The sequence below is a fragment of the Scomber japonicus genome, chromosome 17 (genome assembly GCF_027409825.1).
Source record: "Scomber japonicus isolate fScoJap1 chromosome 17, fScoJap1.pri, whole genome shotgun sequence".
NCBI lineage: Eukaryota > Metazoa > Chordata > Actinopteri > Scombriformes > Scombridae > Scomber > Scomber japonicus.
Genome location: NC_070594.1, coordinates 16188874 through 16248198, shown reverse-complemented (window position 1 = coordinate 16248198; position 59325 = coordinate 16188874). Strand labels below are relative to the sequence as shown.

Genomic DNA, 59325 nt, shown 5'->3' with positions numbered 1-59325 from the left:
CAAACTACATGGTCGAAAGTCTGTATAAAGTGTTATGCTGACATCTACTGGCAATGAGGCAACAACAACAAGTTAATGCCACAAATCCATGAATAAATTAAAACAACACAGTCAATCATTTTTGTGTAATAATACAAAAAGAATGAGGTCATTTTTTAACCTTTATTTATTTGGGCAGTGCCATTGAGATTAAGGTACTCCTTTTCAAGAAAGACCTGAGAACAAGAAATATTCATAAGCATTCAATTCATAACAAGACAGGAACTCAATCAGCAAACTGAAAAAACATTACTAAATACAACATAAATGCTCACTCAACAAAAAAGTAATAAAGAATTGATAAAGAATAAAGAAGAAGAAAAAAAACATCAGATAATAGTTAAAATTCTTTAGAGGAATTAAAGACTAGTTTGAGGACAGTTTGCAGTTCAATTAAACAAAAGGAAAAATCCATCAGTTTCATATCTGGATAACACAACTTAGAAGTAAAAATACAGGTTTTCTAAAAATGACCTTTTGAAGTCAGATCCATGTTCCAAGTCTTGAAGGAGTGATACAATCATTTACATTGTCAAGGGAAACCAAAAATACTCTGACATCTCATACAACTTACAAATGATCATAAAAGCAGGAAAGGTGTTAGTCTTTGTTAAATAAAAATGTCTTGATGGCTTTAGATAGAAAATGGTACAATCACTTTATGTTTATTCTGAAAAATGTTTCACGTTAGGATAGATTTGCTTTCAGCGTAATCACATACAGAATACAATTTGAGCCACTTCAAGGTAAAGAGAAGTCCGTCATTCCTCATTCCTCACACATAACCTTGGGGCTGAAGCCAGAGGAGACCACAGTCAGAACGCTAGCAGGTTCTGCAGGTAAGTGGTGAAGAAAGTTAAATATTTTGCAGTGTTAGAGTCATCACAAGATTGGCAGACCCTAACCCTAACCCTAACCCTAACCCTTATCTTTACAAATATGTGTGGTCAAGAACGAATCATAGCAACAGACTGCTGTTTTGACCCAGCAACCCAACAATCACAAATCATTAATGTTGCCTAATTACTGTTGGCCGATCCTGCCAACAGAGGGAGCCCTCTTTCCACATAACTCATCCAGACTATGAGGACTCAGAGCCTTTCTCATTAGAGTTTGACTGGTACATCAATAAGATATGTTAAACACCATTAGATTAAGAAAATTCAAAATTTGAATATTTATGCATGTATATGTACACGTTTTACCACAAATATATCAATTTACCAACATCTGGCGTTGTCCACAAATGTCAATAAAAACAAATTGCATTAAATATAAGAGGCATAACTTTGAAATCAAATCTAAAAGCTTTTTATGTTCCCAATATTCTTTCAGTTATCCCTCAACAAACAAAGAAGCATTTTGATTTGACTTAACGATACGTGATTAAAAAATATAAAAGACTAACCCAGTTATATTTGAGCAAGGATTTACTGTTCCTGGCTGAATGTATGCTAATCTCCACTCATATCATTGCTATTTGCCAGACTGTGCAGACTTACCCCCCTCTCCTCCCTCCCTTGAACCCCCAGTAAAATGGCTACTGATTGGTGCATGGAGAACTGCAACCATGGCAACCAGCTGTTTGGCAATTCTATTGATGCAGGAGGTGAAGGGAGGAGATATTGGCCTGCAGGTATATACTCACATACTGACAAAGGTACACACACACACACACACACACACACACACACACACACACACACACACACTTACACTTACACTTTTGGGTACCTCTGTGTGGTGTCTGACAAGGAGATGAGGAGGATTTGGAAAATATGGTGATTGCAAACAGTGGATTTTACTTATTCAGCTCTATTTGTATATCTCTTTTTATGAGGTCTTACTTAAAAGGTTTAACCCAAGCCCCTCATTTCCCTCCAGACAAATCCCCCTTCTGCTCCTCTTCTTTTTATTTTTGTACTTTATATCTTTGGGGGGGTTTTTGTTGTTGCTGTTTTTTGTCAGAAGCCAAGAAGGTTAAATATGAGATACAGGGTTAAGTCAGTAGTGGTGATTAAGCTTGGGGAGAGCTTGGGGGTCATGTGTGTTATGTGCTCACATGTGCAAGATGAAAGCCTCTCCTAACTGTCTGTAATTGGTTCCCAGGGGATTGGGATGTTGGGATTCTCTCTACACAAAAACAGTGCCTTCATGGCTCATCAATAAATCCACATCATGAAAATATATATACAGTAAATACAGTATATACTGTCGTGAAATGAGAAAAGCCATAGAGTGTTTATGTGTGATTGCTTGACCTAAATGTGTACAGGATTTGAAGGGAAATGAATGTCACACATTTCCACTTTGGGATGCTGATCCTCCGCTGATTAACGCTCAGAGCTTGTCATGGAGGACCACAATCAAGTAAGGATGGAGGGCGTGCTTCTGAGGAATAAGCAGATCGAGGAACTGATTGATTTTGAGGACAAGCTGCCTATTTGCTCTTCACAAATGAGCCACTGGTTCATTTGGATGTATTTATGTGCATTGCATGGGCCTGCAGAACTCAGGGTGGAGGTCATATAGATTAAGCAGGCTGGTTTAACAAGCAGGATAAACAATCCAAGGAGAAACTACAGCTTTTTATATCTAGAGGAATCTGGTATTAAAGCCCCTTCAAGTGTGGTTTCTAATCTTAGGTCTTTCTATATAATATTGAATATCCATGCCTAATATTGTATATTTATTATTCATCATATTTGATTGCTGGAGACCTGGCAACATAAACAATCATTCCAACAACATTGTCATCAGATTATGTTTTATGTTTTGTTTTGGCTAAATCCTGATTGGTGCATGTATCACATTTTTTCCAACTGAACCACTCAATTCAAACCTATGAAACTCAAAATACTTAATAGCAGAGTAGGACTTTCTGGTACAACATGCCATTAAAGCATACTCCACCTCTTGCGATATTTGTGGGAGCAGCTGAGGTCAGGAGAGCAGCTAATAACATGTTGTAGAAGGTGTGCAGAAAATCTAGGAGACAATTAAGGAAACAAACATAGGCTGCAAAAATAGTTTCAAAAGGACTTGTAGAGACATGCTGTTATGCTGATGATAGTAACACATTGCCACCTACAAAAGATTCTTCTCATCAACAGAAAATGCAAATGAACAGATGTCAGTGCAGTATTGATATCACCTTAGCAATATATCCACAACTTATCTGCAAATTTTCACTTAACTCAAAACCATAATAGTTTTCCTCGATACAAACAAATTAACATGATGCCTACAGATGCTCTCATGAAGCATGAACACATACATTGGCATTAATCATGTGCAGTAGCACAGGTAATGTTATCTAGTAACCCACAGTGTAACAGTACCCTCACAGCAGATATGAAAGCCTATGATTAACTATGGCAGGGATCCAGAGAGTTTAATCGTTACTGCCACGATTGTACCACACTGTATAACCTGGACTTGTTTTTCATTTCTCTCTTTATCCTATCACTTTTCCTTTAAGACTGACTCCATCTGCCTCTACCCATGTCTCTGTTACTACTTCTGTCTCTGTCCTTGTCTCTTTATCCTCTTATTACCTTTAATCAGCAGACAGCACCAACTATCCATAGCAACACATCAATGTCTTTGATTTGACGACTGAGACCAGCTTCTTTAGCCTCACTGTTAATTCCCCTGATCTTATTCAATAAATTAAAATATAGGTCAGCCTTTTTTTAAATTATTCTTCAAGTATTAATCAAATATTAACTATAGTTTGCAATTCTATACCCTTTCTCTCCTGTTTTACAAATATTTTGTGTATGTTGGTTGTTGTTTGTGCACCTGTAAGAAATTAACCATGTAGTCCATGTTGTTTTGGTAGCATAACGTTTATAACCTCTTTAATTATCTCTGCCTCTACATAATTCACTAGAAACAGATGGTATAATGGAGAATGATCTGAACTCACCCCCTACAGATAGACAGATCCCCCACCAGGAACTCCCCCCATGTCGTCTAAATAGACTTGCCTTGCCTTCGGCACACACTTACAAAACCATTACACATACACACAACAAAACACTGTTCACTGTATCTGGGTATGATACCCTCTACAGTTGACCAATCTCGTTCCTCTGGGTATGCACATAATGGACCAATCGCAACAAAGAAAACACACCTCAAAAACCAAGTAGTTCATACACAAACAGGCCAGCAGACATATGGCTATGTGAGCCAAGTAAATAGTGCTATTAATTCTAAATCCCTGCAATTAATCCCTCGGGTGGTCAGAGTGGTATCGTCTGCAGTGTTCATAACAGCAGTGTTTACTGTCTGATATCCAGGCATTTATTGGGTTGGATGGACATACGGCATGCTGAAGTAAAAGGCATTAAATACGCAAGATTTAGACGGACTCTATACGCATCCCTGCTGATATCGTCTAGTAGTTTTCTGTTCTAATGATATTGGATAACACTATATAGAGTAATATGAACTAACTGGAACTTGTTAATTTTAATGTACAACTATCTAGTGTATAATAATACCACAAAGGGGATTGAAAGTAGGGCTCTTGTTCAGTCCTGAAATTACATAGTTAATCTTGCATCACATTTCATAAGTTAATTAGTACAATAGATTGGCTACTGTATTACTTTGTTCACCCAATCATCTACTTTTAGGAATCACAATACTTAACTGATATAAACGGTAGTATAAAAGATTTGAACTACTACTGTAACTGCTTCAGACAGCTCCATAAACGATTCTGACTTACTCAGTCATATCTGCTGTGTATATGTGCCTCCAGCTGCAGTAGTAATGGTAGTGATAGTAGAAGTAGTCAACGTTGGCAACAAAGTCTATGTTATCTTGTGCACGCCTACATCATTTTCTGCATGAAGTGCAAGAGTTGTAACATTTATGTCTGGAGTGCTGTAAAATTGAATGGGTTCAGTGTAGTGAAATTAACTAGATTTCCCATGAGAGGCACTCATACACATACACACAAATGCAAACTGTAAGTGGAACACGTGCATGTGTGTTATATAGTATTTATAAGAAGAAAGGAAGTTGTTTCCAGGGATTTAGATGTACTTGAAGTTGGAGAAGAATAAAATATTTAGTAACACTTGAAAACACATAATTTTTCTGATTACTCAAAAACCACTTACATTGTGTTAACATTTCTTTTTTGTTTTGTTTCTAGTAATATTGCTGTCATAATACTATATTACAGCTGGGATGGTATACCAGGTCGTCTTTATACACATTGCAGCAGGTGTAGTGTGCAGAGTAAACACAGCACTGTGTCATGAAGGTGACAGAAGAAAACATCGCCCCCCCCCCCCCCCCCTCTTTCTCTCTCTGTCTGGATAATAAGTGATGCTGTATGGCTGAATTGCCTGTCATGTGAACGAATGAGCAGACTCCAACGGCATGACATGTCGCCCCAGTAATTTATCTGATGCTGCGGTGAGGTTCCACAGCAGTGGAGACGAGATGTATCTCGTATCTTCCAGTCATAGGGAGAAGGGGAGATGCTTCCGGTGTTGCCCCCCATCTTTCATCTCTCTCTTACTGCCCTGGTCATATGTAGTGTCTGTCTGTCTTTTTCTATTTTAACTCCAACCCCCCTCTCTCTAAGTATTGGCATGATGAATTCCTGCATCCACAAGGGAGAGGGGTAGAAGTAGTAGAAGAGAGTAGGAGAGTGAAGAGGAATATATAGGATCAAGAGGGAGAATGGGATAATGAAGAGGGGGATGGGAAGACATAAAATTTACAGTAGGGTCTGCAAGGCTATTTCACATAAGAAGATATGCTGTATTGCCTGAAATTTTGCAGTGACTTCAACAGTATAAACATAAATCTGACATTAGCACATAAAAATGGGACTTCTTCACTTGTCAATATCCTTTTCATGTAGAACATTCAGACAAGGAAGCTTGACAGAAGGATCCTTCTGTCAAGCTTCCATTCACATCAGTTCTAATTTTCCGAAACATGACCGACAGTGACTTGAGGACTCTGCTGGTGTGAGATTTGCTGGTGTGCAGCCAGCTGACTGACACGCTGGTGGGGGGAAGCTCCCGTCCTTAACTATTCTCCTCACATTCACCTTGCAGTCCCAATTATTCAAGGCAGCGTGAACGAGCGCTCCCTGCCAGCCAGCCCCAGCTGTGAAAAGTGGGTCATGGAATTTAAAGGCGCACACAGTATTTGTTGCACTGCACAGTCGCTGGCACCACTTTGGCTTTCTGTTCCTCCCCAATGCGCAGCAGCAGTAGATGTGCAACTCTGCGTCCTGCAGTTAATCTACAACTACATAAAAATCTACCAGAGCAAATTATATTAAGGCTTGATAAAGGAGGGGTAGTTGATGCTCTATTTTTAGATCTGCATAAAGCATTCAATCCAGTCGGTCATGATGATCTAATATGGAGACTCTCTAAATTTAACTTCTTATCTAGAGCACTGTCTACATATTTATCTAATAGGATGTAATGTGTTAAGCTTTGTGACACATTTTCCATTAACATAAAGTGTATAGAAGGTGGAATCACAAGGTGGTGAGTGTTAGTTCCCTTATTATTTAGTCTATATATTGATCTCCCTCAGAAGTGGCATGATGTAGAACAGCAAATGTATGCTGATGACGCTGTTTTATGCACACATGTAAAACAGCTGTGTTAGCAGCTTTTTTTCTAAAGCCATGGTACAGCCTCTTAAGATATTCTCATCAAAGGTGAAATGATTGATATAGCCACTGATTTTAAATATCTTAGCATGGTTCTGGATCCAAATTTAAACTTGAAACATGTTTTAAAAATGGTAACCATAGTACAACTTAGTGAATGTTAAACATATTAGAAACTTTCTCTCTCTGGATGCAGCCAAGATATTTATGCACACTGTGATCCTTTCCCACATGTCCTATTGAATTAAATAGTGGGAGCAGGCTGGAGATATGGCCATAAGACTTTGGACAAAAAGCCAATGTAATCAATCACTCTAGGGTACTGAAAAATACAACTTACTGAGTTTTGAGAATTTTAGATTATTGACAAATCTGTGCCTGGTTTATGAAATTTTAAATGTTGTACACTTGCTCAGTAAATTATGTTAGATCCTCCAGAATATCTTCTATACGAGATTGTAATTCACCATTTCACTGCATTGCATTTGAGCAATCAGCTTACTCTGTAGCAGCCACAAATCAATGGAACACTCTGCCTGATGATTCAAGGAGCTGCAGCTCTATCAGCACTTTCAAACCCAACTTTAAAAGTCTGCTTAAAGCCACTCAGCTCTACACTCACTTATTTTAGTATTCTTATGGTCTTCCTAGCTGGCCTTTATTTGACAAGCATTCAATTGCGGTGTGTGTGGTTTTGTAATGCCTGTCTTGCTTGTTCTTTATTTGTATAACTTTGTATGTTGTTGCAAATCTGTACTGTTTGTAATTGTGGTATTTGCTCTGATCTGCCAATGGACTACAGAAGCAAATGAGCTTGAAGCTATAATGTGGTACGGTACATCAAATGGTGACATTTATGTTTGAGCTGTACACTGTCCCATTTTTAAAAATAATTAAATAAATAAAAAGGATGGTTGGGAATGTGTGTCATCCATTATCACGTTGCCTCTGTGGGGGAAAAAAGCTGTGGCACCCTCACCAACTGCGTCTCCCTCTGTTGTCTGTCTCCTGTATTTGTTAGAAATAAAAAATACATGAATTTTGATTTGCAGTGAGTTTGGTTTGTTGCCTCACAGATCAATGATTGTGTAACTTTCATTGTAATAATTATGAACACTTAAATACTAGTCTTTACTACCTCAGAGACAGATACACTTTTCTACCTAGCAACAATGTACAGTAGGCCAGTAGGCTGGTCCATATGGGACTAGACATGCCGCAGAGAAAGGCTACTCATGCGCACATTGAGCAATAATGTCATACTGTGATGAGCTCTTTACAGAATCAGACAGCGCAAAGGACTGTCCTACTAAAACTACAGCAACACTATGTGGCACTGAGAAGGAACACATTAACGACCATGATGCTCTAATATACTCCCTATGTTGAAACACACACTCAAACATACTGTACATCTTAATAACGGCACATACTGTATTTAGCTGTTTAACACTCATCTCTTTCATTGTCTCAATGGAGCACACATGAAAAAATAGACAGGGTAGACATGTTTAAACAGTACAGAGTCATTCTGCATTTTTATTATCAGCAAAAACAAACCACACACCACATTACATTTTAAAAACAAGAACGCTTATTGTGGATGTACAGAAAAACAAAACTGCAGCTGAAAAACTGAATATTTTAGTCTTAATAAAAGGTATAAAAAGGAAAGTGTTTATTTAGTGAAATAAAAACCTTTGGGCCAACAAAATGTTCCCCCTCCACATGCCACTTTAAAAACACATGCAAACGTAAAGCTTTCTAGTATGGACACTTTCAAAATACTCTCCACATGATATCCCATAAATTATAAAATATCAACCTATTGTATTGCCCCTGAACTGTTTCTTAACAGAGTAAATCCTATGAAGTACCTCGACATGAATCCTGAATGCATCTCAGTTGCCTATAATGGCGTCCTCCTGAACTTTTCCTTCCAATCCACTGATCCAGAAAACACATGATCTTCTTTCAACATATCAAACGTGTGGTAACACTCAATCAAATTTAAATTGAGGAAAGGAGATGCAAAGAGGATGCCACTTTAGACTGTTTGCACTCCATCAACAAAGATAGACACATTTCTCTGGCATTGATCAACAGTGAAAATTCCTTTATACAACCAAAACCTGGGAAGAACATCAAAAACAGCACCATTTTTTTTAAATTTCCTGGATTCTCTCCAACGTGACAGCCACGTTGTCTCAACACAAAACTTCTACAAAGTCATACATGGTAGCTAAGTCAAAAAAGTATTTTTTGCTTGATTATAAGTTCATAATATCTATACTCTTTATCAATGTTTTTCTCTGTTGTTAGCATGCAAGACGGGTGCTTTGCAAGTGTTAAAATCAAACATTGCCCTGCTTTTGTCTTTGGCAGCTGAGGGTTTATCATATGGCAGGTTTAGGCCCTGCTCCATTCTGGTTGGTTCACAACTGAATGCTCGGAAATGAAACTGGGCCCAACCCCATAACAGAGTCATGATTGTACCACAGCTTACAGGTTTGTGAGTGTGTTGGTGCGCAACAATAAATAACTAAATCCACCTCTTAAACCTGGGATTCTGCAATTACAATATATTTTCTGCAACCTGGAAAAGTTAGACTTTTAAACATCTTATAATTCTGCACCCACCCAAAGATGCTTAACAAACTTAAACAATCTGTAAATCTGTAAAAATGCTGTATCACACTAATGCCTCCATGACATATGACATATGACATTTAGGACATAATACTCCCAGTAATGGCACACCTTCCCTTAAAGGACTTGACATGTTTAAGTGTCAAAGTTTCAAGTTGTCCTCAGGTTCTGACTCAACCTTATTTGCCTTTAGGTTGTCAGTGGTTAAGGTTCAGTGCTGAGAAACAGGTGGTCTGATCCTGAATGTCCTTGAAGGCAACATCACTCACTATTAGAGAGACGTAGAGAGAAGTTAGCAGAGTTAAGTGAACCGGGGTGTGAGAAACTGCAATGTTTGGGCTTTGTGCTTGGATCTAAACCACCAACTGATATGTATTCTGGTGAAATAGCTGGAGAAAGAGCAATGAACAACATGATAAGTGAAAGGCTGCCAATCATACAGGTTTTGGAGTCTCACACAGAGAACTACAACACCCATCATGCCTTGCTGTAGTGAAAAGTGTACTAAAACACTGGGTTAATGGCAAAACAATCTTTACTTTTAGCCTGTCTTTCTAAAAATGTCCCCACTCCTTTCAGAGTTTACACATCACAAAAGAAAAGAACTGATGTAATAACTCTGTGCTTTGAAATGAACTCAAAATAAAACTACAGAGCTCCTTTACTGTACATATGCAAGCGCTGATGGCGCAAGGATAATGAGGTTGACTTGAAAGCAGGACAATAACAAAAATCGTTGAAGACCACATTTCAATCACATGAACAATAAATGGCAACATACAGTACTTTAAAAAAAAAAGTAGTAACAGCAAAACACCTCAGTAAAAAAGAAAAGAAAAATCATGAAGCACTGTGTTTACATAGTGCTACAGCTAATTTCACACCTACTGCAGTACAAACATGTTTTTACCACCTCCCTTTTTTGATATTTGTTGGGATTTGAGTCTGTATAGCTGTTGGGAGTACAGCATTGGCTTGAAAAGTTTAAATATGGCTCCATGGAATTAGGTGGTTTTCATGTTTAAGCACGGTTGCAGTTCTGGCACACTCCAGGGCTTGACATTATTGTGGCTGTATGCTATTTAAACATATTGGTTGTGTCGTGATTTTGCTTACGTACCTTTCAACAGTCAAATACTATAATACACCTTGTTATCTATGCGAGTGTGAAAATGGATGACTAGTGTTATATGCATGGGTTTTATGGTGCATGTTTGCAGGTTGTAGAATAATTACTAATGCTGTTATGTTTTGGATAAGTTATACCGTGTGATGGAAGTCCATGTCGAGTGGGTTAACTTGGTGGAGCTGAGATGACGTAGATTATGGTTGATTGATGGTTGACATGGCAGCCATTATAGGCCCTTCTTAGTTGGTGCACTGAGTTTTCTCATTCCCCTTATCCTGCCCAGCAACTCACGGACAAATTCCTATAAGGAGGAGAGAAAAAAAATGTTAGACAGCTCATCCTTTAATTATTTAAAAGGTTATCAAAAAAAGGCTTTGCACACCCAAATCTCTCTGTTTCAATCGGGCTTGCATTTTTCAGTGCTTCTTAAGTTATGCTGCTTTCCTGTATCTATGTTGTCTTTCACTGTACCCATAGAACAGATTATGAAATACTCCAACAAAAGATGAAGACCACAATTGAAATCTTAAGATGTAATAATAATAATCAAGCCTAAATTTCTCTGTTTTTTCCATTAGTGTCCTGCTGTTGTTGTGAGAGCTTGATTGGGATGTGATTACCAGAATTCAGATAATAAACATCCCACATAACTGTCAAAAATAGTTACATAAGTAACTGGCAAAAGTTAAAGTTTTAAAAGATTGCTCAACATTTTGGGAAATACAGAAATTTGCACTGCTACCACCCGAAAAATAGTCCAGCATTATTTTTTTTATTAAACAAACAAGATCAGATGTGTGAATAAATGAGCTTTAGGATTTGCTGGTTGGTGGATTTTGTTGCCTTAAAATAATTAATTGATTATCAAAATAGTTGGTGATTAACATACTGTCGATCGACTAATCAATTAATCGACTAATAATTTCCAAAAATGTTTAAATATACTATACTGACATTCAATGCAGCATTACACAATATGATTGTTGGCTTGTCATTGTGATTGACAACCAACTGAATTTCACGCTTCAGAGTTTATCCCAGTGCCACAGGGAATTGTGTGGGATAAAAGGAGCTCAGGATGATGAGCAAAGCTGAATCAAAAATATATAATTGTAATTAATGCATGAAAAAAAAACAATCGTCTAAAGGAATGGAAAATAAAAGCTGAACTGCAAACCCCAAGCATGATGATATTCCTCTTTAAACATGCACAGGAAATACTGGATTATGAGGAAAACCAAGTCAGTAAGGAAGAAGGTCAAAGAGATTCCTCATCTTGGGTTTAAGAAAGAGGTGGTAGAGAGATACCACGATAGTGAGACTTTGAAGAGAGTACACTAGAATATAATCCCCCTCGTTATACAAGGGGGTGACACTGCTCATGACCTAATTACTGACATCTATGCCTCCCCCTCCTCTGTCTCACTCTTGCAGCCTTTATACATCCCTCTGCAACCCTCTGCTGCTATCTTTCCTACTTTTTCCCTTTATCTCCTGTTCTGTCCCCAGCGTGCTGTACCTTTTTATCCATGTACTAATTCTTTCTTTCATCCTTCCTCCGTCATTTCCTGTCCCTGTTTTCCAGCTTCCCCTCTCCCTGTCACTCTTATTCTTTCTTTGTCACATTCAACTTTTCCCTTCATCATATCTGTCATGGACCAGTTTATCCCCAGCTGATGCCTCCCTTCATTGTGGGATTGTGTTCAAAATGGCATCTATGCTTCTCCATTCTCACAGGATTATGATGCACTTGTGTGTGTGCATGTGTGTGTGTGTGTGTATGTAGGTGTGACACAAATCAACGGCTGTCAACCTGGCTGGACTCTACCCTAGCTTGAGCTACCAGTGACCTTGTGGTGGTTGTCACAGACTGACCTAATGCCACACATTCAAACACACACACAGACAAACAGGTGACAGATGGGGAGTCTCAGATTGCCATACAAAGTAGTAATGTGATTGGTGCGTACTACCTTTAATCACCAAAATGGCTTAGCCCCACCTAAACTGATCCCAAACATTTAACCCCACTTTACACAAACAAACACACAAACACACACCTACTGAACATACCTAGGGCTCTTTTTTCAACAACAGATTTAGTCTGCATATATACATCCTTATTTTGTTAACAGTGTCCTCTGTGTGTGTGTGTGTGTCCTCTGGCCCTTTTGGCTCTTGTATTGTATTGAGGTCAGGAGAACAGTGACGTGTGTGTGTGTGTGTGTGTCACATTTGACATTAATTAACCACAGACATCAGACACATCTGGGCCATGATACATCAACATACAACGGATTGTACTCTGCATATTGAATATTGAATGCTGCAAGTGAAGATCAATATGTCCATCTACTCACTCGCTGCTAGGCCATTGATGGAGCATTATTGTACATACAGTATAGATGAAAGACACACTAAACATACTCACCTCTGTTGGTTTGTAGCAGTCTATTAATGATTCCTGTGTTAGAGAAAGGAAAACAGGGAGAGCTTGTTGGATTAAACATGTTCACGTCCTAAAAATAGTACAGCTGCTGGATTTAAAAAACAACAACAACTTAGTAGTTCATGTAAAATTCCTGACTCCTGTGTCTGTTTTGGAGGTTGTTGGTGTATGGCAGATGACATAATGTCACTTTCAAGTATAGCTAAAATGGAACTAAATGGCAATAGGTTTTGTTTACAGGAGGCAAAGTCAAAATAACCTGATTAAGCAGAAATGCCAATTTCTACATTGAAAGGAAAGTCAGCCAACCAACGTTTTGACATTTTGTCTCACACAGAAAACAAGCTAGTTAGTCTCGCTCTTAATCCATTGAAATTGCTTTCTTTACTTATGCATATAGACTCCCAGAAGGGAAAAGCCATATTGTTCGATTGAGGTTGCCTAAAGCCATTCTGGAAAATGATGATATCCCTGACTTAAGTATGTAGAGAAAGGGGTGTTTGGCAAATTCTAATCAATTTCAAATTAGCACATAGAATTATAGATCAGCAATATAAAACACAACTCTTTCATCTAATCTTTAAATCTATAATGATCATGATGTACAGTATATTACAAAGGTGTTTGCTAAAACAAACACAAAACAAAACACATACACACAGTCTCAGGGCTATACCTGCAGTTTGATGGCTCGCTCATCGTCACTGTTGACTTCCAGCAGGTCATCAATGTCTATCTCCACCTCCGGCATCTCCTCCTCCTGGAACACAAAGACAGTCTTGGTTAGTGGGCAGCTGCATCAGAGGCATGTCAGGAAAACAACGACATGCAAACCAGCAAGACCAGAGGAGCTCAACAGCAAATTAAAATGAAGAACTAAACTAAGAACATATTTTGTAGTGGAATCATCATTGCCATCATGTTGTAACATCCCTTTTTCCAGACAATAACCTACAATCAAAACCAACCTCAATTACACAGTTTGTCTCACTTCCACAGTCTTAAACTTCATTTCGCCTCTCAGAACGAATCAAAGTCTGTGTTCAAAACACAGTTTCCACGTCTCTGCTCTTCAAGCTCCACAAAGGCAGAACGTACAATCTATTTGCCTATGAGGAACAGGCATCATATGGAAATGTCATTGCCATGCAGTGCTGCTGGGGCTGGGCCGCTCAGTGGCTCAGTGGTTAGAGGCTGTGTACTGCTCAACACCACTTCAAAAGGTCCTGTGTTCCCCTGCTTCATTTTATTTCACCACATGGCTTGTGCAGAAGACGCACACAGGGAGGATCAACCTTCCCCTCCCAGCTACCGCATGATGTTTCTTCAAACTCTCCCTTCTGAGAATTAAAGCCAAAGAAACCATGTACAAGTGAGCTTACACATCCAAAAGATGAACTGCTCACTAACAATACACTGGATGATTATAGTAAAATGAACTCCACTGCTGTTATCCCTTCTCAGTATCTCATGAGAATTATATCAATATTAGATGACTCCATACCATATATATATGTCCAGTGCCCTTGAAGGGGGAAGTGTGCCCTTTATATAGTGAAGTGGAAAGTAAGGTTGTTGAGGTCATTCTCTCCAAACATCCATGCAAGAAACCGCAGTTCACATCAGACCAGCCTTTTTATTAATCATAACCACAATATTTTCTGTAATCTTTCCACAGTTACCACGTAGATATCTCAAAACCCTTGGGATACAGGGTTGGCTGTCTGGAATCTCCATTTACTTAATCTCAAAATCAATATCTCCGACAGATAGAACCATTAAAGACCGTGTAAAGTGAAAATATATTTGTGTTCTGAGTTAGTCACATCACAGACAGATGTGTTATTAACCATCCTTCCAAATTTCAATGCTAGAAAAATTGTCTATGTATGTAAAATTATCTTTTAAAATCATGAAAAATCAAGCACTTCTCTGTGCTGCCAAACGCTGGGGGCGTGTCTGCTGAAGGCGCTGGAAACACACCCACGCGCGGAAGGGGGCCGCCTCCGTGTAACATAGCAACAGTAGCAATGGACGCTCGCGCTAACAGCATTGCAGTGACCCAGCCCTACATGTTTGAGCCATCAGAGCCAGACACTGACTCGGAGTCAGACAATGAACATGCACAATCTCGTGCCTCACAGTCTGCAACAGAATGGTAATGTATGTCTCCTATTTATGCAAGTTAGCAATATGTATTACTGACTATCTGCTATGGGATACTGACGCCGAGCTAGCAACCGAGTTAGCTGCCGAGGTACGCTCCCACTGACTAGCTAAAAACGTTAGGGTTTCATGTAATGAAGAATTGTGATTGTTTTGTCTGTTCACAGATTAAACACTTGATTTTTATTACTGTTTCGTTAATTTAATTACTCCTTTTGTTTATACCTAATAAAGGTAGTACTAGTATTTCTTTCTAAGAGTGTAGTGGGTGGTAAACCCAAGTAAATTCAGTTTGTCCAGCTTTGAAAGGAGGCATTTTACTCGTTTTTTCAGATCACATTATTCAACAAATGTGGGGAAACACATTAGGTAACTAATTAGACTACAAAAAAGTTAAATATAACACTAGCCAGTTTTACTTAGTCAGTTACTTACCTGTGTCTTCTGATTAATTTGTGGATTGCTGAATGTCATCATTACATCACACAGGCTGAATAAGACAATATGCTTCAACTGATTAGGTCATTTTGCTGAACCAGGCTTCATACTGAACTGACAACTGAAATGGTGCACATTTGTCACACTGTGATTAAAAATGTACTTGTGCAGGTGCACATGTGGAGAATGCAGAATAATGCCCACAGAGGTTGAACATGTCTGCTGCAAGGAGCTGAATGCTGTATGTAAATAAAAACTGTTTTTCACAATAATAATTCAAATAATGAATACATAAGCAGCAGCATACTAGATGTCTAGCACTAAAACACTTATTACACATATTCCTATAGGTTCAGAGTAGATGTGGAGAGCTGCCTGAAGAGCCACGCTGCATGACTCTTCATCCAGGCTTGGAGCCAGTCTGCCTGAACCCCTACTCCCTGCAGAATGCCCTAAACATTTATCAGGCAGATCATGGACCACTGGCGGAAAAGGAAAGATCTGGGTAACATAGACAATATAATAATTGTTTTACTGATTTCGGATATTTATAAATTACACTTGTGTTGATCAAATGACATGCCTTACAAAGAGAGGTAAGATTTAGTACCCGGGAATAAACTTACATCATTTATACAATCATATTATAGTTGACTAATGTATACAGTGTATTTCATTTACACTCAAAGCACATGAGTGATGCTTGACTGTATCCATTTTAATCCTTCATCTTCCTGAGCTATATATAAACTCTCATGTTGGACAGATTGCAAACAATAAATACTAGTTCATTCTTTAGCTGTTTTTGACTACATAGTAAATCAAACAACATGTACATCACCTTGATATATAGATGTATAAACTGAATGCACATGATTGGACATTTATACAAGCAATCACTAGATTATTATTATTATTATTATTATTTCTGAAAATGTAGCTGTGTGGTCGTGGAAATTCCTTGGAATAAAAAAACTGCTGTCCATTTTCTTGTCCATCCATTTAGCCAATATGATGAGGTAGACTGCAGGTTGATGAATCAAACTCATCTTCTGAGGTCCCAATCTGTAAGACATGACAAAAAATGTGGAGGGAAACAAATAAGTTCAGTTTGGTTTCAGATAGGTTCTTCTAAAAGACAACACATGTCAATAATGTTTTGTGAAAGACAGCTCCAGTGTCAAATTTGATTACACAGAGGACAACATACCAAAAGTAAACATACATAAAAATATAAATCAAAGTATTTTTCTACATTTTTTCATTACAGGCGTGCTCGCTACCTGGCCTACAGGAGTTTTGTGTCCTGGTGCTGGGGATACCTGGGAAAGGACAACCGGGTTGTCATCCCCTCCTGTGATGTCCTCCGCATTCATCAGGAGTACCCTGATGAAGATGGGGAATACACAGGTTTTAAACCTCCCCTTTAGATTGTTTTATTATTTATAGTTTATTGCTTGCTTATATTGTTATTTGTTTATAAAATGTGTCCAATATAAAATAAATGTATTATTGAGTAATGATATATTTGTGTGTGTCACAACTTACTTCTTTTACAATGGAGGCTGGTGGAGCTCTGGTCCTGAGATTGGCTGAGGCAGGAGTAGGCTTGGGCGGTATAAAGGTGTTGCAGTATACCAAGGTGCTTTCTGAGTGCTTCATACTGTTATAGTGGTTTAATTTCAAATGTTTTAGTCACCACGGAAATTAGTCGCCAGAAATGTGTAATAAATACCATACACCAAGGTAAATGTCTGGAAGCTATGAAGGCTTGAAAAAAAAATATATACCGCCCAAGTCTAGGCACAAGGTAAGTCACAGGAACAGTGGCTGCCAGATATGATGGAGGAAGACACTGAGACCTGTACATGGGAAAAGAAAACAGGAATAAGGAAAAGAGACATTAGGCTGTCATCATGAACACTGCATACATACACACAACATACCTCGTGGGTACCTCGGAAGCCACTTTGACACTCATTTTAGGTGTCCCTCGGTCCATGTTTTACATTACACACAAACGTAAAACCTCAGTCTACATATAATTCCTTGTCATAGTTATATTGGTGCACATAAAATATTACCTGTCGATTATCATTGTGTTGTCAGATGGATGACGCTCAGGGAATAAGGCCAAATTATGTCACGATTACATGCATGCTAACATTACACGGGCATGACGGTGCATGATGTAAAATCACTTTCAGGATTTGCGCATTCAGCAAAATGCATTTAATTGCCTAAATGTACAGTATTATAACTTATAAGCACATAAAGTTACTTACACTCTCTGACGGGCACATAATGCCGGTGGCGGTGATGATGGCACCTGCTGTCGGCGGGATGGGAGGATGTAAGCCGGTGAGGGAGACGGTCGGTGGCGGTGATATAGGCACCTGCTGTCGGCGGGATGGGAGGACGTAAACCGGGGAGGGAGACGGTCGGTGGCGGGCACGTAATGCCAGTAGCACCTGCTGCCGGCGGGACGAGAGGACGTAAGCCGGGGAGGGAGACGGTCGGTGGCGGGCACGAAGCCGGGGAGGGAGACGGTCGGTGGCGGGCACGTAATGCCAGTAGCACCGGCGGGACGAGAGGACGTAAGCCGGGGAGGGAGGCGGTCGGTACGGCACCTCTAAACAGACACAACGGACTGCTCAAAAATCCCGACTTCCAGTGAAGATGCACACACGAGGAGTCATGACTAGTCAGCTAGCTGAGAGCGAGCTGGAAAACGACTGAGGCTAATGCGCTGAATGTATTTATACTGCAGCAGCAGCAGGGGCGGGTTTATGATAATTACCGCCGCGTTACGTAACGCGGCGGAGATTTCAGACCCGCCTACTAAATCCTGACACAGAAATCTGGAAACACAGTTTGTGAAGCCTAGCTCCACAATTCAAATCTAAATGGTTGAAATGCTTTTTACACCTTTTTTAGAAATACATTTATGACCTATTTAATGTGTTTAGAAGAAAATGTCTGATTTCACTTTACACGGTCTTTAAACAACATTTGATTTGCAGTATTCAGTCGCTTTCAGCTCATTGGTTTGGTCATATGGTTGACTCAAAATGGCTCTCACCAATGATTCATAGAAAGCAATGATCAGCTGTTACCAACACAAGACATAAGATGACTGTATGCTAACTGTCAAGAACCACAAAATGACTGGCTGATGATAGATCAAATGTATGTTGCTGTCAGTTTGTTTGAAAATATCTTCTTGGTGACCAAAAATGGCTTCATTCAGCTTTAAATTAGTTAGAATTTATTGTATATTGCTTATCAACTATCTCGTAAAATAGATCTCTAAAAGTCTTACATAAAATTCTGTAGTGTCGCACAGAGGAAGACAAGCAGCATTTATCTTTGACCTACTTTAGATTTAGCATGCAGGACTGTTCCTAAATAACAATATGACAATAATATAGATCCCTTTAGTCAGGATGCAAAATGACTGAAACGGTTTTCAGTTTTAAAATCTGTGTGTGTGTGTGTGTATTTGTGTGTGTTTGAGTCTCCCACTGGACTCCTCTATGCTTTAGCCTAGAGCAAACATTGGCATTCAGACACAGGAACAGCAAGGATGGAAGGACGATTTGATTTTAGCTCTCAGCATTAAAGCTCAGTCATTATGATTTCTCTTTTTGTGTAGGAGGGTTGATGTGCACAGAATGGAATTAACCCACAATTATACCTTTGAGATTACAATACCAATAAGACAAATGGTAAATGTGGTATGTGCTCAGTGTTTGACAACATGAATACAAATAAATTACTTCAGCAAAGGCATCTGGGAATTTTCATAGTAATCATTCATTGTGAGGATGAACATAAAACAAGAATGTGCATGTTTCACTGAAGCAATAAATACAGTTTTGATTAATCATCATCTGAAAAATTCCACTTGACATCAGTGACACTCATACCTGTCTTTAACATATCTTATCTGCAAGCACTCACACACACTTGACTTGCCTCCACACAATTACACACGTGGTTACCCCATCTTCATCCTTATTCCTGAGCTGTTAAGAGGCATTAACAAAACTAGCATTTTAAGCATCTCAGTCTCTCCACAGACAGGCGTCCCCTCTGACCCCTTTCATAAACATCTTAGTGAGCGTCTTAGTGAGTGAGTCTTGCAATGAAACACCCCCATCAAGGAATCAGAAAAGAAAAGCAGAGAGATGAGGGAATTTAGCAGAACATATCAAAAGGTTGTCACTCATTAGTACAGAATGTGTGTGCAATGGAACCAGATGACTGAGGTTATATGCAAATGCCAATCATCAAAGGGGAGATGAGCTATTTCAAACAGAGGAGAGGAGGTTTAAAAGGTCGTAAAGACAGAGAGGAAATGATAAACGTGATGCCGTTACCATATAAAATACTCATACTAGGAGACTTTGTGTTTTTCATTTTTATGTTGTCAATATGGTCCTCTACAGTCCACTAAAAAAACTAAATGCATATTTGGTCAAAATACCTACAGTCATCTGTTTTAACATATAAAAATGACAAAAAAAACTAACTGCAGTAACTACACTTGAAAAATCCCCACTTCTCGGGCTAAGGTTGTTTAGTTGAAAGAAAAACAAACAAACCCATAACTGACATACGCTACAATAGGTTGAGCAAGTATCATGCCCTTAGGACAGATGAAACCCATTAATGGTCCAAACTAGAATTTCAAGAACAACCCATAAACTCAGCTGCACCTTCATCTTGTTTACACTTGACAGCAGCTACCTGCAAATTGTGAGAAGAATACAGAAGTTGCAGCCTCGGTTGTGACTATCAAAAGCAAGACATTAGATGCATTTAAAAAAATAAGACTGAGTGGTGTCATGGTTGCACACAGTGGTCTGCTTTTTCATATGGAGAGACAAGCTTTAACCTAATAATAGAAATGAATAAGTGAATTAGAATGAGCAACAGAGAAGTGAAGCAACATGAGAGCAAATTTAACACACTGACCTACTTCTGAAGAGGGTTGAGGGGAAAGGACAATGCTATCTATCTACCAAATTCAAATTCAAATAAGCCTTATTGGCAAGACAGAACAGAAATCTATATTGCCAAAGCGGTACAGTAGATTATTCATCCATCTATCTAACATAAGGTAGTTAGTACTTGGTCTGGCTGCCCATGTGTTTGTTTGTCCCTGACTCTTACACTTGTCAGCAGGCAATTCATCCTGTGTCACAGTAATTGGTGATGACTAGGGAAAGCATGGCATGTGTGTGGAGCATGACTGAAGGCAATCTTGGCCGACGTGAAAATCTTCACACGCACACAGGTTTGCACATCAATCATTGTGTTAGGACATTGAACCGACTTCCATTCATTGTGAACAGCGTAGCTCAAATGCCTAACCTTAACCTAACCTTACCCAGGACCTGACAAATTATGTTTTGCCTCATTTGGACCAGGCTTTGGTCCCCATGAAGACCACTTGTCCTGACAAGGTCAGTGTTCAGACCAGAAAAAGGTCCCAAAGAGATAACAAAAATGTGCACACAGGCGTGAACACACAATTTTTATTTTTGTCGCCATCAATCTTCTGCTGAGAAATGCTCACCATGGGGCTTTGTGTCTCTGTGGAGCTTGTGAGAAAGCACCTAAGTGTGTTAAATATACTGCATGCAATGACAAGAATGGAAACACACTTGCACTCACATACTTAACATGTAGATAAACACTGAACTGTTGTTCTCCTACTGATGATCTACAGCCTAAAATAGCTGAGGTCACATCCACTACCCCCAGGAAAATTATCTTCCAGCTTGCCAGCAGTGAAGGGTGACAAAATGACAGCGCACAGTGCTGATTTGTAGGACAGTAGATAAAACATATAGACAGGATAAAAACTATATATATTTATAGTTTTTATCCTGTGCCTTTTTATCTTTTTTTAAATGTTTTAAAATATAATCATTCTTGCTTGATAGTAGCCGTAGATCCTTCTGTGCATGCCTTGCTTTAATATGCATCATATGAGAAAAACCCTGTTATCTCTTATGTACTATTGTGCATTGTCAGCATTGGTTTGGTTTATAATAGTATGGAATTGGGACACAGTAAGAATGTGTGTGTGTGTCTGTGTGTATTTGAGAAACATAGCAGCAGTATTTGTTGCAGATGAAGGCAACTTTGCGCATATGCAGAAGAAAGATGTACTCATAAAAACAGGAAAAGAGAGTAATGTTTAAAGGATAGCGTGTGTGTGATGGGAAGATAACAAGGAACAAAGTGTTTATGTAATGAAGGCAACTTTGTGTAGGCTATATGTGAGAGCCAGCAAGGAAAAGAGAATCTGAAAGAGAAACAGGGAGCAAGACAGCCAGCCAGTGTATTGGCTGTGTGCAGCGAAAGTGTGTGCATGCGTGTCAGACTTGTTTTTAACTGACAGCTAAGCAGCCGGCAGCGTTTTCAGTCTGGTTCTTCTGGGATGAGGTGAATCAAAGCTAATGTAAGCGGCCCGACCCTGTGAATCACCACAAACTCTATTCAGACTCTATTCAAACACTCAAAGAGTCAAACTCCTTGTCACAGGGAATCACTTCACTCAGCCAAGTGATTCATGATTATTCCTATTCATAGCCCACTTATATGAACTTGAACTACCAGTTGTACCGAACACTGGCAAAGACTTCCTGAAGAGATCATTCCTAAAGGATTTTTTCGCAAAGGTCAGTTATATAGAAACATAATCGGTATAGGTTTGTGTTTTATTTTTTAAAGTTTTATTTAAAAAAAAGGTATGCAACAGCAGCCCACATTCTACAGTTAAAGATCACATAATGGCTGGGTTGCTAGTGGCTAACTCAGGCTACAAATTATACTACAGTTGTTTCACCTTTGCACTACAGTAGCTTTTGTTCTTTGTGGCTATAGATAGCCAAGGTGCTGTTAGCCTAGCTCACTAGTTAACTTAAAGCTATCCCTCATTTGGCATTTCTTTGACCTGCCTTCTTACACATGGTCATTGGCTTTAATGTTCATATTCTAGCATTTTAGCATACAAAAAACTATAACTCCATGAAGATTTACAAGCACAGATCATAGTAACTTGGTGGTGTTTGTTTGTATGATCTCCACAAACGTTTACTACTATTAGCTATAAAACCTGCTGTATGAAACATCTATGTCCCCCTGATCCACCCATGGACACATTGTTTCTGCTGTGGTTTTCTAGTCCTTTTGGGAAATGGTGTCCGTTAAACAGGTGAGGTATTTACACAGAAATACTGGTAACACATTATTTTACCTCCTGGAAATATTCTGAGTCACTCACAGGTATTTAATGATTCATTTTTAGGAGATTTTACAGAAAGGATGGAGCAATTTGGTATAAATTATAAGAAAAAAGGTTAAGTTGGTTTTGTTGGTTGCCACTCATATGCCCACACAATATAGTTGGTAATATGCATGAATTCTTGATAAATTTGACTCCATGTATTAGCATATTTGTAAGATTCCTATAAAGTTTTAAAGAAAGAATCTAATATGTTAATATGTAGTTTGAGACACAAATCTACAAATTGAAAAATAGGTAGTCTTGATCTGTTAAAGTAAGGAACTACATATGTAACCCAAATATAATCAATTTGTACTTAAAAACTAAATCAACTTAACACTAACCAATTTCCAGGAAATTAGTATAAAATTAGAGCACCTGTAAAATGACCCCTTATCAAAATGTATAATTATCAACATTTGATTTGAATACTATCTTTATCTAGACATCTGGAATGAACCATGACGTCAATTTGTTTATTTTATGAGGCTTATTTGCATTATTACAAATGTCAGTGCTGAGATGCAGTTGTGTTGATGGTTTTTAGACAGCATCAATTACAACTCCAAAAAAATCACAAGCGCATAACTTACAATGGCGTGAATACCTACGCAACTGTGCTGGTAAAAATAGTTTTCAGCTTCTAATAGCAAGTGCTGTAGTGGATGCTGATTCATCACTGCTTATTTCTTAGAAAGACAGATGAAAGAAATTGTAAACGAGTGAATTTAGTTACAGAAGCTAGTGGAAGTATGAAGGATGAAGAGACTGTACTCTGAAATGAAAAATGTTATTGATTATTCTAGCCTCATAGCATTGACTGTGACTGCAGGCCAGGCTGTTGAGTAAGTAGGGTGCTTGCAAAAAAAGATTTTGTCTGAAGCATCATGGTAGCTGTAAGGTACAAATGATGAAAATGGAGGCTCAGCAATCAAGATCGCTGTCTATCAGTTGTAATTTTTCCCTACTGTCATCAGGGAGGGAGAGAGAGGGAGAGGGAGAGAGAAAGAGGGAGAGAGAGAGAGAGAGAGAGAGAGAGAGAGAGAGAGAGAGAGAGAGAGAGAGAGAGAGAGAGAGAGAGAGAGAGAGAGAGAGAGAGAGAGAGAGAGAGAGAGAGAGAGAGAGAGAGAGAGAGAGAGAGAGAGAGAGAGAGAGAGAGAGAGAATATGTGATTATGTTCCAGTGGTGGAAAGAGCACAGGAACATTAAGTCTCTGCCTGTAATACAATATTGAAACACAGCCTCAGTAATACACACAAAATGTGGCCAACACTGACAGATCCCCCACAAATAAAACTGGGTGTGCTCTCACACACACACACACACACACACACACACACACACACACACACACACACACACACACACACACACACACACACACACACACACACACACACACACACACACACACACACACACACACACACACACACACACAGGATATAATCTTATTCATATTAAGCTGTTATTATTAGAAGTTACCTGGTGAATAAGATAACACCCACTCTTCAATAATTGCAGCTCTGTATGCAAGTGATAAAATACACAGTAACAAAAGAATAAGAGAATTGGCAGAGAGAGGTATGGATAAGAGGGAAGTGAGAATTTTATTAGTACAAGGATACATAAATGTTCTAGCAGATGATGCTGTAAACAAGGGAAAGTCATTAAAGAGTCAGACATGAAAGACAAATAAGGAAAATAGGATCTATTTTATGAGATGTAGGCTAACAAAATGAAATAACAGGATGTTTGCTATAGTAGAGATGGATATGAGGGTAACAAAAAGTTAAAAATACTGCATAAGGGAAGTGAATAGAAAGTAATTAGAGGTATGTATGAGAGCAGTGATTAGAATACGTAAGTGAAGAAAGTGGAATACAGAGCGATGGGGAGCGCACAGATAAGTGGGTCACGGTGATGATGAGGCATGAGAGGAAGGAAGAGGAGGATTGTGCAACAGCGAAAAAACCTCATAGCTCAGCTTTCTTCCTCTCGCTGCACTGCCATGCTGTGTCACATCAAAGCGAGGAGGAGCTTGAGGTAGGGTGAACTCATCTTTAGAGACCGAAAAAGATGAGGGAAAGAGATAAACTACTGCAGGACAAAGAATTTAGGGTGAAGGACCAGAGAAGCAGCTGAGAAGCAGAGAGGATCATGGTTAACTAGAGGACAGAGAGTGTATGAGAGACAGAAACGATCAAATAGAGGCAGAACTGGTAGGGTTCCCATGAAGGTTAGTAAAGGAAGGGGAGATGTGGAAGTGGAATGGTAGAAAGGGGTGTTTCTACCGCTTCTCTCCTTTCCATCCCTCCCTCCTCTCTCCCTTGCCTCTATCTTGCCCCTCCAGCGATGCAGTTTGCTGGAACTGTACAGCACAGATGATGTGACTTCACTGGGTAAAGTTAGCTGCTTCAGCAAAAGCTCTTTCCCACGCTGATTCAGCTGTACTCCAGAGGACATTGTATATCAGAGAGGGGAATGGTTGAAAAAGAGGATTGGAAATATACAATTCTCAAAGGAGAACAATGTTAATGCATGCTGAGTTATATCGAAGCTCTTTGTGATGTAAATGTCTTAATCATTCATACACCCCTTATGGCGATAGTGATGTGATGTGATTGTGGCAGCGCAGGAAGCCCCAAAAATACAAAAACTCCTAGTCTCACCCTTCACCCTTCATCTTGATAAAAGAGGTCATCTTTTCTGGGCAAAAAGACATATTGCAGATTATCTGACACTGCTGGAAACTGCTCCAGAATATAAGGACAATCAGGACCTAATATAACTAGAATGACAGCATCATCTGCAAACAGTAGGGATGCCACAATACACTAAACTGGGGACTCTCCTACACCTCTGATTTTGCATCTTGTAAATAACAGAAGTATCAAAAGCCAAGTGTGCAACAATCCATGTGTGTTTAATCCAAGTTTTTCTTCACAATATGCTTTTCTGGACTCCGTATATAGCACTGAATTAACATTGTTCGAATCAATGGCATATAAAATGGCAATTAAAAACACATTTGTCGTGGCACACATGGCTTGCAATACAAAAGCATTCTTACTGGCATCTAAGCAGCATCTCATATCCAATATGTCCTCCTAAATAAAAGGCAAAATATGTTGTTTGTTATGGCAGAGGGTAAATGACAAAATTGAGACTACCTTGCTGTAGCCAGCTACTGATCAGACCGGTGCTAGTAACGGAGAGGCTAGTGGTTGGAAATGAGAAGCTGACAATTCATTTGACCAAGGCGATAGCTGATGCACCTAGAAACCCACTAGACTGACCTCTGGCTTAGCTACTCATTAGCTTCTGAGGCTGATAGGAGTTTCCTGATCTGATAATACGATTACAAAAAACATTACAGAAATAAAGTAATTTTCTGATCTGTAACTGCCTATGTTTAGGTTTCATTTGGTTAAGATTCAGGAACGTTCATGGTTTGGGTTAAATTAACTATTTAAATAAGGGCAGGGAATGATTATGGTCATGGTTAAAAGAAACCAACATTGACTGTTGGTAGGAAAAAGCAAGTAAACGCCAGTCTCCCTGGGCTTTCTCTCTATGGACATTGTGTCTCATCACACCATTTTCTCCTTTGCTCCTGTCAAACAACAATCATTATTCTTACAGCCACTAGAGGTATTTGTCTCTTGAACATAAAAATATGTTATTTTGGGGCATTTGCTGAAAGAACTGATGCTGTCTTTTTCCTCATATTGTCATACTAACATTGAACAATTCTCCTCAGAGTCTGTAGGATAAAACAGCTTACAGCAACCACCCCAACATATCATCCTCCTACTGTTAAAATCCTGATTTAAAGCTCAGAGTAAGAATTGTTGTGGATTCAACCATGAAAATGCTGGCATCTGTCTTGTGACTCCATTTCACAGTTTTGTGGTTCAGGGGTGCGTGATTCATTTTACTGTATTTACCAGGCAGACAGTTCCTCCCTGAGGCTAATGTATTGACAGCTGGGGCCTCTTTGGACCTTTGCCCTCAGCACAAAGCAATGCTTCCAGCCAAACTGGACTGAAAACATCAATAGCACCAAGGTCACTAGTCAACCAGCTTAGCAACTAGCTAGTCAAGACACTAAGGCAATTAGAAAAATATTTGCTATGAAGATATACAGTAGAAGCACTTAAAAATGTTACCCCTTTAAGCTTGCTTACTCATCTATCACTGCCAAACGTGCACAGACATTCAGTTTACAAAAGTAGACGTGCAGGTAAACTACACACCCACATGAACACACCCAACTGACTTTGAAAGTCAAAACAATAATCTGCTCTCCTTCACTCGGCTTCTCTCTCACGTGTGAATGACGACAGTGTTTTGCATCTTCTTTGCAGCGCCAACCATAGAGAGTGAGTCAGTGTTTGTACACAGCCAGTTTATAAACTGTCGGCCTGCTGACAATGAAACCAGTGATTAACCGGTTCATCTTGGGATGGGAGGAGATGTCATAGGAAGACAAGAAAGTCAGTGTGCAAGTGTGAAAAGTCAGCATCTCTTCCTTTCACCATCTCAATGCTTGGCCGTATCTGCAGCCCTGGTCGCTATTGGTTTCCCCCTTTTACTATCAAGCTTTGCAACTAAAAGCCCATATGACACAAGTTTGAAGACCAGGCTCATTTGGTGAACAAAAATAAAAATTAGAACACAAATTTAAACAGCTGGCAATAAATTAAAACTATGAAAATTGAAAGCATGCCACTTGACTGAAACATTTTAAAACGGTTCCCTGTACCATTGTCTCTTATGATGCAAGGGCTATAATTCAAATTAATATCCTGCAGACATTTTGCCCTTTCCTTTTTCTTTCTCTTCCTATCCATCAATATTTTTTATTCTATGCAGGCAGACAGGATGTGTCTCCCCAGGTTTGGCAGAAACACGTAAAACCGCCAGGACAGCTAAGCCCCTCAACGCAGCATACAGGGTTAATAGAGTGGGAAACCACAAAGGATGGGGAGGAAATTGAACAGGCGGCTGACAGCTAAAGAAAAAATAAGACCAAAACCTTCTTAAACCATTTAATTTCAACATTTTATCATCATTGTTTTGGTTTCCTGAAGGTTACTTTCTTTTCATGTTCCAGTTTGATTACTTTTCTGTCACAATTTAATTGGATTTTGCTGTTTTTTGAGCTAATTGTCACATTGTCAATACATCAATTAAACCTTTTTGGTTACACAAGCATATGTGACTAACAGTGTCAATGGCTAACCTAGAAGTATGTGAAAGCAAGAAGAATAAATGCTAGAGGGAAAAATCACAGAGAGGTGGAGGAGGATAAGAATCAGGTAGGTGGCTGTCCCTGTGGATCAACCGTCTGCAAGAGAGAAGGAAAAGCATAGAGAGATGATAAAGAGGAAAAGAACGCATTGAGACCTTTGCCCTTGCTTTTGCTTTTTGAGACAGATATTTGATACCTTTCTGCTTCATGTGTGTGTTTATAACTGTTTCAACAGCTGGTGGCTATCTGCTTGCTAAAAGGCCTTCTTGTCAACACCTCTGATTTGTGTAGTAGCAGATGTGTGTGTGTACAGGTGTTATGTGAAATGTGTCAACACGTGCTTGGACATGCAAACACACACACACACACACACATACCTATTCTTGTCTGTGCAATTGAATTGGCAGATGGATGAAAGTCTGCCTTTTCGAGAGCAGATAACAAACACAATGATGACCTTTCCCACCAGGTCCATAAACACATTGGGGTCACGCACTAAAACAAAACACCCAATGTACTGGCTAAATCTCCAAATGGGAGGATCTGTTGCCCAAACTGTGACAATCAAGTTTATAAAGCTTGCATGTATTTCTCTTTTTCATTGCTGCATTATCTCACATATTCTCTCACTACACAATTAATCTTTACAGTTTTCTCTTTTTGTACAATTCTGCAGATATTAAAACTCAACTGATTAGTGCCCCCAAAGCTGTAACTGAGAGCAGCCATTTTCAACATAATGAGGTAATTAAGCTGAGCCCACTTCCTGTCATCACTCAGAGTGAGACGCGTTCAATTGATCACTGAGGTGAATCACATCCATCAACTGTCAGCAGTGATGGATGCACATTTAGAAAAAAAAAAAATGAAGACACTCTATACATACCTACAGCCTAAAATAACATCTACTTACTCTGTATGGTCAGTGTATCCAGTAACCTTAATGGTAACATAATGCCCCTCTTTCTCTGTTCATCCCTAGCTCATAAGATCCAGCATGCGATTCCTAAACCTATTGAACGTTGCTAATGACTTGGCTTGAATTGCACTGTTTACTCCTCCTCTGCTACAATATGAGGTTCACATGACACACAGTTCTTCTCTTTCCCAGCAAGAACAACATGAAAGGCGAGCAAGGGGAAACATTATTGACAAGGTCACAAGACAAACAGGGGGAGTAGGAGTAGGAGGAGGTATACAAGATAATGAATAATGAGGAATAATGAGAGAGAGAGAGAGAGAAATGACAGAAGATGTTCATTTTCTTTCCAACTAGAGGTCCACAACAAACACATAAGCTGCATTATTGATTTAACTGCCACTTGTTTTCTAAATTAATTGGTTAATTGATTGTTTTACAAAACATCTAAAAACAATGAAAGATATATGTCACAGTTTCCTAAAACCCAAGGTGACATCTTCAAATTGCCTGCTTTTTAGACCAACAGAATCAAAATCCAAAAGATCCCATCAGACCAAAAAGCAAATTCTTACAAATAACTAGCTGGAACTGGGGAATATTTGACATTCTTGCTTAATGGCTGAAAGGATTAATCTATTACCAGGACAGTTGACCATTATTTTTCTGTCAATCGACTAATGGTGTAATCATTACAGCTCTACATGTTAACATCACCTCAAGTCAGACCCTTCTACACAAAACAGTGTGGACATTAAACAACTCCCCTTTACTGTGATGACTGTTATACAGAGAGAAATAGAGCAGCAGACAGTAGTGAGCATTATCTATGATTAATCCATGAAAAGATGCTCCATATCCTACTTCCCCTTGCTCCATTTGGTCGAAATATGTACTATTGACCTGTTTGTGTCTGTCTTTCAATGGAGTGCATGCTCTCGTGCTCATCCATTAATGGAAAGGACCCCCGACTGCTTGCTACCCCATATCTGCTATAGAGCAATGGAATATCTTCAACCCAAAAAAGCATGTACGGCCTCATACAAACACATACAAACACATGCACAGACATAAACACACACACACACACACAAGGCCCGAAGGCAGAGCACTGTATACCGGCAGTGTCTGTGCTTGTACACATGAATAAGCTTCATTGAATGGTGCTCCATTGATGCTAAGCCATTAAAAGCAGGACATTACAGTGTTTTTTTCTCCCCTTATTCTGCAGCTTGCACCCCAACAGTCTAGCACACACACACACACACACACACACACACACACACACACACACACACACACACACACACACACACACACACACACACACACACACACACACACACACACACACACACACACACACACACACACACACAGCTGCCGAAAGCTGTTCCAACAGCCTTCATTGATTGTGTTGAGGTGCTCACAGAGAGACAGACAAACACATCACTCTACTGACACATCCTGCCTTTTTATTACCTAGACTTGACCTCAGAATTAAATACACTCCCATACAGTCCAGACTAGTTGCTCACACTTGGCTCCTGTGAGTATGAGTGGGTGAGGTCGTGAAGGTGTGTCAAAGAAACAGAAAAAAGAATTACACTGCAGCTGAGTTTATATTCAAGTAATGCCATACGGAGAGTTGAGGGTTTTAGTATTAAAGTTTTAAGTGTAAAATGTTCAAATATGAATTCAAGATTAAAACTGAAACAATACATGGATGAATCAATCAGTCAACAGAAAATTAATTAGGGACTATAATGATAATTGTTTCATTATTTAAGTTTTCAAGTTCAAATGAGAGGTTTTTGAGCTTTTCTTACTCGTGTGTGCATCTTGTGAATATCTTTGAGTTTTGAACTGTTGGTCAAACAAAACAATCAATTGGAAAATGTTGCATTTTTCTTCAGTTTAGACCCAAACTGATTAAAGATCAATTGAGAAAATAATCACCAGTTTAATTAATGGTGGCAATACAGCAGAAAACGACAAGGAGGGAATAAGACACTGTAGTCCTCATCTTCACTGCATTACAAGAGCTGGGCTGGAAGCACTTGGGTGCCTTGGCTTTGTCTCTTGGTTTCTCACTCTCTTTAAGTAACACCCTCCTCTGTGCTCTTTCTCCTCTCTGTCCTTTGAACAGCGAAATGAACGGAGGCAACATCTCCCAGGAGAGCAGGGAGGAATCCATCTCTGACAAAACTCACCTTCTATTATCCTACAGGCCTAATCCAAAGAGGGGGAACAGAAACCAATGATGGGCAAAACCATTTTAATGAAATGCAATGACGCAGGAAGAGGAAAAAAAATTGCGTTAAAGATTTGTGATTTCTTTTAATAACAAATTGCCATATTTTGTTTTTAGATTAAAGGAATAGTTTGACATTTTGGAAATGGGAATTTACACCAATTCACTTCCTTGACAAGAGATTGGACTGATACCATTGTCATAGCTCAGTCTCAAGATGGTTAGGTTATCTTAAAGGTAGAATATGTAGAATGAGCAGAACAACGCCATCTAATGTCTCGAGATCGTAGTCGCAACAACCAAAAAGTAATTCCAGCAGTCGAGTTGCCAGGTCCGGTGCCGGATTTTATTTTAGCTCTAACTCTGTAAATATACCACTTTATCCACATGTCTAACCTTTTTAGGCGAGAAAGTAGCCCTTTAGATCCACAATGTGACGCTAATTTGTCCAAATAACATCTGCTTAAAGTTTTGTTCCTGCGAATTCGGAGCCACTCAAGTTAGCCGTAGCGAGTAACGCACTTCCGGTCATTTTCACAAAATAAAACACCCGTTGCCTTTTATTATTACTAAGAAAACCATAACGATAGAGTTGGTGCTTTTATTTTGAAAACAGGAAGCGAACATACCCTCGCTGTAACTGACTTGAAACCACCGAGGTACATTACATTGTAACGCCAGTGGGAGTAGCAGCAATGTCTCTGCATGTACTGCCTAATCCTAAACACCGATTGGCTTGTGTGTGGTGTCGTCAGAAGCAGGAGAGGCTCGCGGTCGTAAACATCTAGATCTGAAGTGTGCCTTTTGTGACTCCCATACTGAGACTGTTATTCATCTGTTTTGGAAATGTCAATATACCCGTAAACTGTGGCAAGATATTTGTAGATTCATTTTAGATAATATCTGCTATGATTTTGAGCTCCTCTGGCAAAATGTCCTTTTTGGATTTATAAAGAGTGACGTTCCAGCTGAAAAAGAATATTTTTTAATTAATCTCATTTTAATTCTTGCAAAGTTTTATATCCACAAGTGTAAATTTGCCAAGGTAAAACCCATTTTTTGTGTTTTCATGAAAGAACTGGAGGTGTATTTCAAGTCAGTTTCCTCTGCTAATAACAAGAAAGCTATCAAAACTATAAATCTGTGCTCCCAATTCAATATCTTTAATTCAAGTTAATTTCCATTGCTCATATCCCCTGGTGTATTTTACTTTTTTTCTTCTCTTTTTTTTTATTTTATTTTATTTATTTATTTTACTATTATTTATTTCTATTTATGTATGTTTTTATTTTATTGTCACGTCTATTTGTTATCCAATTGTTACTAATATGATGTTCATATGGTTGTATGCACTGTTATTTTGTAAAGCAAAAATAAAGTTGTTAAAAAAAAAAAAAAAAAAAAAAAAAAAAAAAAAAAAAAAGTAAACATCTAGTCACGTGTACTCTGAGATGGACGCGCAGGTCAGGAAATGACGTAAACGGACCGTATATGGTTTGTTATTTGTGTTATTACATTACGTGTTGGACTAAATACATGGACATATTGAGGAAAGTATTCCGGTTTTATGGAAACGGATTTCATATTTCACAAGAATGGATACTTGGCGAGCTGTACAGAAAGTCCTGAGTCATAAGATGATCGTTGTGGATAAAGGGAAGACTTTGAAGGTATGTAGGCATTATAGCTTTTCTCACTTAGCTGAGTGGCTAGCCAAGCTAATCGCTATTTGCTATTAAGGCTGTGAGCAACCATATAAGTCGTGAGTGGTCTTGAATGAATCAGAACAATCTAAGCTTTCCAACAATGTACGGCATGAATATATATGTTTAAGGGTTGGTGTTTAAAACACTCAGAAGAACGTGTGGCTACCTCCTAACATCCGTCCCGTCCCGTGAACGGAACAGCGTGCGTTAAGAGGTTAATGATCAAATATCAAAATCCGAATAGCGTCAGAAAGTCAACCCACTCTCCACATTTCCATTGCTACCGTTTTGATACTTCATGGTACACAAACAAATAGCATCTCATATGAAAGCTAAGACCCTGGAGAGTTCAACAGTACCACTATTATTGCGCTAAAAACTCAGTGAACCAGCAGCCAAAGAATACAAAGGTAAACAACCACTTATTTACAGTGACTAACAGATATTCTGTCTTACCTTCGAAGTTTTGTGATGAAAAGTTGTACTTGAGAGCAAAAAACGCTGGTTTTAGTGAGTCCAACACGGCTCTGCTTGTTTACAACTCCATTTCACCCAGTGCCAGCTACAGTAGCTGCGCAGGAACAACAGACAACCCTGGCAACCCGCAATTCCGGCCGCTAAATGGCTGGTACAATGTACACAGAACGTGTCAGAACGTCATTGTCGAACCCGTCAAAAATTTTTAATTTTATGGAAAAGCAATACTTTCATTCTGTACCCCTCAAAACGCCCCGTGGCTGTATTATTTTAAAAAAATATATAGCTTTTAATAAATATTCTACATATTCAACCTTTAACACTGGAAACAGGGCAAATAATTAGGCTGGCTCCAACTATATAACCACCTCCAACACCTCTAAAACTCACTAATTAGCTTTTTATATCTCATTGATTTAATCTGTACATAAAAATTAAGAAAGAAGTAAAAAAAAATAATAATAATTCAACATTTAACCATGTCGTCATTTTTACACATTTGTTTTTGTATGGATGAAATAAACAATTACTGAGTATTAGAGGTTCTGGTACAGAGCCTTTGAACAGAGCCAGGCTAGCTGTTTTCCCATGTTTCCAGGCTTCATGCTAAGCTTAGTTAACTATCTCATGGCTCCAGTTTTATATTTAACAAACAAACATGGAGGTGTTAACAGGCATAATGGCAGTGACTTCCTGTTTACAATCATATGACCAAACATCATCAGTAAAGTCCACCTGCTCAAACACTGTCATCACCTATCTATTCATGGATGAACAGAGTGATGCAGGAATGAACATAAGCCTTAACAATGCACCAAAGTGACGTGTCAGAATAATGACATACTGGTTTCCTTATCCGCTTTCCAGCGGGTCTGTCTACCACACTGCAATTATTCCAGCAGCCAGTATGGTATCAGACTTCGCCAGAGAGTCAGGGGATTCTAATGTGATATTATCCCATTTGCTGTGTGAAAGACATCATATGAGGAGCTATCATTCTGTTGGGAATATATATATATATATATATATATATATATATATATATATATATATATATATATATATATATACACACACACACACTGAAATCTGGGCTGCAGAGTCTCCATCATTAAATTGAAGTCAAGACAAAAGGGAAATCTACAGACAAGAGAGTTCAGTTTTATTTAACACTAATCTACTAATTTTTGTCCATCCAGAAATCACAAAAGAGAGCGCCCTATGATTTCCAATAGATGGGTTTTTAATTATTCATCTAAATATACATTTGCAGTTAAAGCCTCACAGAAAATCATCCGCTGAAAGAGAAAGGTAAATGTTGCATGACCGAGACAAGCCTGCCTGAAATCAACACTTGGCCAGTGCACTGTAGCCCTCATCGAAACATCAAATAGATCAGTCGATCTGCTTGGAGGCATCATACGACTTGTAGATCAAGCGCACCTGCTGATGACAGACTGACATGCAGCCAAGAGCTCAGCTGGCTTTGAAATGTAAACTCAGGTTATACAGCTCTTTTCAACTTGAGTGAACACGACAGCAGGGCTACAAAGAGAAGGAAGAGCTTTGCAAACAAGACAACAGTCATAAAAACACCAGCTGAGCATTAGATGTCTCCAAAAAGATTCATTTTTGGTAATGTTTTAATAGATAGAAGCAGTTGTGAACTATATGGAAGCACTGTGCGCATGTGCAGGCACTTGCAGTTTGAACAGACTATTTGCCTTCAGTATGACAGAGAAATATTTGCATTGCAATTTTCATTGGAACCTCAGACAGACAATAACGCTTTAATGTTGGTATTCAGTGTCATGTGCATACACTGCACATCTCTTTATAGTCAGAGATGGAGAATGTTGCATAAACCACATGCACAGGTGTACCTTCAGGTCTGCACACACCAGTGTTCACACACACACTAAATAAAACACATCCCCACTGTGTAGTCTGGCAGGTTAATGTGCATGCACATGTGAATGCACTCACACTGCCTGTTTCATCTCTGATTGGCTGAGCTGACAGACATACTGCATGTGCAGTGCAATATGCATGTGTGCATAGCCTATGTGTGTTCATGCAGACCCTCCACTGTAAAGAAGGGGGTCAGAGCCAGAAGAGGCGATTGGCTGGTAAGGAGAGTCACAGCATCAGCACATCCTTAACCCACTGCCCTTCTTTCCTCTTCTCCATCCCCTCCCCCCACTGGGCTCTGGCAGCATACTGTGTGTGTCAGCGGGGCGCACGGGCGCGTGCGCGCACACACACAGCCCACCTAGATGTCTGTGCTTACACGCACACCCGCACGCGCATGAAACCCCATTGGCACCACCACCCCCTCTTTAAATGGTAAAAAATGCGACTTGTGAACGTGACAGCGCAAAATAATTGGGCTGTAATACTGTCTGGCAACAGATCCTCCTACTAAAGGTGAAAAGGGTTTAAAAGGTCAGAAATTTGTCAGAGAGGCGACACAGGAATTCATTCTCACACATAGCACACAATTCACACGAACTGACCATCATGAGCTTTTGTGGTTTAACATGCCTTTTGAGCTCGAGGATGACCCGATTTAGAACTGTCAGGTACAGCGAATAAAAAGAAAACCCCGTTGCAGAGTGCAGTGTTTCAAGTAAATTCAATATAATCGGGTTACGGCACATTCCGGGACGATTTGTGCGTAAAAAGGCGCAACCGTGCGGTTTCTCTCGCACTAACTTTCTTCCCTGGTTGACCCGAACATCCTTCTCTCACCGTCTACGATATAGAAAAGGGGAGAGGAGACAGTCAAAGATGTTGGAGTCTTCAGCAGTTCAGCATACTCATTATTAAACCAGACAGCTTTTAGGATGCTCAGAGAGACTCCGGCTATCCTACCCTCAGCTGTGAGCTGTCTGCAGCAGATTGGCTGTCACTGTTGCAGAGGACAAAGAGACACCGACACTAGATGTGGGATCCACTGTAGATGTGGGTCCATTATCCTGACGCCTTTGCAATCGTTTCAGAGCAACTGAAATCCCATCGAAGAGGTCAGCTGCAGTTGTTGAAACAGAAGGTGAATCACCTGCCATTATGGTTTTGAGGGTGCATTAACCGTGTGTGAATTAAGATTTATTCCACTCACCTCACAGTCATACAACTCGCTGAGCTGCTCAATGATCCACTCCTCCAGCACGAGTCTTTTCCGCAGCTCTTTCCTGTCGTACTTGACCGTCACTTTGCCCTGTTTCTTCTGGACCGGGTCATCCCCGGCGGTGATGGGGCCGGACCCCACGCAACCGACCCCGGTCGCTCCCTGGAAGAACACACGGCTGCCGGCGGGTGGCAGGGGAGCACTAGTCTCGGTGCTGGCGGCCGACATTGCGGGATGTGAGGGCTTATACTGAAGAAATGTGTGAATGAGTGGGGACTGTGGTGCTGAGAGGGGACTGCGAGCTGCTCAGCAGACAGGAGAATGGTGAGGAGCTTTTAAACAGCTGCTATTTAAAGCGCAGCGCCGCAGACAGCCGAGTAGGCGGAGCAAACACTACAAGAAATTAGCGTCTTCTCCTGTTAAAAATTAAAATGTCTTTTCACCACCACCAGATGGTAGCCTATTAAATCACTTATTTCAATGTTTCAAATGGTTAGCAACAAATGAAAAAATATATAAAATGAATTATAGCCAAAGATGACTGAGAGAATCATTTTAATTGGAAACACTTTTGAAAGATATCATTAGCAGGCTATAAACCTCGTTTTAGAATTATATGTATTTCTTAAGTGAGGTAGGTAGTAAAATTACTTGTTAAGGTGAGCATCTTTTGCAGTGTACCAACCAAATTCCCTCAATGGTGCTTGTCTGTGTGCCAGCGCGCACTGGATGCTGGGCAGCTTCAGCAGGGTCTTTCCCAAACCTAACCACGCTCCTCACATCACGTCATCAACCATCTCATACATCAACTGAGTATTTATGTGTTCTTGTCTTCTTGTGTGATGCATTGATAATACAGACGTCCAAAATTGGATCACCATCTTTTCAAATACTGAGCACAGTTCTGAACCCAATTATTTTATACATGGATGTGAATAGTCCCTTGCGCCACCTGGTGGTCACACGCAGGGGAACTCAATGTTCAATACACGTGAATCTTACCAGCATACAGTAAGCCTAATCATGTGGATGTTTTTATGTATAGCCAACAACATCTTGGTAAATCCTATTATTCCACTTTAAATATTGTATAACATTATGCTGTGATGTAATGATGCCTTTTGGTAGCCTTTCTGATCACCTTACATCAATGTTGAATAATAAAAAAAATTAAATGATGGCACCATATGTCCAAATGTTCCACTTTGCACGCCTGATCCTACATGGGTCACATCTCTCAGGCTCTTTAAAGATAGCAGCCAAATAACTGAGCAATGTCATGCACAGTAAGTATACAGCAAGTCAGTGAAAGTGAACCTTAGACTCCTGTAACAACTCAGTGCTCCCTAGATTAACTTTATGTTGGCTATAGCCTGATTTCCCAATGAGCAGTTTATGATAGACTATAATGTCATCATAATCATCAAACACTACTTCAGACATGAGACAGTTGCAGCCAGTCATGGTGGGTCTATGCCTTTGTTTTCAGCTGCAATCTGTTGGGACATTTCTCACAAATGAAGCTCTGACTCAGTTTATAGACTCAGCCCAGATAACAGTAGGTGTTTCATAACATCAGGTCTGCAAACACATCAAGTAGCCTACTCTTCTCTCCACTCCGGCAGTCATGGCTCTTCTGTCCGTCCTCACGCCTGTTCTGGCGGCGGTGCTGTGCATGGTGATCGGCTTTATGTTTGTCAAATCACGACAAACGGAGACCACCTCCAAGGACGAAACTAAAAGGGACTCAAAGGCGGCCTTCAGACCGTGGGTGGACCAGGATTTACAGGACGACACTGAAATCACAAGAGAAGACGGTAAGAGCTCAACACAAAACTTTGTTCATGGTATGCAGAGGAAGAACAGGCCAGTCGCATTTTGCAGACCATTACTATCCAAACACGATATGCTCGACACATACTTGGAGCGATGTAAAACCATGTGCATTCCATTCACTAACTTTTAAATGCAGTTGTAAAAACAAGATCACTCAAGTACATTTTAATAATCTATCAATAGTCATAAAACATCCGTCTCATGTATCTGTGACTCTCACTGAAGCATATTTTCCAGACTGTCAGGGCTACAGGTGTTTGGCGTGTAGTCGTTATCATTCACAGCTGGGTTAATCAATAATGATAGATGGCCTTTTGGCTAAGGACATAGACCTACTGTGTTCAGAATGGCTACTTTATCCTTGTAGCTTATGACAAAAAATACATGTCATCTAGATACATTTCAATTTCGTTAGGCAATCACAACGATATATGTGAATTAAAATTTATTTTCTCATTTTTTACGTGGTTTCAGATTTTTTTTTTTTTTTTTTTTAATAGCTAATCTTATATCTTAGTCATATCTTATCTGAATGATCTTTGTACATATAGGCACATTTTTCATTCTGCAGTATAATTGCTGATTGCTGAAATGTCATGATTGAAAAATCAGCACATTAGGCTGTGCAGTGTATAGCTGGAAAAATTGATCTAAATGGATATGCAATTTTTGTTTTCTCTCATTTTGGTTTTGATATCTGGATTTCAAGACGTGACTGGCATTTTTCACATTTTTTTTATTTTTCATAGACTAAACCAACTATAAAAAAATGGATGATTAATGATAATGAAATGAATTAACATAATTGTTGGTTGCAGCCCTAATGCACACATAACCTTAGCTTAGTTTTAAACTGAATGATTACATTTTTAACTCATTAAAGATAGATATTTTAACTCCCTTATTTGCTTGTTTACACTTTCTGTAATATCAAAAGCTGTGTCCACTGGCCCTTCTTGTTGTCTGTTTTAATTTTAGAAGATGGTGAATGGGTGGACAGCACTGAGGAGGAGGATCTTCAACATGTGCCCTACTCACCACCACGTTACCCTGAGGAGAAGATGCTGCAGAGATCTCAGGAGTTCTACACTCTGATGAACCAGCGGAGGTCTGTCCGATTCATCAGCCCAGAGCCGGTTCCACGAGAAGTCATCGATAATGTCATACGCACTGCAGGCATGAAACTGAATCAAATACAAACAAAATCAAAGAAACTAAGGTGCCAGTGGTACATGAATAACTAAAAGTTAATCTTTCAGGTCCTCTAGCTATATGTGACAATCTGGGGGGTTGAAATTGAATGTGATGTGAATTGAAGTGTGATCAGGTGTCCAATTTTAAAGCCTGTTCATCTCAAAACTATACCTATCACCTCTATGTAGGCTGGAAGAAAAAGAACAAGGTTAAATCTATGTTTAAAGATGCAAATATAAGGAGGACAAATGCCCATTGATTTGCTAGAAACTAGAATTGAAACATTTTTGGTTTAGAGTTGGGTACAGCTATGTAATCTGTTAATCCTGTCTCTGTTTTTTTGTGTGCTGGTTCTTCTGTCATCTTCCCTCTGAACAGGTACGGCCCCTAGTGGAGCACACACAGAGCCCTGGACGTTTGTCGTGGTGTCAGACCCAGAGACAAAACACCAGGTCAGACTGATAGTGGAGGAAGAGGAAGAGGTCAACTACCGTCAGAGGATGGGAGACAAGTGGGTCAATGATTTGGCCAAATTAAGGTGAGGAAACACTATACAGTACTTCTGATACAACAAATAACATGACATAACAATGATATTCAATCTTCAACCTGTAATCCTAAATATTAGCCTAACTACACAATCATTATTAGTCATCAAGGAAGAAACTGTCACACATCTCTCCCCACTCTCACAACCTCTTTTATCCTGCAGGACGAATTGGATCAAGGAGTACCTGGATGAAGCTCCATACCTGATCCTCATCTTCAAACAGACCTATGGGAATCTACCAAACGGCAAGAAAAAGACACACTACTACAATGAAATCAGTGTCTCCATATCCTGTGGGATACTGTTGGCTGCATTACAGGTAAAGGGTGATGTTACACCCTCTAAAATAAAGAGTATAAGAGAATAACAATTAAAATATTTCTCTGTCATTATGCCATCTATGCTAAAAGTGTAAGGCACAGACTCAAACTAAATAAACTTTTATGTTTGTACTATGAAAGAAACATGGCTGATGAGTAAACTGAATCTCTTTTCAGAATGTGGGCCTTGTTACTGTTACTTCAACGCCCCTTAACTGCGGTCCCCAGCTCAGGCTGCTCCTCAAGCGACCAGCCAATGAGAAGCTGCTGATGCTGCTTCCTGTTGGTTACCCTGCTTCTGATGCCACTGTGCCTGACTTGAAACGCAAACCTCTGGATGATATTATAGTGCACATGTGAGAGAATCCATCTGCAGAGAAAACAAACTGCAAAAATCATACTAGTATGTTCCAAATTTCTATTAATGGATAGCCCCTTGAGATGAACCATCTTGTTTTCAAGGGGGTCCAACATAAAACATATATTACAACACAACCACAACCACATACAGCATGCATAAGGCTCTCAATTACCAACCAACCCACACATCATTCCTGTAAACCCACAGTACCCACACAAACTAAATACCACAAAGCATATAATGTAATGCCAATCATAATAACAATAGTAATAATAATAATTAGAGAAATGACAGTAGTAATACTAAGTAATGTTATCAATCTTAATATATACAACATGATACAATATAAAAAATGTCACTATATAGAATACACCACCACTAAGATTACAGACAGATAGTCGTATAAACCTTTTACATGGGGTATGAGTTAACTGAGCTTTATACGATGGGTTTTATATGATGGGTCAATGATAGACTACAATCAATCAAATAAGCAAAATGAGCAGGCATTTGATGGTGAACATCATTGACTTAAATAAAAGAAACTCCTTCACCAAACAAACTGAGATCCAGATGTTTTCTAGCACTGCTGCTGAGAATGAAATAGTCGGTTTTGAATTGTTTGTATTAGTGATGCTTGTGTAATCTGTTCTTAATAACTGTGCTTGCTGAATTGTTGCAAAATGTCGTGTCCTTGGCCTAGTCAGACCCATGTTAGATTATTGAGGCTAATATCAATATGAATCAGAGTGTTAAAAACAATCTAATAATAGCATATCAACTTCTTTTTAAAAGAATTGTAACCAAGACATGTACAGATTTGGATATTTGAAAAATAAACTTGTCTGTACTCTCTGCTGGATTATGTAATGGTGTCATTGTTTCTAAAGTTCTTCTGACATGTCTTGTCTTTTCTGTACTTCCATTTATAGTGATTTACAGGCTGACTTACACACAGATTCCTGTCTGATTAGTCCTTTAGTGGAGTTTTACCTGGCAGAAAGTTAATAATTAATGATAAATTAAGTATTTTTTAAGTTAATAATAAATAGCTCACTTGGGATTAGCTATATTTCCAGGAATCAGTGTACCAGGAATCCACATAGGTCTTGCGAGGAGTACCTTTTTGTTGTTATATTGAGAATGCATTGCTCTAGCACTTTTCTTTTGAATAAACATGCTGGAATTTGTGTGGGCTCTTTACAGCTGTTGACCCCTAGCCTCAGTCTGTGTCTTTCAAGTATCATCATTAAAATTGGAATGTGAGGATAATAGATGTGAGACCAATCTGGGGCAAGTTAGCAACAGCTAAAAACCAAAAGATGTAAAACTTTCTTTCCAACAGAGCCACATATTCAACTTGAACTATCTCCAAGTTAATTTGATCTATCACCAAGAAGTTGGGAAATAGTATGTCAAAAATCTGAGAACAACCCTGTAAAATATCACTAAAATACGAAATGATTGACATTGTACAATAATTTCAGTATAGGGTGACATGTAGGGTATTTGGTCTAATATAATTAAAAACAAGGAGGTTAGATAGACTACATTGAAAATACAGGCCTCAAAGTACAGCCTCAAGAAGAAGGAAGACAAGAAGGAATACACCTGAGTATGTTAGATTATTATGTTATTATTATTATGTCATAAGGTAAGCAACACAATAACTCCAACAAAGAGCATCCACAGATGTGTGTGGATGAAGAATAATGTGTGTAAAGGCATACAAAATATTAAAAAATACAAGAATGAGCTCTCATGAATGAACAATCTTCTTCTTCTTCTTCTTCTTATTATTATTATTGTTATTATTGTTATTAATAGTAGTATTAGTATTATAGTTGTTACTGGTAGTAGTAGTAGTAGTAGTAGTAGTAGTAGTAGTAGTAGTAGTAGTAGTAGTAGTTATCCAGCTCTTGTGTGGTCATTTTACATCACTGTCCGCTTGGGTTTTATTGTCTGTAAAATACTTTGTAAATTGTTTCAAGAATGGTAGTCTATAAATAATGTGAGTCCTATAAATAAAGTGTATTATTATTTTTATGTTTAATATTCTATTATTTGGTGCAACCTGTAGGGGTCAGTAAGGAGACTACACTGTCGGACCACCCTCCAGCGAAGAAGAAAGGCCCCCACTGCGCAGGCGTACACTACGTACACCGAGAGCTGTCTTTGGCTGGATGCTAGCTGGCTAGCTCACGGTCTGACAAGTCGCACACATTGGGCCAGAAGGGGGTAGCGCGGCGGCGGAGAAGAAGGGCGACCTAAGCGCCGCTACGAAATGGCCGGGCAACAGTTCCAGTACGATGACAGCGGCAATACCTTTTTCTATTTCCTAACGTCCTTCGTCGGACTTATTGTGATCCCAGCCACATATTACCTCTGGCCCCGGGATCAGAATGCTGGTAAGGCCCGATGTCTGCCTCGGAGCTGCTAACTTGGCTAACTCACTAACTAACTAACATCAGCTAGTGAACTATTCAGACAGCACATTCAGCTTGTAAACGTTCACCAGTTAATCTGGTTCCCTTGCTACCAGATACAGAGGCTGTCCAACCCAAAACCTCACATTATATCAACTTGTAAATGTAAGCTAGCAGACGTTGCAGAGATGGATGTTCACATTTCTTTGATTGTTCAGAGCTCACTTACCTCACCAACTTTTACAATTTAACAACTCACTGGCTATCCATCTGTCTCAGCCGCTCATATCCAGCCTGACTACCTCAGAAGCTAAACATGAATCTTAAGTACCGGCTAGTAAAGCTAAAGCGTCAACAGTAAAAGCCAGCGTCACTCTTGTAGCTCCTCAGGCTTGTCTTTGTGCTTTCACAGACCTTATCCTGATCAGTCCTTATCTTAGTGTAGTTATCTTGTTTGTCAACAGAAACGCATATCAAACATGGCTTATGCAATAAATGCTGACAAACTTAACTCAGCTGGTGTGTTTGGATTTAGCTTTAATGACAGCTCACCATAAACTGAAGCCAGCAATGTGCAGCTAAATGTCTTGATTAAAGACACGCAAAAAAATGTTTTACGTATGAGGTAACTGCATGACATTGACTAAATTATGTCTTGTTCTTGTTGCATTGGGACAGACTGATTAAACTTGTTCATGACTGTTCTAGCTGAGTGAAATTAACATGTCTCTCTACCTACTTGGCCAACACATCCACAACAATATTTTCTCAGTTAAAATATCACTTTTGCTGATTTAGATGATCTTTGAGAACTTGTAATCCTGATCAAATTATAGTGGCCTCATCTGTATTGATTATGATTGATTTTAATAGTGTTAATGTGTCACCCTTCTCTCTGTCTCTCCCCATCCTCTCCCCAGAACAACTGCGTCTGAAAAGCCTGCGGAGGGTCCATGGCAGGTGTCTGTGGTACCGGCTCAGGCTGATGAAGTCACAGCAGAGCATAGTCCCAACACTAAAGTGAGTACAACGAGTTGGTTTGAGGTTTACTAAAGTAAACGTGATGTGTGCAAATCCACAGCTGGTGTGATTACAGTAGATCTGATGACCTACGCCTCCCATTCCAAGAAATTCTTTCAAAGCACCCACTGTCATCACAACCTGAGTCGATGACACTCGTGAAGTATTCACTCTTTGTAGTTATTTATGGAAGTATGTTGTGCATGTTATGTGTTGCACCTGATCCAAGTGCAGTTTCAGCTGCATAATATCTTGATTGGCCATAACTTGCCTGGTAGTGTATAATAAAAGGTTTCAGCTCTTTGTTCCTCGGCTGTTTGCTCCCTTGCCAAATGTCACATCACCTCTGTTGTTTGGGTGTGACTTGCCTGAGCTGTTTGCACTGAGAAAGCTCTGTTATCCTACCATCACAGGAGCTGTTCTTGATAGCTTTCTGCTTCCGTGTGTGTGTGTGTGTGTGTGTGTGTGTGTGTTTCCAGCTGGACAGGGACGGTCTCACTGTGGTGTGAAGATGAGGCATAGGCCGTTCTGTCTGTAGTGTGGGCAGATTCCAGCTTGCGTGTGTGGAAGTGATTGTTTGGTTGATCTCCGTCACAAGTTCAGTTCATGTTGTTTTCAGAGGATGTAAACACTCTGTTGCACCCTGTTTAACATTTCTCTTAACATGACATTTATTCACTCTATTTGTGTGAGTAATGGAAAGACGGGTTCTCAAGTGTTCTTCGCTGTCTCACTCTGCTTTTCTTGTTACAACATTTCTATCTGACCGCCTTCTTGTTGTCTCATCTCTGCTTTCTCAGCCATTTGTCTTTATACTTCCACTTTCCACTCCTGTTCTGTCACTAAACCTACATCCTGTTTTTACTCTCAAAATCCATAAATCTTTCATTAGGCATCCTTTGTGATGAAAGCTGTTGATAGCTTAAAATGTGTTCTTTGAGTAAGAGTGATTCTCTCAGAATCGCAATAACCATTTCCTCTCCCCAACTGTATGATAACGATGATATTTATTACAGGAATCCATCATGTATTTTTCTGGTCGAGCTACTCTGGCAACTCAGGCTAGTGAGGGGTTGTCATGGCAACAGATGCTGCAGAGCAGGCCATCAGGGTTTTGCTATTGTCATGGAAACAAGTTCAACTTCCATGCATAAATACCAAACAACAACAATGTTAGAAGCTCCTTTGCCCCTCTGCTTGTATGCAGCAGATTAATATGAGCTTGCTGTAGAAATTATTTTCTTACTCTTAAAATACTGAAAGTTCAGTCTGCGTTGCTGGATTGGTTTTTCAGAAGCTAATGATGATAATGATGTTCATAAAAATAATAACAACTATAATCCACAGTGTTAAAATGAGATGCGCGGTATGCGCCTGATGTTTTCTTCAGGTGACAGATGTTAGTGGGTGACATTTATTTCCTGTTTGTGTTTTTCAGGAAAGCAGCCTTGTTATTTGGATGGGCTGTGTTCCTGCTGCTAGCCTACAAGGTGTCCAAGCTGGACAGAGAGTACCAGGAGTATAATCCTTATGAAGTCCTCAACTTGGACCCGGTAAACACACACAAAACGAGACTGCTGCAGTCTTGAGAATTTTGACCTAATTATATCTGTTGCTTAGGATATATGCCTATGTGTGGTTGTTTTAAGAAGTTATCATAATTAAATGTCTGCAATTAAATTGTCTCCAGGGCGCATCGCTGTCAGAAATCAAGAAGCAATACCGTGTACTGTCACTCAAATACCACCCTGACAAAGGTGGTGATGAGGCCACATTCATGAGAATTGCCAAAGCTTATGCTGCGTAAGTGTCTCTCGGGTATTTAGATGAAGAAGTTATTAAAGTAATAATCTACTGCACCCCTGAAGTAGATTATTACTCCAGAGCGTTCTTGATTTCTTAATTTGCCTTTTTACTCATCTTTTCCACAGTCTGACCAATGAACAATCTCGGCTCAACTGGGAAGTATACGGCAACCCAGATGGTCCAGGAGGTGAGTAAAGCCACTGTCAGTCCTCTCTCTGTCTTCATGTAATGATTTGACGCTGATGATGAGTCAACCCATGTGCTTATGAATGGAAAATGATTTGACATGTTAGCAGCTCATTCAATGAAAGCTGCCATGCCACCAAATTTTAAGGGCCCGAGTGCTGACCAGCGCGAAGCCCTATTGTATCTGTAAAGATTATTATTATTATCATTATTATTATTATTATTGTTATTATTATTATTATTATTATTATTATTATTCTTGTTATTATTATTGTTATCATTATTCTCGTTCTACGAGTTCAATGGCAGTCGCAAAATGGCTCAATAGCGCCCCCTTAAAAAATTAGGCCCCTCACCCCACATTTAAGGAGAAACACAAAACTTGGTACACATATGTATCATGTCAAGACGCACAAAAAGTCTTAAGGACCCATGCCCTAACACCAACAGGAAGTCGGCCATTTTGAATCAATTGGTGATTTTCTCCATTTCCACACATCATATTTGAACGCATAACTCAAATGGATTTTATCACACCAACTTCAAATTCCCTCTGAAACATTTTGAGACATTGGAGATGAAAACTGAAGATGAAATCTTTTTCATGACTTATTCCTGTTGGGCGTGGCTGTGCAGAGAATTTCAATGCTTCGCCATAAAGAAGGACTAACTTCTACAGACATTGTCTGATCTACACCAAATTGATCACACATGTAAAGGGTCCCGTCCTGAACACGTCTATGCATCAATACTGTGTCATATACACATGGCCACCTACTGGACACAGGAAGTCAGCCTCATATGACAAACATTATCCGATTCATATGACATTTACAGGATGTGTTCTCCACATCATACACTACAACATGACAGGGGCTGTGTGTGTTACTTTGTGGCTGTTTTCTAGCTCCACATAGTGAACACAGGAAAAGATATTTCAACTCTTCATGCGACATCAAATAAAAGCCTGCATATGAAGACGTCTACGTGCGCGCCCTCCGACTGCACCACAGTCTAACATGCATGTGGGGGCGAGGGCCCGTTCATTGCTGCTTGCAGCTTTAATTTGAATTGAAACAGTCAATTTTAGACATTTTAATAATTGTTTCTTTTTTTTAATGAATGTATTTGTGTTGGGTGACTTGCAATTCTGACTTTATCTACAACACCAAGGTTGCTGCAGAGCTTATCTGCATTGTTTGCCATTTTGTTCCATTGTTGCTTATGTTTCCCTTTCTAGCAACCAGCTTTGGTATTGCCCTGCCTGCATGGATTGTTGACCAGAAGAACTCAATGCTGGTAAATATGAATTAATTGCCATTGTAGTCTTAATTTATAATCCTGTCCTGAATTGTTTAAACTGTATTTGACATGCTGAGATGCCTGAACGTTTTCCTTCTTCTTGTAGGTGCTGTTGGTGTACGGACTAGCCTTTATGGTCATCCTCCCTGTTGTTGTGGTAAGTCCTCAGCACTGAAACCAAGTTCTGTGCAACATAATGTATTGAACAGTTGCTTTCTGCCCTGTTCTTCACACTGCATGACTCACTTTTCTCTCTATTTTTGTCCACTTGTTTGTTTTCCTTTCTTTATCTAAGGGCACGTGGTGGTATCGCTCTATCCGCTACAGTGGAGACCAGATCCTCATCAACACCACTCAGCTCTTTATGCATTTCATGTATAAAACGCCTAACATGAACATGAAACGTGAGTTTCCCTCTCCACACCGCAGTGCCTCTGACTGTATAATGTACAATTCTTTTGATTAGATATAAACTAGACAATTTATGCTAATCTGCCGTTTGACCATTTTCAGTCACATCAACATCAAATATGGTGATTCTTTTTTAATAGTCCTAATTGCCTGATTGATTCTGTCCTCCAGGGTTAGCCATGGTTTTGACAGCAGCATTTGAGTTTGACCCTCGCAGCAATAAAGAAGCCACCATACGGCCAACAGACAACATTGAAGTACCACAGGTAATCACAGCCTCACTGGAGAGGACTTAGCAAATGTGTATGTTGTAGGTCTTCATCTCTGTGTCAGAAAAATAGAGACTGCCCAGTTAACAATCTCTCCTTTCTCTCTTGCAGTTGATCCGTGAGTTGGGTAACATCAACGTGAAGAAGAAGGAGCCTCCATTCTGCTACCCATACAGTTTGAAGGCCAGGGTCTTGGTGCTATCTCACCTTGCACGCATGGATGTATCAGAGGAGTTGGAGGAAGGTAGGACCATCTTATAGTTTTGGGATTTTAATAAATTGTATTGTAGGTTTTGGAAATGTCATGAAAATCTTTTTTTATTAACTGATCTATTCCAAAAGCTACTCCAAAAATGTAGAGTTTTCTGTATGGAAAAGCTTTCCCTAAAATTCAGATCTTGTCATTATCTGCTTGATTAACATCAAGCAGATAACTGCTATGTTAACATAATGCACTTTGTGTTAGCTGACACAGCACCATGTCAGCCTTCTCCAAAACAACAAAAATGCTTCTTCCAAAAATAAATGCAGTGATGCGAAATAAAACAGCTGCACAAGCTGCTTAGTATGAAATTGTTATGTCTCAAGATTTCATTATAAATATATACAACCCTCTCCTAGTTGTAAATTTACACTCCTACACACAGTACACACTCAGCTAGCACAAGGTATTTGGAGCACTTGAGAACATTTTTCTCTCCAGCTGTGTGGAGACTGTAGAAGAAAAAGCTTGTTGTTGGTCACCTATGTTATTTTTAAGGTTTCTGACTGGGAGCCACACCAGTGAACACACAGTACCTGATGTGAAAACAAACTCCACTAGTGTTTTGCCTGACATGAGCATCATCAACTATGTACAATTGTGTTCGGCTTTCCTTGCACACTGGCGAAAACAACAACTGATGGCTTTTAGCTTTACATTGTTGTAAAATGTAAAGTGTTGCATGGTATCCAGACAGAGCAGAGTCTTAATGAGTCACAATGACATTTTTAAAAGTGGAGGACTACTGTATATTCAGCCATTATTTCTACAATAATCTTATTTTGTAACTACTTTCAGCAGAATAGTCTCTCTAAGATCCGTGAGAACGGTCAGGAACATGTTATTCAGAACATGTGTGGTGTGTTTCTGTTCCAGATCAGAGGTTTGTGGTAAGGAAAAGCCCAGCTCTCCTTCAGGAGATGATCAATGTGGGCTGTCAGCTTACCATGATGGCCAACAGTCGAGGAGGTAAACACACACACACATGCATACTTGTATTGTGCTTCTTAGAACCAGAACTCAAGAAGTAGTAGTTGTGTTTTATGTCAAATTCATTGTGTTCTGACTTATCAGTCTCTGTAAAATTGTGACTTGCATTTGAAGCTGTACATCTGTAAAACTACAGAAAGCAGTTTTTGTACTCTGTGTTCTCTCACTTGAGGACATCTGTTCCTTTTTGAAGAAAAGCCAGGAACAGATTGTCTTTCTTGGTGTTTTTAGAGTAAAAATCACACCAAATCCATTGACGGATGTCAAGTCGACCGATCCCATTTATTTTCTACTGAGAGCAGGAGATCTGGCTGCACAGTGCATGATGGATACAGCACAGTTGATAGACCAACTGCTGTATCTGAATTTGCATAATCATGACTTGACCTCAACTTTATGCAAATGGAGTCCGTCCAGCACAATGTGGCCGGTGCAGGAAACTCACATCAAACGTCAAACTAGGCCATACTGATCAAATATAAATCAGTATTCTGTTACTGCATTGCCTTTTTCTCACCTCAAATGTTTTTAGAAACATACTTTAGTGTTCTATTCAGCTGTAAAATGAGATTATTTGTAACACGCCTTGAGTGTTCAGTGTTCTGGAGCTTCCAGGTTTGTCATTGCCAAAGTCTGAGTATCTGCACCAATATTGTGTTCAAGAATGTGTGCACTCATTGATATGTGTCTGTCCAGGTTTCCATGCTCCTCGACTTGTAACCATAGAGAATTGTATGAAGCTGACCCAGATGATAGTGCAGGGCCTGCAGGAGTCAAAGTCACCACTGCTGCAACTGCCCCACTTTGAGGAGGAGCATCTCCGCTACTGCATCTCTAAGAAGGTTCCTGCCGAGTGTTTGTCTATGCACATATGTGAAATTGTGTGAATCTAGACAGGACTATTTTTTTTATGTGCAAGTGCTCATTTTGTTCTCTCACGCCCCCCCCCCCTCTTCCTTAGTACAAAGTTCGGAGCCTGCAGGACCTGGTGAGTCTCAAAGACTCAGACAGACGCAGTATGCTGCGTTTCTTGGGGGAGGAGAAATATGATGAGGTCATGGGTGTGCTGAGCAGCTTCCCTCACATCACCATGGATACCAAACTGCAGGGTCAGTCCTGCAAAATGCACACATTCACACTTTGTTTGGCCACCATCTGACCTGTGACATGTTTGCTGCCTAAAAAAACCCCGCACAAGCAATCAGCCAAATTGATGCCTTTCATATGTCAGTGCAGTCAGATTGAAAAAAATGTGACGTAAACTTAGAGGCTGGTTAAAGTACTGATCAAGTATAGGTTAAGTTTGAAACACTTACTACGAATGTGTTTTTCTCCCTGTGTGTCTGCAGTCCTTGATGATGAAGACAGCAATAACATCACAGCGGGCTCTATCGTCACAGTTACTGTCACCTTAACCAGAAAACGGATGGCGGTAAGGAATAATTGCATTTGATGAGACATAAATAGACATGACGAGTTACTGGAAAGCAGCTTTTTTGCTGCCTTGTGCATACACTTCCATCGATGACCACTAGAGTGTACTGTTGCCTTAATGCATGAAGTAATTCTATCAATGGACTATGTGTGCAGGAGGTGTTTGAAAAGGAGCAGGAATCCACACAGTGTCCAGGAGAGGAGGCTGCCAACACAGAGGAAGCAGTAAGAACATGCAAACAGAACATGTTTACTTAGAGCCATTTATAAAACATTTTACTCTGCTTTGGTCACATTTAGCTTTGATTAAAAGTTTAATGGTTGAAGAAATCTTGTAGTGTTCACCTGATTATTTTTTGTTGTTTCCATATGAAGCAAGGAGACTCAAGTAAAGCCAAAACTAAAGTGTGGCAGAACAAGAGTAAAGGGGCTAAGAAGACAGCCAAGTCCAAGAAGAAAAAATTAACCAAGAAGAAGGCCACTCCTGCACCTGCCAAAACCAAACAGGCCAATGGCAACGTGGCAGGAAATGTGAGTGTCCAATCACACCTTAAGCTGCTTGATGATATTGATAAACGAGCACCTGTATTTGTTTGACATATAGTTATTAAAATCCTACTTTAAAATGTTTGATGTTACAGGAAGTCGTAGCAGCATCTGCAGCAGCAGCAGCAGCAAAGGAGGAAGAAGATGAGGCCTCAGACAAAGGCAGTGAGTCAGACGAGGGCGAGGCCAACAAGGACTCTCCCAGCGAGAGAGACGAAGACAGCGACAAACAAAGTGACACAGAGGTGGATGAGATGGCTGGTGATGATGAGGAGGTCAGGGAAACTTCATATGCATTAATATGTCACTATGAGGCTTCAGTAGTATGATGAAAATATCATTCAGCATCATGTTCAGAGGCCATAATAATCACTGGGTTACTATATGTTGTCATAATGCTTTGACTGTGTGTTTTGGCCATAAATATTGACCAAAATATAAAAGAACTCTTACAACTTTCCCACTGACAAAACAAAAAAGTTGAAGTCTAACGAATGACAAGGAAAGGCTGCCTGTACCTGTACCTGCACAGTACCTAATTCAATGCTCCAACTCTCCACACACACAGGAATGGGAGGCGTTACAGCAAAGCATCCAGCGGCGAGAACGGGCCCTGCTAGAGACCAAGTCAAAGGTGACGCACCCTGTCTACAGCCTCTATTTCCCCGAGGAGAAGCAGGAGTGGTGGTGGCTCTACATAGCTGACCGCCGAGATCAGACCCTTGTCTCTATGCCCTACCATGTCTGCACACTAAAAGACACAGAAGAGGTGAGTTTGTTGATCACATTTTTTGTGGTTAATAGTTTGGTCTATAAAATATCAAAACAAAAGAGAAGATGCCTCATTACTAGTGATGTATTAGTATTCAGTTAACATGATTTGAAAACTCAGAAAAGCAGTAAATCTTCACTTCTGAGACACTGGAATGAGTGTATATTCTGCATTTTCCTTAATACATCAAACAATTATCCGATAGATTGTTGATTCAGAAGACTTGATTGTTCAGTGTATATCTTTAAATTGCTTTGCAGGTGTCTTGTAATATATACTATAATCCGTCTGGAGAAGAAAGGTCTCATTAAGTTAAAGTGTTTCCTGTGCACCGTAGCCACTCTCATCCTGTTGCTAGGCAACCTTTTGCACTTGTGTCATTATTCCCTCAGAGGAGTGTGTATATGTGTGTGTTTGCACAATTTTCACCTTTGTTGCACCTTTTCTGTTCAAGCGCAACAGTAAGGATCAACAGGGAAGTAAAAGCTTAATGAGGCCTGCGTAAGTGCGCAGGACCAGCTCTCCCACTGTGCAGGAATGTAATAGCAAGAGGTGACCGTTCACTTTCTAGTGATCAATTAGTCTGTCACTTAAACAGTTCCTTTGGTTGTTTGTGTGTTGTGTGACTGCGTATAGGAGTTTAACAGACATGTTTTTGGGGAAGGCATGAAGGGCTGCTTTCACCAACAAGGCTGTAAATTGCCACTGTGTTGTGAACACAGTCTGCTCACTCTCTGCTCGCGTGCTGAATAATAATTTGCCTCATTGTGTCGATAATTAGATGTTTGCCATGTAATTGCGCGACATAGTAATCACAGCCCGAGGCAATGCTGGTCTAATATTTACAGTTGGACCCCATCATCATGTGGTTGTTCATTTGTGGTTACCTACCGCACTGCGGCTGTCTGCAGCTAGGTAACTGTGTGTCATCAATAGTAGCTGATCATCTTTGTAATATTCAGCAGCATTATATAGATTGTTTTGTGTGTCTTTTACAGGTTTGCCTACTTTTATTGCTTTAACTAGTGTTTTTTTTAATTTATAGAAGAAGGGGAACTTTCTTTGTGATATGATTTCATTTTGTGTGCGTGTTCTGTTCTCCAGGTGGAGCTGAAGTTTCCCGCCCCCTCCAAAACAGGCAACTACCAATATTCTGTCATCCTCCGCTCTGATTCCTACCTGGGACTGGACCAGATCAAACCACTCAAGGTGAAGAGAAAACTGTGTGCAATCATATGTGTGTGGATGTCTGGCCAAAGTGGTTTGCAAATCTCACTATTCACCATTTCTTCTGCCAAGTCAGTGAACTGTAAATTGGCCTGGATATAATGGTTCTGTGCGTGCCAAAGCGACTGGAACAATGGATCCAGCAGACACAGCCAAAATGTACCAGAAGCTTGTTGAACAATGGTGTTAATTGCTGCCAAGGTGTTGAGATTAAGGGAATTTATTACTATAGCAGCCAAACAAAAGCTTAAATAGTACTTTCATTATAGTGCAAGTTATGTAGCTGACATTGATCCGTTTATTCATATTGCTATTAATTAGCATTTAGCTTACAAATACAGTGTTTGGAAGATTTCCATCTAAATTAAATCTTGATCAGTCATCTGTATTTTCATTTTGAAAATATTGTTAGTTTTCTGAAGCTTAAAAACAGTGGGAGAAATCTGAAGACCTGCCGGTAGAGATAATGAAGCATTTTTAAATTTTGAATTCAGCTCATCTGGTGATTTCTGAACTTAATCAAGCAATTATTTTGTATTCAGCCAAAGCAGATATATTGGCTCCCAGTTAGTCCCTTCTCTGTTTCACTCTTTATTTGCAGCTTAGAATTTGATTTTGACTCTGTGATTTTTAGATTATAAAATTGTAAAATTCAACTGCTAGATGGCAGCAAAAGTTTCTCATTGTTTAAAAGAAAATTTCGACCTGTTAAAACTTAAAGGCCTCATAGTTTCAGATATTTATAACAGTCTCCAACTATAATTGATTTACACTGCTTTGTAATTATTTAGAAATAAAAAGCTTGTGTGCCAGCATAAACTGTAATGGCCAAATCCACCAGTACGCTGAAACGTGTGTATGTGCTCCATGTGTTTTTCTTAGCTGGAGGTCCATGAGGCTAAGGCCATGTTGGACAACCACCCACAGTGGGACATCCCCGACACAGAGGAGGAGGACGAGGAGCAGGAGGACAGCGACGGCATCGAGGAGAGTGAAGACGACGACGAGGACAACGACTGAATGCGGAAACACACACATACATACACACACACACACACACACGCTCACTGCCCCCAATGGACAGGCCACCCACCTACTCCTGACCCCACAACAGCACTCAAGAGCAGCGAGCTAGGAACAGCCAAGCCACACCTGCCACACACACACACACACATAGACACACATATAGAATCACAGGAGACGGTTAATACACACCTAGCCCTGCTCCTCTTCCACCATTTTACCTTTACAATGACATGAACTGTGACCCCTGCCCCTCCACTTCCCTTTTCTACAGAGACTTTTCATTTTCCGCTGCTTGCGGAAGAGAATTCTGTGAATACTTACCCAGGCCCGTGTGCATGTGTGTGTGTGTGCGCGTGCGCATGTGAGAATGTGTGTGTTTGCAAGTGTTTGTACAGGTATGAACGATTGACACACTGTGGACTGGAGGACCTATTATCTGGGCTCTTTTTCTTCTTTTTCTCAAGGGGAGAAGGGGATCTGTAACAGCTAATTCCGTTTGCAAAATTAACAAACACATGACCTCCACACGGATATCATGACATCGCTCTCGCTCCTAATTTTAACATCACTCAGCACCGATGTTTACCCACACCAATGATACTTTCTATTGTACACTTAAACTGCAGAAGTGTGAGCTTTAGCCCTGTTTGTCGGGGATCACAGTCCGAGTCAACCGTTGGGACGTTCGCTCCTTTCAGCGCAACGGGGAGGGGGCACAGTTGAGTCTCATCAATTTTTATTTTTCCAGCCGGTCACTTGTATGTCCTTATACTCTGTATACTGAAGAAGAAGATGATGATAATGATGATGATGTTGATGATGATGATAGTAAATCCAGAGATGGATACTGATCTCCAGTCAGTTCTGTTAACAATGCCTATTCTGCCCCTTTGATCCACGTCAAACTTTATTTTTCTGAAAGAGACAGCTGTTGGTTGATAGCAGGTGGATCTTGAAATGAATAACCCTAACCCAAGTATAATGGGAAGGGGGGGAGAAAATGACAAAACTTGCAGTGTTAAGATTTGTTTGAATTATTAGTACTCTTCTTGTCCATATTCTTCATAAATGTGAGTTTTTCAGTCTTTAAAGGGGCTCAGACATATATATAAACAAACAAACAAACAAACATACTCGTGGCTTTTCAGAAAAGTGACTTCCTTTCTCTTCATCTTTTTTTTTTTTAAACAATTGTAGCACATTCCAGTCTATACTCATTGTCCGAAAAGGCCTTATGAATACAACTGAAATACCACAACATACAAGTCCATGGGTGCTATGCACCTGTGGATATAGGGAGAGCAGATAAAAAAACTTTAATTTCTTTGTGTTTGTAAAGATCTACAGTGTTTTTCTTTTTGTTTCAGTTTAGTTTTAGTCTCTTCATAGTAACCTACTAGCTCCTCAGTCTCGGGATACATATCACTGATATATTGCCACGACAAAAGCCTCTGAGTACAGTTTTTGTCTGCTTAAAGAGGGTTAGCGGTCATATGGGAAATGTGACTGATGGGCTTTTAGCCTTGGGACCCTGTGTTAATGGGATTAGAGTATGAGGTCGCTGACACAAACGGCACTTGTGATCTAAAAAGTGTCTTGAACAAAAAAGAAAACCCCATCGAAAGTAACCTGTAGTGTAAGACTAAGCATATTCTGTCCAGCACCTTTTCTCTTTAGTTATATGTGCAGAACAAGCTTAGTTTTTTTTAAATTACAAATGCTATTTCAATAAATGTTCTTTTTTAATTTTTCTGTCCGAGGAATACAGAGCAGTTCTGACAAACCAAGAAGAGCCCCTCTCATCTAAATGTAGTTGTTTTTTTGTCTCAGTTAAGCGGTAGTTATAACAAATGTAACACGTACGTCTTGTTTTATTCCATTCTAACCCTGATTTGACATCTGTTAGACTCAAGAATGGGGGGAAAAAAGAAAATCAGAGCTTCTCTGTGGGCTCTTGCTATGTTGATGACTTTGCAGTTCAGTTTTTAAAAGAAATCTTTCACCATAGATATCCACATTCTGAATTTTTTAAATTATGTTATGGTATGTACTTAGTGTGTCATGTTAGTGAGGGGGAGATAAAGGTTTGAATATCCGGCGGCATGCTCTCCTCACACCACATGCACGCATTCACACAAACAAAACTCACATGCGTGCACTATACCCTCCTATAATTGTGTTCAAAGCAGGTGTATGCTAACAGGTAATATTGAACTCTGAGTATTTATTGCTCTGCAATAGAATGTAGCATCAGTGATTTTACGCTGTGTGGGAAAGAAACTGCAGCGAGGTTAAATACGACACCATCTCTCCCATGACAGACCTTGTCCAGGCGACTGGCGGGCAGGCCGCCTCAGTTTGGACAAACTACCCAATGACTATCTGCCACTTTTGTTTACAAAGGAACTGTCATTGTAAATGGAAAAATATATTATTTGTATTTAAAATCATTTCAAATAAAAACTTTTAAATGAGAGTTTCATTTTTTTCACCCCATGAACTGAAGGTAACAGTGTAGAATTACTTTTAAATTAAACTTATATGAATTTAGCAAAAAATATTCCAGGCAGTTGTAAATACAGGATTATTCTATGCATTTATCACACTAATATTCCATGGGCTTCATCTTGTGGGGCTTCTGTCCATTCCAGTTATATTATACATTGAATGCATTGTACAGTTTGGGTTTTTCATATTTTAAATGAGTCTTTGTTGACCAACTGATGTGCAGATATTGATAAAGACCAGTAAAGCTAGGCTCCCCAGCTTCAATGTATGCCAGCTGTTTACAGAGCTGACATTGATTTATTGAGTGAATTTCACATTCTAAACTACAATTTAAACCTGATTACCCAATATTTGGCCCCTGTCTTGTAAAGTAAAGGGACCATAGATGCATATTGCTGTGTATAAGGCCCAACAGCAATGACCACTCACAGCAGCTTCATTTGGACAGCTGTGGGAATTCCCCTTGTACATCTTGGAAATGTGGGGTCAGGCTTCACAAGATAATATCTTAATACCTTTCCAGGAAAGGCTAAATGCATGAGTGTTATTTTAGGCTAATGGAAATCATAATTAGAATGATAACGTTTAATTATAAAGTACTACTTATTAAAACAATTACAAAGTGCTTCACAAAGCAAAGGAAATGTAATATAGCTTTTAAGCGATGCCAATGGGATAAAAACTTAACTTTGAGGCACACAATGAATAGATTATTATTATAGGCATTTATTAATTTTTTCCTTTTTGGAGTCAGCTCAGAAACAGACTCCCTCTCTATGGAAGGGATGTTTTTGTGTAATCAAAGGAGACTGAATCTCTTCAGTTAGAGTGCTCCTGTGTTGTTTATCGTGACTCTGTCTCTCCCTCTCTGTCTGCTGGACCAGTGCAGGTAAATGAGGTGCAGCTTTAAAGTCAGATAGGAAAATGATCCCTACCAACAGTCCCCTGACGACTACTCAGTCTCACTGTTACCCTCCCAGCTTTCGCCCTTGAGGACGTTACAACAACTCCTGTCAGATTTCTCCGCACAGCGTGAATTCCTCCAGACACGCGGAACTCGCTCGCTTCCCTGCCGCATCTGCAGTGGTGGAACCCGGACTGATCCAGGCCCAGAGTCCCCGAGAGTTCCTGCTGCTTCTGTTGCTCCATGCACCCGGCTCATGGTCTGCTCTGAGCCAGCCTGCTGTGGAGAAATGGATTCCCGCCGCTGAATCACTGAATCAACCCAGACAGGTAAAAGACATGTGTCGAATTTATCACCAAAAACGAGCCATGCCTGCAGCCGTGTTAAATATTTTATAGGATTAAATGTACATAGTCTATTATTGGAAATGATTAATTGCATAATTTTATCTAACCTACCACAAGGTCACTATAAACTCACTCAACTTCCCCTAGAGGTGGGATAATGTAGACTAGACAGGAAACAAAAATGTGTAATGTACTTCAGAGAACTGTATGTCCCTGTTAGAGTACTAAATATTCTATGCAATATCAGAAAAAACATGATGTACAAGGTTATTTTAACCTTATCTTTGATTTCCATATTCATATTACTTATAAATGTGATGCTGTGGAGTGGAGTGATTTATGTCATGGTAGATAATTAATTAGGGCAAATTCATTATTTCCTCATGACACCAAAAAATGGATTGCAGTGAACTGAAGACCACTGACCAATCCTTTGCGTATACATTTTATAGCAGTTGGCTCACAATTAGCCAAGGAAGTTGTATATGTATGTCCTTGTGGGTCTAATTTTAGTGGATTGGGAACACAGCACAGCTTTGATACCTCATCTCCTCCATGGTCGTAATTTCATGCATTGAATTTGAATACATTGACAGTTAACCGTTGACCCTCCTCAAACCAGGTGGTATGTGTGTGTGTGTGTGTGTGTGTGTGTGTGTGTGGTATCACTAATGAATGAGTGGGTGGGGGGGGGGGGGGGGGGGATTCAAATCGTAAACTGCATTACAGCTGCATCTCTCTCTTCTTTTATGTCACTACTAGGAGCATCTTAGTTTTTGCCTCTGTTATTGAAGCCAGCTCAGTGGATTCAAAATCTTCAACACATCTCTGTACAAGAATAACAGCTTTTCCAGAATAACAGAACAGAATTTTTTATCTCCATTTTATTGCTTTTTATATATTTGACCCTGGGATCAAATTTGCTGGATGGCAATTGATGCACCCAGATGGTGCTGCAGATGTCCACATTGGTTAAAGTGAGACTTCAAAGGTACTAAACTTGCAAATTTTCAGTGTGAGGTCAAACTAAGTCTATTAAATGAGTTAC

At 39.6% G+C, this 59325-nt stretch overlaps 3 protein-coding genes across 4 annotated transcripts; 2 read left to right on the top strand and 1 right to left on the bottom strand.

Annotated features, from left to right (window-relative positions):
* Positions 1–10564: 10564 nt before the first annotated feature.
* On the bottom strand, positions 10565–36808 carry ppp1r14c (protein phosphatase 1, regulatory (inhibitor) subunit 14C). The gene is made up of 4 exons (XM_053337377.1): positions 36572–36808; positions 13607–13690; positions 12913–12945; positions 10565–10782 (listed from the first exon to the last, which is right to left on the bottom strand). Exons 1-4 carry the CDS (start codon positions 36806–36808, stop codon positions 10708–10710), a joined length of 429 nt encoding a protein of 142 aa, XP_053193352.1. The 3' UTR covers positions 10565–10707.
* A 1330-nt stretch (positions 36809–38138) lies between these two features.
* Positions 38139–41786, top strand: iyd (iodotyrosine deiodinase). 2 transcript variants are annotated; one of them, XM_053337374.1, is made up of 5 exons: positions 38139–38397; positions 39398–39592; positions 39989–40148; positions 40323–40479; positions 40658–41786. In XM_053337374.1, the coding sequence occupies exons 1-5, from the start codon at positions 38208–38210 to the stop codon at positions 40838–40840; spliced, it is 885 nt and encodes a 294-aa protein (XP_053193349.1). In that variant the 5' UTR covers positions 38139–38207; the 3' UTR covers positions 40841–41786. The 2 variants fall into 2 exon arrangements, with proteins under 2 accessions (XP_053193349.1, XP_053193348.1); XM_053337373.1 differs by having other exon boundaries at positions 38141–38397; positions 39395–39592; positions 40658–41784.
* A 1250-nt stretch (positions 41787–43036) lies between these two features.
* sec63 (SEC63 homolog, protein translocation regulator) lies at positions 43037–56994 on the top strand. The gene is made up of 20 exons (XM_053337367.1): positions 43037–43249; positions 44188–44287; positions 45726–45840; positions 45978–46090; positions 46219–46280; positions 47520–47578; positions 47688–47738; positions 47877–47985; positions 48164–48258; positions 48373–48505; positions 49400–49492; positions 50210–50355; positions 50475–50622; positions 50863–50945; positions 51104–51172; positions 51323–51478; positions 51589–51768; positions 52062–52262; positions 53370–53474; positions 54375–56994. Exons 1-20 carry the CDS (start codon positions 43126–43128, stop codon positions 54510–54512), a joined length of 2280 nt encoding a protein of 759 aa, XP_053193342.1. The 5' UTR covers positions 43037–43125; the 3' UTR covers positions 54513–56994.
* The last annotated feature ends 2331 nt before the right edge of the window (positions 56995–59325 follow it).

Bases quoted from the DNA above. Each gene is read 5' to 3' on its own strand.
- ppp1r14c (XM_053337377.1), bottom strand. From the start codon at position 36,808: ATGTCGGCCGCCAGCACCGAGACTAGTGCTCCCCTGCCACCCGCCGGC. The intron at 12,946-13,606 runs GTATAGCCCTGA...TCTCTAACACAG, and splicing joins AGCGAGCCATCAAACTGCAG to GAATCATTAATAGACTGCTA. The intron at 10,783-12,912 runs GTGAGTATGTTT...TCCTCCTTATAG, and splicing joins ACTGCTACAAACCAACAGAG to GAATTTGTCCGTGAGTTGCT.
- iyd (XM_053337373.1), top strand. From the start codon at position 38,208: ATGGCTCTTCTGTCCGTCCTCACGCCTGTTCTGGCGGCGGTGCTGTGC. The intron at 38,398-39,394 runs GTAAGAGCTCAA...TTTTAATTTTAG, and splicing joins TGAAATCACAAGAGAAGACG to AAGATGGTGAATGGGTGGAC. The intron at 40,149-40,322 runs GTGAGGAAACAC...TTTATCCTGCAG, and splicing joins AATGATTTGGCCAAATTAAG to GACGAATTGGATCAAGGAGT.
- sec63 (XM_053337367.1), top strand. From the start codon at position 43,126: ATGGCCGGGCAACAGTTCCAGTACGATGACAGCGGCAATACCTTTTTC. The intron at 46,091-46,218 runs GTAAGTGTCTCT...TCTTTTCCACAG, and splicing joins ATTGCCAAAGCTTATGCTGC to TCTGACCAATGAACAATCTC. The intron at 48,259-48,372 runs GTAATCACAGCC...TCTCTCTTGCAG, and splicing joins ACAACATTGAAGTACCACAG to TTGATCCGTGAGTTGGGTAA.